At 42.7% G+C, this 72,089-nt stretch overlaps 4 protein-coding genes across 5 annotated transcripts; 2 read left to right on the forward strand and 2 right to left on the reverse strand.

Moving 5' to 3' along the window:
- The first annotated feature begins 770 nt into the window (after nt 1-770).
- On the forward strand, nt 771-10,629 carry SDCBP2 (syndecan binding protein 2). The gene is made up of 9 exons (XM_063459502.1): nt 771-948; nt 2,313-2,374; nt 5,538-5,610; nt 7,568-7,668; nt 7,930-8,091; nt 8,184-8,359; nt 8,818-8,989; nt 9,536-9,627; nt 10,260-10,629. Exons 2-9 carry the CDS (start codon nt 2,324-2,326, stop codon nt 10,312-10,314), a joined length of 882 nt encoding a protein of 293 aa, XP_063315572.1. The 5' UTR covers nt 771-948; nt 2,313-2,323; the 3' UTR covers nt 10,315-10,629.
- A 2,023-nt stretch (nt 10,630-12,652) lies between these two features.
- SNPH (syntaphilin) lies at nt 12,653-22,935 on the reverse strand. Of its 2 annotated transcripts, none has more exons than XM_063459501.1 (5): nt 22,877-22,935; nt 15,429-15,519; nt 15,142-15,246; nt 14,430-14,579; nt 12,653-13,877 (listed from the first exon to the last, which is right to left on the reverse strand). In XM_063459501.1, the coding sequence occupies exons 1-5, from the start codon at nt 22,890-22,892 to the stop codon at nt 12,929-12,931; spliced, it is 1,311 nt and encodes a 436-aa protein (XP_063315571.1). In that variant the 5' UTR covers nt 22,893-22,935; the 3' UTR covers nt 12,653-12,928. The 2 variants fall into 2 exon arrangements, with proteins under 2 accessions (XP_063315571.1, XP_063315570.1); XM_063459500.1 differs by lacking the exon at nt 22,877-22,935 and adding an exon at nt 22,716-22,843.
- Nucleotides 22,936-28,766: 5,831 nt separating this feature from the next.
- RAD21L1 (RAD21 cohesin complex component like 1) lies at nt 28,767-58,500 on the reverse strand. The gene is made up of 14 exons (XM_063425622.1): nt 58,463-58,500; nt 54,074-54,251; nt 53,392-53,521; nt 53,200-53,299; nt 50,826-50,929; nt 49,739-49,906; nt 48,018-48,137; nt 45,234-45,353; nt 42,593-42,822; nt 41,336-41,444; nt 40,830-40,954; nt 29,993-30,061; nt 29,817-29,894; nt 28,767-29,334 (listed from the first exon to the last, which is right to left on the reverse strand). Exons 2-14 carry the CDS (start codon nt 54,215-54,217, stop codon nt 29,146-29,148), a joined length of 1,686 nt encoding a protein of 561 aa, XP_063281692.1. The 5' UTR covers nt 54,218-54,251; nt 58,463-58,500; the 3' UTR covers nt 28,767-29,145.
- An 8,058-nt stretch (nt 58,501-66,558) lies between these two features.
- On the forward strand, nt 66,559-70,571 carry TMEM74B (transmembrane protein 74B). The gene is made up of 2 exons (XM_063425623.1): nt 66,559-66,796; nt 69,805-70,571. Exon 2 carries the CDS (start codon nt 69,853-69,855, stop codon nt 70,525-70,527), a length of 675 nt encoding a protein of 224 aa, XP_063281693.1. The 5' UTR covers nt 66,559-66,796; nt 69,805-69,852; the 3' UTR covers nt 70,528-70,571.
- Nucleotides 70,572-72,089: the final 1,518 nt, after the last annotated feature.

Consider the following 72,089-nt stretch of genomic DNA (forward strand, 5'->3'; position numbering starts at 1 on the left):
ATCTGTGTCTGTGTGAGTGTGTCATTGTTTCTATCTGTGTGTCTGTACATCTGTATGTGTGTCAGTGTTTGTATCTGCATTTATGTCAGTACGTGTATCAGTGTGTCTGTGTTTCTGTGTATCTGTATGTGTGTCACTGTTTGTAACTGTGTCTGTATCTGTATGTGTCAGTATTTGTATCTGTGTGTCTATGTATCAGCATGTGTGTCAGTGTATGTATCTGTGTCTGTGTGAGTGTGTCATTGTTTGTATCTGTGTGTCTGTACATCTGTATGTGTGTCAGTGTTTATATTGGTGTCTTTGTAATTTTGTGTGTCTGTGTCTGTATATCTGTAAGTGTGTCAGTGTGTCTATCTGCACTGTGAGAAGCAGGGGAAGCCTGGGGCTGAGGAGGAGTAGAGAAAAAGAGGGCAAGGGGGGGGAAATAGAAAAATGTATACATTTTGAATAATAACTATATTAATAACAATAATTTTACCTATATGAGGGGTACAATTTATGGAAATGGGCTGCCAAGGGGTACACAAGTGAAGAAAGTTTGGGAACCACTGCTTTACAGTCACAATACTGGCAAAGCATCAGGGGAGAGGTAGTCCACAACATCTGGAGTGCAGAAGGTTTCCTGCCCTGCCCTAGGAAGCTGGAGCTACTAAAGCTAAATACGCAGGACATTTCATGCTGCCACAAGGTGTTTTTAAAGATCTGGATTGGTGACTTTGTCCCCAAAACACAGACAGCGTTTCTGACAGCCAGGAGGGCTGCACAGGTTTCACTTCCTGACTGCGCTGTGATTATCTGATGGGAACCTGCTTATCCAGTTCCTTCCTTGGTGTGACTTCAGTGTCTTGTGACCCAATGAACGTCACTGAGCGCCCCTCCCAGGGAAACTCTATAAAGCCAGCAGCTCTGCTGTGAGGGCAGGTTTACTGAATCCACAGCACTGCACAGGTAAGGCAAATATCTACTTATATGTTATTACCTGTCCGCAGGGGCCACCGCTAGGCATCAGTGGGCATCTTCCCTGCTTGTAACTTATTGTTTGGTGTTGGTATATGAATACTACCACCCCAAATACCAGTCCTGTTACTCTCCTCACACATCCACCACCCCAAATACCAGTCCTGTTACTCTCTCTTCCCCTCCCCCCAATCACACTGATATCACCCCAAACACCTGTAGTAGCCCTCTCATCACATACTTACCATCGTTTGTACTGGTCGTACCCCTCTAATAACACTGACACCTTCCCAAATACCCGTCTTTCCCAATCCAACCCTACTGACATCTCTCAAAATACCTGTACTACTACCTGTGACCTCTTACAGTGACCCCCCAATACCTGTTTTACCCCTGCAAGCACATACTGAGTGTTCAGGAGGAATTAAATCGGTCATAGCAGTTACTGCATTCTTTCATTTAATGAGTTAATTTTACATCATACTCTCACAGCGATCTCATTCTCCCCTATTCACACCTTCCTAACTTCTCAAGTCTGCGCACACCATCCTTATCTAAACCACCACATCCTGCAGACGTGGAGCCCAAAACTAGGGACTGATAGTGAAAACACAGGACTATTGGCCACCATGCTTCTGTCACAGCACTGCCCTGCTTTGTACGGTATTTAATTCTGACTCCACCTGGCCATCCCGCCATCTGCTACTGTACTCACCCACCCCAAATTCATATCATGTTACCCCTCTAGCCAGATCTCCTTTCCTTCATATTGATGTCCCTGCAACCCCAGCCTCCCCGTGTTACTGCGCTTAGAACTGTATTAACCCTTCCTACTCCATCCAATAACCATAACTACATCCCCTTTTCTACCTATGCATCACCCTTTCGCTCCACCATACCCACCTCTCTTTCCCCGCATTAAATTAATGTTTATTTTTCTCTGTTGATTTTTTTGCTACTGATTTTTAAAAAATTATTTTACACTTTTTGTATAAAATGCACATTTTACCCAAATCCGCTGTCTATTATCACTCCTTGATAGACATGGCCCTGTGCTGTGTAGTATGTCTGGCCTACACCTGCCTGTTGTGGCTGCTTGCTGACAATTCGGGGTGTAGGAGAGGCTCATTGTGGGTTATTGGACCGTACTAAGTACAGGGTGATACAGTCACACAATATTGATTTAAAGATTAACCACACGCATGTATTGATCTCATTGACACTGGCTTTCACAATAGACAAACATTGACGACTGACAGTCCGTGTTATCACATGGGTAATGATATATGTGACATGTTTATAGATACAAAGTACCTGTACATAGTTACAGACAGACACCTTTATTTTCCATCCAGGTTGACACAACATGTCTCTCTATCCATCTCTAGAGGATCTGAAAGTGGACAGGGCTATACAGGTGAGAAACCGTCTGTCTGTCTGTCTGTCTGTCTTCCTTTGTGTTATTTGGAAATCCGTCCCTCGTCAAACCAAGTCACGCTGTATTGATGATTCATAGAAAAATATTTATCAACTGTGATGAATCTGACGATTAATAGTGAGCTCTCACGAGAAAATTGATCACTCACCTTACTTTGTAAATCACTTACTCATCTTAAAGGAAAACTGTCACCTCAAAACTATTGTCTAATGTAATAATCCTTTTATCACGTTTTGAGGAAATTGATCAGAGACTTAATGTCTGTTTCCATTCAGTGTCTGACCCACGGTGTGTGTATATGGCTGAAGGATCCTGTCATACAATAAAAGGAGGGAGGAGTTTCTAATTTTTTTTTTAAACATACTTCATTAAAAATATATATTTCCTTTATAAACTTGATGAAAGAATTATTATAGTACATTATTATGCGGTAACAGTTGTCCTTTAACTAGTAAATTCCTCACTTGCATTAACCCTCTCATATAGTCCATCACACTCACCTCAACCTGTAATCTACATCCTCACTCACACTCACCTATTATCCTCACACTCACCTATTATCCTCACACTCACCTATTATACTCACACTCACCTCAACCTGTAATGGGCATCCTCACACTCACCTATTATCCTCACACTCACCTATTATACTCACACTCACCTCAACCTGTAATGGGCATCCTCACACTCACCTATTATCCTCACACTCACCTATTATCCTCACACTCACCTATTATACTCACACTCACCTCAACCTGTAATGGGCATCCTCACACTCACCTATTATCCTCACACTCACCTATTATCCTCACACTCACCTATTATACTCACACTCAACTCAACCTGTAATCTACATCCTCACACTCACCTATTATCCTCACACTCACACTCACCTATTATACTCACACTCACCTCAACCTGTATCCTACATCCTCACACTCACCTGTTATTATACTCACACTCACCTTACAACCTGTTAATGTACTCTCTCACATTCAGCTCACTCCTTGCACTTACACCTCACTGTCATCTGTGCACTCACTTCCTTTTTGTTTTTTAAATATATATTTTTAAATGTTCTCTCTCCTTCCTCATACCTTTACATTCATGACACACTATTTCCACACTCACTCATATCTACTCTCACACCCTCCTCACCTCTCACTTCCTGCTCTAAGTATCTAAACTTTTCTCTGCCTCTCTTTTACTCTTCCCCACTCACTATCTCCCACTCCCCTTCCCCACTCACTATCTATCTCCCATCCCCTTCCCCACTCACTATCTATATCCCATCCCCCTTCCCCACTCACTATCTATCTCCCATCCCCACTCCCCACTCACTATCTATCTCCCATCCCCACTCACTATCTCCCATCCCCTTCCCCACTCACTATCTATATCCCATCCCCCTTCCCCACTCACTATCTATCTCCCATCCCCACTCACTATCTCCCATCCCCCTTCCCCACTCATTCCCCACCTCCTTCCCCACTCACTATCTATCTCCCATCCCCCTTCCCCACTCACTATCTATCTCCCATCCCCCTTCCCCACTCACTATCTCCCACTCCCCTTCCCCACTCACTATCTATCTCCCATCCCCACTCACTATCTCCCATCCCCCTTCCCCACTCACTCCTCACCCCCTTCCCCACTCACTCCTCACCCCCTTCCCCACTCACTCCTCACCCCCTTCCCCACTCTCTCCTCACCCCCTTCCCCACTCTCTATCTATCTCCCATCCCCCTTCCCCACTCACTATCTCCCACTCCCATTCCCCACTCACTATCTATCTCCCATCCCCACTCACTATCTCCCATCCCCCTTCCCCACTCACTCCTCAACCCCTTCTCCACTCACTATCTATCTCCCATCCCCCTTCCCCACTCACTATCTATCTCCCATCCCCCTTCCCCACTCACTATCTATCTCCCATCCCCCTTCCCCACTCACTATCTATCTCCCATCCCCCTTCCCCACTCACTATCTATCTCCCATCCCCCTTCCCCACTCTATCTATCTCCCACCCCCCTTCCAACTCACTATCACCCAGGACAAAACGGATAACTTAGGAAAATTCTCCAGCATGACTATTGTGACCTAAAGTTTCTCCATAGTAAATAAGCCTCTTTTTCAATCCAAACCGATTTTCTCACTACGCTCTCCTAGTTTTTCCTTCCCTCCCAGCTCCTCTCCCTCCATTCTTCCAGTCTCCCAGCTCCTCTCCCTCCCTTCTTCCTGTCTCCCAGCTCCTCTCCCTCCATTATTCCTGTCTCCCAGCTCCTCTCCCTCCATTCTTCCTGTCTCCCAGCTCCTCTCCATCCATTCTTCCTATCTCCCAGCTTCTCTCACTCCATTCTTCCTATCTCCCAGCTCCTCTCCCTCCATTCTTCCTGTCTCCAAGCTCCTCTCCCTCCATTCCTCCTGTCTCCCAGCTCCTCTCCATCCATTCTTCCTGTCTCCCAGCTCCTCTCCCTCCATTATTCCTGTCTCCCAGCTCCTCTCCCTCCATTCTTCCTATCCCCCAGCTTCTCTCCATTCATTCTTCCTATCTCCCAGCTTCTCTCCATTCATTCTTCCTATCTCCCAGCTTCTCTCCATTCATTCTTCCTGTCTCCCAGCTCCTCTCCCTCCATTCTTCCTGTCTCCCAGCTCCTCTCCCTCCATTCTTCCTGTCTCCCAGCTCCTCTCCCTCCATTCTTCCTATCCCCCAGCTTCTCTCCATTCATTCTTCCTATCTCCCAGCTTCTCTCCATTCATTCTTCCTATCTCCCAGCTTCTCTCCATTCATTCTTCCTATCTCCCAGCTTCTCTCCATTCATTCTTCCTATCTCCCAGCTTCTCTCCATTCATTCTTCCTATCTCCCAGCTTCTCTCCATTCATTCTTCCTATCTCCCAGCTTCTCTCCATTCATTCTTCCTATCTCCCAGCTTCTCTCCATTCATTCTTCCTATCTCCCAGCTTCTCTCCATTCATTCTTCCTATCTCCCAGCTTCTCTCCCTCCCCCATCTTTCCACTCTTAGTCCCTTAGTTTGGAGCCAGATTTATTAGTTCTCTTTTAACTACGGTTTGTAATTTAGTGTTTTTGTCTTCCTCCCGCTTACTGGATCTGTTTCTCATTTCTATAAATTTATTTTTAGGCCCAGTCCAGCCAGGTTATCCCCAGACCCGCTCCGGCAGCCATCATGCCAGCAGCACAGCAACTTAATCCAGGTAAGAACAGTATACTGCTGAGCATGGGCCATAACTAAATCAATGGGCCTAGGTCCGTATAGGATCGCCCTCACTATTCACTGAGCCTACAGTGAGCTCACCACCATCTGATGCTTTAGACCTGTCGCTGCTACCAGGAACAATCTGGATCAGCACACAATAAGGGGTGCACTATTTCCACCAATAAATGGAGGCTTCACGTCAACACCAAAAGGCCGTAACAAAGATTTGTCTGACCTCTGATTTGTCAGTGGAAATATTGGCTCATTGATGTCCTCTTCCGTTATTACTGTGGGTCCAGTGGTGCCACCACAGGTTGGCTAGAATATTGTGGGACTTGTCTTTCTATAACAATTCTCCTGCTTTTATTATAATGTGAATGACCAGGAATCTGTCTTGGGAAATGCATTCCAGACAGCTGGACTCCCTAGGTATTATCCACCAGCATTCACTAAATTGTAATGAATTCAAAATTATTTTCAAATTTTAGGACAAAACAGCTATTTTAGTCTAACATTTTAGATTTATTTATTTATTTTTAATCTATTTGGAATTCCCTTAAATTAAGTCTTTAGTAAATAGCCTCTAATTAATTAATCGGTATGATATAGAATAACGACTGGCTCTTAGAGGCCCTACACGTCTTAGTGAATTTAATTTCCTTGGAACATGCCATGTTTGTGACAACCCATGTGATGCTCCGCCAGCCTTCTACGTGTGTAAATATCTGACTGTAAGTCCATGATTGATAACTCATGGGAAATGGTTACCAGAAACCCGTAGTGCTAAGTTTAGCCATTGCTGGAATGTATGTCTTAACTCTCGCTTGAGAAGAGTAGCGCCACCTGCTGGTAACTGGAGGGATTTTGACAGCTCAGTTTGTTGTAGTTTGAGGGTGTCCTTAGTAATCCCCACCGTCTTCTGGCCTTTGTAAATTTTTCTGACGGCTAATTAATCCATTGTAGATGTTTAACAATGAGGGGTTTAATTAGCAACCCAGATAAGCACATCCCGAACCTATTTTTACATTTACACCAGTCTTTACCATTATGGCCCGAGGAAAGTCAGATAGAACGGAAATGTCATCAGACTTTGTAATGACACCGTTTATACCGGCTGCTTATCGTTTCATTTAGAATAACCTTCTTGTTACATAATCTGTTAAGCGCTGTGTGTTTTGTTTTTCTGTTACACCCTTCACCAGTCCAGACCGCCAAACTAACAATATTATTTAATATTACAAGAAAAACGTATTGTGTTTACTGGAAGAAAAAACCCAAACATTTATTATATAAACAGTGACACTTAAAATGTCTGTGTGAGATAGTGGCGTTGTGTGAATTATTTCAATAGATGAAAGTTAATTTTCAATGTCCATTTAATATTAAAATTATAATTATGATGGGTTGTAGAAGCTGGTAGAAACACCAAACACACTTACAAACATTGACAGAGGCTTATTCACTTAATACACGATTATAGGGAATTAACCAAATTAAGGGTAAATTAAGCCCAAATGTAACGTGTGATGGTTAGAAAAATATTTTGTTTATTAATTTTTATTGGAAAACCTGTGTGTGTGTGGGGGGGCGCCTAACCCTAATAGTTTTAGGGTTACAGATTTATATTCCGATCACTATAGCGTTCCTTTAAATATTTCACCCAGCTTCTTATCTAAGATTTATACTACAATACATCAAACATTTCAATGGCCCTTTTTCAAGAGACTGTCACGAGTCATTAAACGTTCGCCTTTCTGTACGGTCAGTATGTTTCAGCAGGTGTTATGTATAAAGATGTGGGTCTTGAGAAGTCCCTATAGAGACCTGAAACATCAAAATATTTAGATTGTACCCATGTCAGCTTGTTTTCAATAAAGCAGTTATACTTGCTCTTCGAAAATCCCACGCGTGACCTCCTTCAGCAACATACGTATAATTAATGTCATATTCCACAGGCCTATACCCCAACCTGGCTGAACTCTCCAACTACATGGGTCTGTCTCTGACCGATGAGGAAATCCAGTTAAACATGTCTCTGATGCCATCTCAGGGTAATGTGAGTATACATTCGGCCATTTATTACTAGTCAAATTCATTCATTTTTTTCACCTGTGAAAACAAATGCAAGCTAACTTTGACTATTGACCTTCTAAAAATCAAGAATGATCCAAGTCTTTATTCTGATACTGTTATATTTTCCAATCGTTGCTGGGTCTCTGCTTTAGGAAGTAGTGACTGCTCAAGTTTTACTGTATCTCTAATCCTACCTCTATTTATCATGGCGATTCTGTTAATTCTTCGAATCCTTACTCAACAGGCAGTGGCAATCCCACAGAGCCAAGCAGGAGTGTTGGTGGCCCCAGTAACTGGAAACGATATCGGGCTCCGGCGTGCAGAGATCAAATTTGGGCTCAGGGAGGTGATTTTATGCAAAGATGAGAATGGAAAGGTGGGACTGAGACTACGCGCTGTGGACAAAGTGAGTACGAACTCGAGAGAGATGGAAAACGTGAGCAGTTTTGGGATATTTGCTAAATACAGATTTTTTATTTTGTTTGTTTGTTTCTGTAGGGAATCTTTGTACAGCTGGTCCAAGTAAATTCTCCAGCGTCCCTGGTTGGCCTCAGGTTCGGGGATCAGATTCTGCAAATTGATGGTGAAAACTGCGCTGGATGGACAAGTGACCGGGCGCACAAAGCTTTAAAAAGAGCTGGCCAGGACCGGATCAGTTTGGTAGTGCGAGACCGGTGAGTCACACACAGCATTCTGAGACAAAAAAAAAAAAAAACACAACAGAGTGACAACCAGGAGCTCCGGTTAGGAGTTTCCATTAGCTGTCCTGAGCAAAGCCCTACGGTAAAGGCCCAGCTCATTGGGAGAGAGCATCAGTTTGGAGGAGAGGGGTGCCAGGGCAAACATGGCACCATAACCACTGGTTATGATGCTTTAAGGGTTTCTTTTAACATTTATTTGCATACCATTTCGCTGGGAAATAATTGAAGCTCAATGCTGCATCATTTTTTTGGTGATTATTTTCAGCCTAATTCTCAATCATGTAGAAGTGTGTTTCTTCAGTCTGTGCCTCGATATAAGCAGGTGTTCCAAACCGGAAATATAGTTCACACGCATCAATAAAATTAGAACATTCAATATAAACTTGTATATTATGCAGTAAATATCACACAACTCATTATTTTATACACAGACCTTACCAGCGTACAGTAACCCTACAGAAAGACAGCCAGGGACACGTGGGATTTATTCAAAAGAAAGGACAGATCACAGCGCTGGTAAAAGATGGATCTGCTGCTAGGAACGGACTTCTAACCAATCACCACCTGTGCGAGATCAACGGGCAAAACGTCATTGGCCTCAAGGTGAGGATACGCTCACAAATCCATTTCTTGTACATGGTTTGTTTAACCCCTTAAGGACACATGACATGTCATGATTCCCTTTTATTCCAGAAGTTTTGTCCTTAAGGGGTTAAACTGGGATTTTCACATCAATACCTGGTTAACACAGACACAGCAATATGTGGTCACTGTCTTTTGAAACGTGTAGTGAATTCCAGCTTCGGCCTGAATTACAATATAAAGGGTTCAGACATCTTCCCGACTATGAGAAATGCGTTTACATTTTGCGAAGACCGTGATAGAGCTTTGGGATTCTTAACTAGGACTGATTTTGTAGTCTGAAACAAATTACTAAAACTCTATATAATCCTCTTTAATGTTGTGGAAGATTTGTAAACGATAATCTGTGATAAAGCATTATATCCCTGGAAGGTCTGATAGAAACGTAAAAGATATCTTTAATTAAAGGAGACGTAAGATTAACGTTTTCCCAGGTCATGTTTACATTAAAAAAAAAAAGGACCAATTCGTATTGCTTGTTAAAATGCTGGTGTTTCCATGTTGCAGGAGCGTCAGATCACTGAAGTCCTGTTAAACTGCGGGCAGACTGTAACTGTGACCGTCGTTCCCAGTCTGATCTACGAACACATCGTTAAAAAGTGAGTATTAATAAACGACAGGGTATTTAAGAAAACAGGAATGGTGGGTGTGTGCTGGAAGAGACGATAAATAGTATAAGTTACAAATGGTGTGGAGGGGTAACCCAGACTGTGATGATAGGAGATGTGAGTTGGAAGGAAAGATGCCAGTATTATAGATAAGTGAAGTTTGTGCTGCTAATTGTGGTGGATTGATATATAAGCTAATGGACATTGCATAATTGGCACTTCTGCTAGTGGTTGATCATAGGTCAGAATATGTAAGTGTTTTGTGCAATAGTTATACTGATGGGGGAAAGGGGAGGGGGTGATGTAAAACATGTAGGTAGAGAGTGAAGCACGTAGACCCATTTTAGTGAAATGAGGGGGCTGGTATTCATTAGGAATATGGTGTATAATGACATCAGTGAGATAATTAAGTAATTTATTAAGCAGTTACACCAGTGGGGAGGAGGTGAGGAGAGGGTAGTGAATAAACAAAGCAAGGAATGTAGAGAAGGGGTGAGCATAAGGTGTGGAGTGGGGGATGTAGTCTAGGACTCAGGGGTGATGGTGTTTGGTTTGTAATGGGTGTACAGTTGGGGACCCCAGTAGGCTTGCAGTTACAAAAGTATCTTGTTTGATTTTTACAGAATGTCCACAGGACTCATAAAGAATTCCATGGACCACTCTATCCCAGAGGTGTGAAGATCCTTCACAATGAGAATCCCTCTCTAATGCAAGTCTGGGATTGGACATTTTGGGGTGCTGGAACAATGCACATTCAGGATATCCCCTCACTTTTTCACTATGCACTTTGTGTTCATCGAGGAACAATATGGAGTCTTTTGAATGTATTCAGGTGGGACCAAGGTGGGTTTTAACCTACAGCAGCCAACCAGTTATTGATCACTACTGGAACTGGATGAAAACTAATTGTATACCCTGCAAGATTTCGGTTTGTGTTTAATATTTCCTTGTACTAGCAAAACAGTCTATTTTCTAATAAAGCTCAAAACATTCCATATTTGGTCATTAAGAGGTGACATGCTGGGGGACTGGAGACAGACAGTTTTCGCATATGGCTTCGGCCAGTTTATTACATTCAGCAGAACAGACATCAGACAATGAGCAGCAACATCAAAAATAGATCTCTCTAGAATTATTAGAAGTTACTGAATTCTAATATCGGATACATTGACGTGTCCGCAAAGCTTCGGCGGCTATCACTTATTCCCAAAAGTGACAGAAAAACGTAAAGTGGCACCGTGCGCTGGGGTCGTACACGTCACAAAACTTACGAGGGAATTAACAAAATCAGAAAAGTGCAAAGAATTAAAGGTCACGTACCAGGCAGGCTAGGGACGCAGGCCCAGCACATTGTGTAACTTATCTAAAGTCTTTTGAAATAAATATAAATACCCCAATATCAACATCCTGCAGCAAAAACAAAAAAACAAGCACTAAACACAGAGCACTGCAAGTGACCAGCACAGACACACACTGCAATCCCAGCAGGAAAGGGGTTAAATTATAAACAGGCTCAGCCAGTCATGGATTACTGGGGTCACGCAGTCAGCTGACGGAACAAGTAACCTCATGCGCCAGAGCAGTGTGCACTGCATAGCAGAGCAGTGTATAACGGTTAGTGTGCCCCACTGCCAGGCCAGCTGACACACAAAGTGTATTCGCGATGAGACCGTGACATGACCCAGCATTCACTCATTGCGCTCAACTCTTCAACATATATATAAAAAAACAAAAAAAACAAGCTCGCCTTGTACGGTATGGGAGTTAATTACACCGTGAAGTATTTACCTCGCCACAAAGTATATTCTAGGAGAAAGATCAGGATACATGGTAACAGAGGGGTAGGTTGGCATCGTACATACCCACTAGAAGGGCACAATATTTGTTTTATATGAAACCCGAGAGTGCAGCAGCCTCGTATATAAGATTGCCGCTTTTTGCGCCTGTGGCCATCATTCACCATTCTAAAAACCGGACTATATAATTATAGATTTTAGGCAAAATAGCTCAATTTGGAAATAAATTCAATTATTTTGATCTAAAATGTACAATTCCTTTGTCACTTTCTGGTTTTAGTGACTAAACTCCATGTTTACATAACACACAGACTAAATAAAGGAGGAATTGTTTACATACATGATCTATGATCCACACACTGAAATCATGTATACGCACGCCACAGTGAGCCAGAAGGAGGGAGCTATGTACACACAGTGGACACACCTTTATAACATTCTACCTGTCATTCCCTTCAACTTCACACTGTCCCTGCTGGCGGTATGTGCAGCTGGGAGGTGAACGGACTCAAAAGTAAAGGCAGGAGTTAATTATTTACATTAGTAACCATGACCATGTTCTACTCCAAATTAAAGCCCCTTATAATACAATGTGGGATACAGATGGACATCTCTAGGTTATGTACACCGCTCTAAGCTCTGTGTCAAAATGAAATTTCATTTAGAACAGGAGTGAGACAACAGGAGCCAGAATAAAGCTCGTCGTAAAGGGATACTAAGAAGGAATTAAAAATGGAGCCTAGAAGCATCAGGAGGGAAAATCGGGAATTAGAGACACAAGAGAGACTAGAACACACATATCCAGTGACAATATGTGGCACGTGTGTCTACAACACACAGTACTGGTCCACATACAACATACATGTGTATATTACATTCTGTGTTTTTACGTTTCTCATGACAAATACGTGTTAACATTGGCAAATACACAGTGTTCGCAAGAGCAGGTGTGATGATAATGCTTCTGTATGTAGAAGACATGCAGTCTCCGTGTGCATTAGCGGAACATGCTTTAGTACTGGCATGTGAAGACACCTAACTTCAAATATCACATATGTACCGACCGTTACACGTGGGCAGATGGGAAACATCCCTTCAACATGCGTGTTGCAGTACGCAGGATGGAGGACATGCTTTGCATGAGCACCAAACAGCACAAGTTCGATCTGTTCCACAGAATATAAAGCTGGTCACGTACAAACAAGCCATACACACAGTAATTAGGTTGGCTTTTTAAACACAAATCCTCCCACAAATTGAGGTTTGTCATGTGACCACAGGTAGCCCCTCCCAATAACAGACTAATACCCAATTTAACCCCAGTGCTGTAACCCCTTCTCTGCCAGGTCTGAGCCGAGTATGATAGAGCTGACCCTGAGTAGACCCTACCCCTTATCACCTCCCATCAAACCAAAACTGTTGCCCGAAGGCCATTTCTGAGCAGCGCAGACCAGGTCAATCACCCACAATATGCAAGTCTGACAGCAAGTGGGGGTTTAGGGCTGATTGTTGGAGGCACTGACTGGCCGGCAGCTGATCTTACGGATGGAGTGTAGAGCGACAGAGCAGCATCCACGCATCAGGGAGCTGATATTGTACACAGGCTGACCCTGGCGCCTCTGAGCACGGCACAGCCAAGCAACAGTGGGTACCACGGGAATCAAGACAGCCAGCAGGTCCACTACAAAGTGCCGGCTCCAGTAACTAAGGGGAGCATCTGGTTCCTCAGCAGCAGACTCCTCTATAGAGTTTCCATCTGTGACTAGTACCACGCAGCTGGTGTCAGCATCCAAGGGTTCTTGCTCTGTAGGGGTCCAAGCAGTCGGGCTACTGGCTGCATGAGACTGAAGAACCTTCTCTATAATTATATCAGATTCTGGGGTCACTAGAGCCTCGTCTGTCTGCACTGCACAGTCACTGACACTGCTGGCTTGCACCCCAGCTTCAACGCACATGGGAGGCTGCTGCTCTTTCAAGCAAATGGGAACCTCGCCAAGACAAAACTCTGTCCCAGAGGACACTGCACTGCTGTCATCAGGAGCTGCGTATCCACTGTCACCCATGTCCTGAGATTGGTGCTCACCTGCAGCAGGCTCACTCAGTTTGGTGTAAGTTGAACTGCGGGTGAGGGAGCGGGCTGGTGAGTCTCCTGCAGATTCTCCACCCTCTGCTCCACGCGGAGCTCCATTCTGTGCCAGCTCCATATTCTGCAGTAACGTCTCCAGCTTTCGGTTCTGTAAAGTGATGTCCGCAAAATATCTCTGGACTCCCAGGTCATTGTCACCCAGACGGCTTCTCACGCTCTCCATGACTTCTCGAAGCTGCTGGATCTCCCGTTGAGCAGCCTTCAACGCTAGCTGTGCCTCCACGCGGTGGCATTCCTCCTCAATCCAATCTTCCTGCATTCGGCTAAGCTGGGACCTCAGTTCATCCACTTCGGAGTCTCTGTACAAGAAAAATAGAAGAAGAGTACTCAATGAAAAAAAAAAAACAGACTCAGAAGATGGTCAACTATGTTGCAGCACCTGTTCATTTGCCAACATCATCGGCCAAGTAATGGCACAGCATCACAGTCTGATCATGGTTTTATATGAAGTTATCCAACATTTTAATTATGACTTTATGTACAATACCATAACAGACTGGATTGACATTATTACACAAGCCTGTTAAAGCCGTCCTGTGTTAAAAACAGTAAGATATCACTAGTAATTCCTACACAATAAATACATAGCTTATTCTAAGATCAGCTGAGCCGCCATATTTATTTTGGGCAGAGAATGGTCAGTAGTTCCATGACACATCATGGCAGAAACCAGATTTACTTTGGTTCCTAGCAATAAAATTATAATTTTTTTTTTATAACTCCCAAAGCAAGGTTCACGGCTCCTTGTACAGGTCATCCCCACTTTAAGAAACATTACACAGAAGATAAACTGCCAGGTGCCACTGTTGCCCCATCCCAAAACCTGTTGGTGTGATTGCAGAACACCTCACCTTTCATGCAGAGCATCTTGCATGTCCTTGAGCCGTGCCCGCAGGTGACGGATGCAGACCTCCTTCTGCTGAAGGGGGGTGAGATATTGTTCCGGGGTTGGAGGTTTGATTCCATGATTCTCGCTGCACAAACTGTACTTAGTGGTCCGTCTGTGGGAAATAACAGCCATTGTGAGTCAAAACTGTGGCATAAGACATCATAGGCATGAAAATAGTATTACACAGAGATTGGACCTGGATGGCCGATATATACCAGATCACATGGAGACAGCCTTGGTTGGCATCAGTGCAATGAAACAATGTGAGTGGGCATAGAATGGGAATCAATATCACATTACCAGGACACGGGGCCCATAGGGGCATGAATTCCACATTACATCGAATTACATGAATGTTGGAACTAAGTGGACACAGACATTGGATAGGAGTTGGAACGGATATCCAATTATATGGATATGGAGTATGATGGACATACACCATCTTTTGGATGTCACAAGTGGTCACATGCAAACAATGTCTATGTGAAGACAGAATGAGGACAGCTCATTCATACTAGATCTGCACAGGGGGGGATCTTATAGGTATAGGAGGATCTTTGGTGGGGAGAATTATAAGTGTCACAATATGAGTGTGATATCAACAAGCTGACGAACGTCTAAACAAATAGATCAGGATGACAGAGTAGAGTACATTGGTATGGGTGTCTGGTTACCGTGCAGATGGGCTGCTGTCACCTCCTTTGCAGGAACCGGAGTTACTGCTGCTGACCGACGACGTCCCATACATTTCCCTCATGGATACTGGTGGAGAGGCACGTCTGTAGAGGGAGGATGGTCAGTCAGAAAATTCTGCCAAATGACCTTAAACAGGCGGAGGAGAGAGCCAAGGCAGGGGGAGAACCGGGAACAGGAGCAAAAGCTGAAGCAGGATAGACGCAAGGCAGGGGACAAGAGAGGAAAGACTGGAGAAGCTGGAGAGAAGTAAGGGAGAAGCGTTCACCTCCGAGAGCCGACTGAGGACCTTCTGCCTCCAGGTACAGACATGGGAGCAGTGCAGCAAGGAGGCACCAGCGGACGGCACAGAGCACCCCCTAAATGCAAAGGGAGAGAGTTTCTGAATAAACAGATAAGTGACATGGTGGCATTTAAGGATCACAGCTGGTGACTGTAAAATGACTTGGCCAAATAATGACCACAGGTTAGCACGTGGTGGATACTCAATACAGTGTAACATACAATGTAGAGAGATGCCGTAGGCACCTAGACCCCTTTATCTCCATTAAATGATCTGGGTGCCAAGTCCCTGTGTTTACTCTGCAGGGTTTAAATGCCTCTAGTGGCTGTCACTGACCGGTGCATCTGCTCAAATAACCAATCAAAACTTGGCTATTTTTATCACACGTTCTCATGTGCACCAGCTTCCCAATGAAGATCTGAGCCATGAAAGCGAGACAGGTAAATTAAACGTATTTTTTCCTTGGGGAAGGGGAAGGTATCAAGATAGGTAACAGGGTATTATAGCAATACAGGTTTGCTTTCTTAATGCTATACGGCTCCTTTAAATACTATTGCCACCCAGGGATCTACAACAAGGTATGGCTTTAATAAATATATATGATCTACAGCAGAGTTACTTTATCATTTCTTTCTACAGCGACCCAGTTTATACATGTCAATATCACAAAATCCCATTCTCCACCTTTTAAGCAATAGTCAAAAGTTATTTTTTTACAAACACCTTCATTAGGCTGGTCCCAGTAACAGAGGGATCCCCACTGATCTACAGAAGGCAGTGTTGCTACAGTAACCAATTTATTGTGAGCCGTTTGGAACCTGATGGATAAGATGTGTCTTCTGACCAGGGGTTAGAACTCACAAGCAGTATCTATGATCCAACACTAGAGGGCGCTGGAGTTGCATCTTGCCATGTTGATCCATTTCCTTATTTGTTTCCAGGGAACGTTAATAACACCAAAAATACAGGTATCCCTGAGAGCATTATGACTAGTATGCTGCAGTGTGTGAATCAAATTCACCGTACAGAGCCATGTTTAATCAGAGCTTACTGGGAGGCAAAGTATCGTGCAACGAGGAGGAACATTCTATTGGTTTAACTTGGCGATTGCTCCACACTTTGCACCAAAGATTGCTCTTTACATTCAGCAAATATTTACTTTTGGATCATTGCTGTATAATTTACATTATTTTTGTCTGACGATCACTTATAGTAATAGGAACGCTACAAGCACCATACCCACTACGAGCACAACGCATCATTTATGGAGCCAGGAGCGCCCTGGTGCCCCCCTTACCCAATGAAAGTGGTCAAAATGTTTACAATCGGTTTGACCTCTTCCCACCTCCCACTAGGAGCACGTGTTAGGTCTCCTTAGCGTGCCAGCTCATTGGCGGGGAAAAATAGCGAATCACTTTTAGCCAATGAGATAAGCCCAGTACTGCAGGACTTAGCTCCAAGCAGTGGAAATTCCAGCAGTCAGACCAGAAGAAGAGACGCAGGAAGTCCTCCACAACCCAACGGTATAAACTGTAAAGTTCTCCGGAAAATGCGGTTTCAATTTCTTCCTGGAGAGCTGTTAGTGTAGATGTTTTTTTGCGATACACAACATCCTTTAGGGTCCCCCCGTAGGTAAAAGTCAAGAGGTGTTAAATCAGGAGAACATGCGGGGAACTCAACTGCTCCCTTTCGTTAAATAATTTATTATTATTTTATTTATTTTTTCAAATGATATTTAGGGTAAGATTTTTTAAGGAATTTTGCTTTGTGTTTAGCTGCTTGGCAATATATTACTAGTATAATAACTTTTTTATGTTTATATTTACTTTTTAAGATTGCGCTCTCCTGTTCATAATAGTTTGCTCCCTTTCGTTGTATTCAAGGTCCTTGCAAACTCTCACGTCTCGGTGCTGCATCTTAATTTTATTTTTTTGTATTCTCTTTGTTGTGCGAGCTATACATCTTGCTTGGATAGCCACAACAGCTAGGACAAGCACATCTGTAACATTTATAACATCAGTATGGCATTTGTAATTACTGCACATTTTTTAAGTGGTGATGGTCAAACATGAATTAAAACATCAGCTTGTAAATTTATGAGGCCTCAACAGATAAGACAAGCGCATCTGTAATATGTATAACGTCAGTATGGCATTTGTAATTACTGCACATTGTTTAATTGATACTAGTCAAACATAAAAGTAAAACATCAGCGTGTAAACTTATGAAAAAGATTTGGTTCCACATGGTCAGTGGTGTTATTGAGAGCAGTGGTACCTCGGTGAATGCTGTAGGTCCATATGAGAGGGCCTAGCATGTCGATAGTACGCTATTAATTACTGCTTTTACAAGGCCTACTCTATTGGGGCAGGGCAGGTGTTTCCCCGTGCTATTGGGGTGCAGGGAAACATCGTTGATTGGTCGTCAGAGGGGCCGGTAGGTAGAGTGTGTGGTAGGGGCTATGACATGGCCTAGACCAGGGATAGGCAACCTTTGGCACTCCAGATGTTGTGGACTACATCCCCCCATAATGCTCCAACAACTATAATGCTGGTAAAGTATCATGGGAGGTGTAGTCCAAAACATCTGGAGTGCCAAAGGTTGCCTATGCCTGGCCTAGACCAACGTAGGCAGTTAAAGAGGGACGTAGTGCCTGTGTGGCGTGTAATGCAACTCCTTGTCGTTAAACTAGAACATGCTGTGAGCAGTTTGGAGTTGGAGGGGTTTGGTTGGTATACTGGAGCCCGGTGTCTATAGTGGAAGCCCGTGGGCCCTCCAAACAAGAACAAAAACTAAATAGATAACAAAGACCTATTAAACTCGTTAAACAGGTTAGACTGGAGGTGGTGGTTCATGATGTTTTCTTCCCCTATGTGCCCCCTGATCCGGGATAAATGGGACAACATTGGCTGGGTCTCAAGCCGTAGTGGCTTGGGGGGTTGCAAGGCCCAGTTTCACCATTACAATGTCCATCTCTGCTATGTCCGTCACTCGGTGTTCAGTGTCCTGGTGCTGTATTATGAGAACGTGCACCAGTCCCCAGCGGTAGGTCACCCCTCTGGCCGCCAGTGACGTTGTCAGTGGATGAAGGGATTTCTGCCATTGCAGGGTAGTGCGAGATAGGTCTGAGTAAAATGTTATGTCCATGCCCTCAAAACTGTAGGGATTTTTTACTTTGATGGCACTCATGAGTGCTGCTTTGTCTTGCCCATTTTGGAGTTTGACCAGGAGGTCACCTGTAGTGGTGCTATAGAGTTGTGGTGGTTTGGGTAGGCGAAACATGCCATCTATCTGTATCCCCTTTGTTGGGCAAGTATCAGGGTTTTAGGGCTTCCGATCGTCGGAGAGCTGCGGGTATGCGACTGATCGTGTTGAGTGCTCGCTCCGCCCCCCCCCCCCCCCACTCCATCTTATTATAAGAAAAAAAAAATCTTTAACAGCTCTTGACTTTTACCTATGGAGTACCCTAAAGGGTGTAATTTATTGCAGAAAACCAGCTACACTGTCAGCATTTCAGGAAGAAATTGAATTGGCACGTGCAGCAATCCCACTGCAATCTGTGATCAACGTTACCCGAAGCATCAGTTCTCCGTACGAATAAGTGCCTGGATGCTAAGGGGAAGCACTTTGAGCACCTCTAGTAATTGTAGGGGTCAAAGGTACCATCCCTCGATGTCTGAATTAATTTAGTATTAAAATGTTTATACAGGTTTTTCTTTCTTTTTCTCTGAACTTTTTAGGCTAAAGCAGGTAAAAAACAAACAAAAACAAAAAGAAAAACCTTGAGTACGACACCTGCTCATACTGCTTTTTTTGTTCAAAATCTCCAATCTCCCAGATAGTTCCCCACAAATCCTTGTTTACAACATGAGCCCAATGGACCGCTTGCCAATGTTTAGTTATAATCTGTAATCACCAGCCCTGACCTTGTACCTGCACACAGCACGTAGCACACATCACCGGAGATCCAGCAAATGGAAAAATTAAAATAGAGTTTATTCCGTAAATGTGGACCGTGCACAACGGACACAGGAATCGGAAGTCTTAGGCCCAAGTAACTGATGTGGGAAGCGATGACTTGGTAAACGTACAGTTCTGCTATTTTCTTGTCAGTTCCCAGAATTCCCAGTCTAGCAATTAGTGAGCCCACTCTCACGGTGTAATTACTGATTCTAATTCTGATCTGTGCCAAGGAGTCAGGGCTGGTATAGTTAGAATACACACAGTTCTATGGAACTCAAGAACTATCTGATAACAAACATCACTCACCGAGACATATACAATCACTCACTTAGGGTAAAATGTGAGACAGGCACACAGAGATGTGCACTCACACTCACTTGAGTCTCAACATGAGCCAGGCGTGCGTACTCACACTCACTAGGGTATAAATAAGAGCCAAATTTCCTTCCACCCCCTTCCCTGGTTAAAACAAGATTCTGACTCGTACATTAGACTCATGGGTTAACTGCGAGCCGTGCTTCTCATCCGTTATACTAACAGAAGGCTAAAACAGTGAAACCCACATGGAGGTGGCGGGGGGGGAGGGCCTGGATCTGCACCACACACGCAAGTCCGGGCATCCTGCCAATCACTCATCTATGTGGTTGTCATGGTAACAACGATGATGCTTAATTAGGATTCCAAGCTGCCAAAGAATCTCACACTCGCCGTCCTCGGCAATCAGGATCAGAACACACGGGAGAGAGGGGCACAGAAACAGCAGCACTGGGGGAGACTGGCACACGAAAAAGCCCCTACCAATTAAAAACACAGGTCCCCCTATACTAGAAGATGAGGACACACTAAGACTGGCACACACTAAATTCTGCCAGCCATGATAGCACTCACTAAACCTCTGCCAGGGGGAATGGGCCGCAACATAGAGAGAGAATAAAGGCATCGTTCCCGCACACCATCACAGAGCTCCAAAGTCCAATCTAACCTTATATTGCAATATTACAGCTCCAGCACACCCTCTATAGTCTAGGAGTCCATATAAAGAACATGCACCGGCCTTGCAAGCAGCCATTTGTCTGATATATTGTTTCATTGCTGTCTGGGTGCTTCCCTTCCCACCATATTCCAGCAGCACCCTGCAAGGCCCCCGACACCCTTCATGTAATCATTCCACCTTGAGAACCAGCTGTTCAGCATCACAAGGAGAGGGGAGGCCCTGTGCAGATACCTACAAAGAGGTCCTTCATGGGCCCCCCATCCTGCTGTCACACAGGGCCCAGCGTGTGAAAGTACACAGTCAGTGACCTTCACAATCACAGCACGTAGCACAGAATCTGCAGACACCCACTGCCAGGATAACCGCACATACACACACAGACACAGGAGAGCACAGTGCAGAGACACACAAATCAATCAGCTTTATCACTCCACTCAAAGGTTATTCCGATATCACAACAGGATTGGTGAAATGCTGCAATGCCGAGCTCTAACACTAACAGAGTCATAAAACATTTGATTGCAAGCTCTGCTACACAAAAAGCAACAGGAGTGTGCAAACTGCAATCACTTTGCACTCTACAATGTATGAATACATAGGCTAATCAGAGCAGCCTCACACATGCTAACCCCTCACGTACACACAGGGGTCAGAGTACAAACAGGCCTGCAATGAGCGCTGTCTAGGAACACACAGGGGTGTACACAGTAATATAACGCCAGGTCTGTACACACCGTAATAGAATAGAACACCAGGTCTGTACACAGCAGAACCCAACTGGTCCACAGATGTTTGTTCAAATGCAAATTGCAAACTGCCTCCCATCACCTGAGTCTGTATGAAACATAGATTCTCCGTAATCTGCTCCAGCGCGCCCACTTAATCTCTTTAGTCTGCACCCCAGTAATCCCACCCCAATCTCCATAATCTGCCCATAGCACAACCTCCTCAATCTACCCGGACTCTCGAACCCCAATCTCTATAATCCCTCTATTATTCCATTATCTGTCCCAGCAAACCCATAATTCCATAATCTGCCCCAGCGCTTCCACCCCAATCTCTGAAATTTGCCCTCAGTGCTCTGTAATCTGCCCCAGCACACTTTCTATCTCCGTAATCTGCCCCAGTGCTCACACCCTCTCCATAATCTGCCCCAGTGCTCACACCCTCTCCATAATCTGCCCCAGTGCTCACACCCTCTCCATAATCTGCCCCAGTGCTCACACCCTCTCCATAATCTGCCCCAGTGCTCACACCCTCTCCATAATCTGCCCCAGTGCTCACACCCTCTCCATAATCTGCCCCAGTGCTCACACCCTCTCCATAATCTGCCCCAGTGCTCACACCCTCTCCATAATCTGCCCCAGTGCTCACACCCTCTCCATAATCTGCCCCAGTGCTCACACCCTCTCCATAATCTGCCCCAGTGCTCACACCCTCTCCATAATCTGCCCCAGTGCTCACACCCTCTCCATAATCTGCCCCAGTGCTCACACCCTCTCCATAATCTGCCCCAGTGCTCACACCCTCTCCATAATCTGCCCCAGTGCTCACACCCCCTCCATAATCTGCGCCAGTGCTCACACCCTCTCCATAATCTGTCCCAGTGCTCACACCCTCTCCATAATCTGTCCCAGTGCTCACACCCTTTATATCTCCATAATCTGCCCCAGTGCTCACACCCTCGCCATAATCTGCCCCAGTGCTCACACCCTCGCCATAATCTGCCCCAGTGCTCACACCCTCGCCATAATCTGCCCCAGTGCTCACACCCTCGCCATAATCTGCCCCAGTGCTCACACCCTCGCCATAATCTGCCCCAGTGCTCACACCCTCGCCATAATCTGCCCCAGTGCTCACACCCTCGCCATAATCTGCCCCAGTGCTCACACCCTCGCCATAATCTGCCCCAGTGCTCACACCCTCGCCATAATCTGCCCCAGTGCTCACACCCTCGCCATAATCTGCCCCAGTGCTCACACCCCCTCCATAATCTGCCCCAGTGCTCACACCCCCTCCATAATCTGCCCCAGTGCTCACACCCCCTCCATAATCTGCCCCAGTGCTCACACCCCCTCCATAATCTGCCCCAGTGCTCACACCCCCTCCATAATCTGCCCCAGTGCTCACACCCTCTCCATAATCTGCCCCAGTGCTCACACCCTCTCCATAATCTGCCCCAGTGCTCACACCCTCTCCATAATCTGCCCCAGTGCTCACACCCTTTCCATAATCTGCCCCAGTGCTCACACCCTTTCTATTTCCATAATCTGCCCCAGTGCTCACAGCATCTCCATAATCCGCCCAGTACTCACACTCCATCTCTCCAGCCCCATCACGGGGGGCGGCTCCCGGTTGGGTACTTATGGTACTAGGTAGGTGTCTATAGCATCCCATATCCCCCAGGAGCACGCTGCACGCCCAATGTTACCCGTACCCCCCCCCACCCCATGCTGCCCCAGCCGGGCGCTGTCACCTGCGGGGCTCTGCATGATGTTGCTGCAGCTCCGGCCGGCGGAGGAGGAGGAATGCTGCCAGCTGGGAGAGGAGGGAGGGGGACACACTGCGTCACAGCCTCTGTCTTAAAGGCCCAGCACCGCCTGAACTGGGAATATACCAATAATAATAATAATAATAATAATAATAATATACACTGCGCATACAGCCTTAACTGGGAATATACCAATAATAATATACACTGAGTATACAGCCTGAACTGGGAATATACCAATCATCATCATCATCATAATAATAATAATAATATTATACACTGAGTATACAGCCTGAACTGGGAATATACCAATAATAATAATAATAATAATAATAATAATAATATGCACTGAGTATACAGCCTAAACGGGGAATATACCAATAATAATAATAATAATAATAATATACACTGAATATACAGCCTAAACGAGGAATATACCAATAATAATAATAATAATAATAATATGCACTGAATATACAGCCTAAACGAGGAATATACCAATAATAATAATAATAATAATAATAATAATATACACTGAGTATACAGCCTGAACTGGGAATATACCAATAATAATAATAATAATAATAATAATATACACTGAGTATACAGCCTAAACGGGGAATATACCAATAATAATAATAATAATATACACTGAGTATACAGCCTGAACTGGGAATATACCAATAATAATATACACTGAATATACAGCCTAAACGAGGAATATACCAATAATAATAATAATAATAATATACACTGAGTATACAGCCTAAACGAGGAATATACCAATAATAATAATAATAATAATAATAATATACACTGAGTATACAGCCTAAACGGGGAATATACCAATAATAATAATAATAATAATAATAATAATAATAATATACATTGAGTATACAGCCTGAACTGGGAATATACCAATAATAATAATAATAATAATAATAATAATAATATACACTGAGTATACAGCCTAAACTGGGAATATACCAATAATAATAATAATAATAATAATAATAATAATAATAAACACTGAATATACAGCCTAAACGGGGAATATACCAATAATAATAATAATAATAATAATAATAATAATAATAATAATATACATTGAATATACAGCCTAAACGGGGAATATACCAATAATAATAATATACACTGAGTATACAGCCTTAACTGGGAATATACCAATAATAATAATAATAATAATATGTAATAATAATAATAATATACACTGAGACTATACCAATAATAATAATATACACTGAGTATACAGCCTGATCTGGGAATATACCAAATGGGAAATAATATCCATCTGTATTCCAAATTGTAGTTTATTAAAATCCAGATTGCAAAATTGAAGCTAAAATAGCCACGGTGTGACAGTAGCATCGTTGGTGACTTTTTCCACAACTATTTTGGCCTACATTTTACTATTTACATTTCAATTTGCTAGAGTTTGGAGTATAGTGAATAACCACAATTGAAATCAGGTTAAACTCCCAACAATTCACACTCAATAACAGTGTAAAGGGTTGTTGGTTCATGTTGCGCTCTTCTCTGGCACAAAATAGCAAAGTAAAATATTTCTATAAATTAAGCTACCGTTCCATTTATTCCCCTGTATATAGGGTATTACTTACCATTTCTGGCTCTGACTGCACTTCCTATTTATATACCGTAGTTCTCAGTAGTCTGAATTCAGACCAGATTTGCAAAATTCGATGAAAGGAACAGTCAAAGAACCATTACCACTACAGGCTTCTGTAGTGGTTATTGTGCCAGGAGTTCCCTGGCTGGCACCCTCCCAGTGTAAGTAGTCAAACTCTTCGAGAATGGCACCCTCGGCACCTCCTGCTGTGGAGCTTCTAATAGATTTCTTGAGATAAGGCTGTTAATGCACCCCAAATGCAACTTTTTGACTTACCTGTAGTGGTGTGCTTGCACCAGGCCTCGGACATCTCAAGTGTAGAAGCATGTAAATTGTTAATTACTCTGCAGATTGTGCACCTATGATTTTTGTAGATGATGACCTGATATTTATGTTGCCAGACAATTATTTTAGCTCCATACATTGGCTTTACACTGGTTCCATGAAAACCAATCAAAAAAGTAATTATTAAAATAGGTGTTGTACTCAGCAGAAATAAACCATTAAAACATTTACTGGGGTTACACACACACACTCCAGACTTTCTTGGCTGAAGATGCTTGCTCTAAGTATTCCCACTTGGGACAACAATGATTTGTGGTGTGTGAACCACCAATCATCACAAGTCCTTGTATTCATTTATTAATGGGAGATTTTAGTTGATCCTTTGTTTTAATGAAATGTCAATGGTTGAAAAAGCCACATGTAAATATTAGGCCTGTCTACTTTTCATAAAACAACCATAAAGACTTTGGATATTAAACCAGTAGTGAGGAACGCCATGCCAATGATTGCAGGTCTGCGATCAGGAGCGAGCTTCTTGTTAAAGTGGAACATTGGAGATCATTTATAGGTTAAAAACATAGAGTCTTGCAAAGGTGAGCAGCCACAGTAAGAATGGAAGTGGGGGGACATTGCAAGGCACCGCTGGAAGAGAGTTCTGCCCCATCCTTTAGTGACAAGACCCTCTGTAACATGTATCAGAGCTAGGTCAGGGGGTGATCTATTCCAGGGCATTGGTGGTATTAAGAGTGCTTCCTCGGGTTGGCCTGAGCTGTACCGGCTTGCTGTGATTGGTACATGGGGAAGACCTGCACAGGATGCCAGGTACATTTTCTTTTTTTGTCAATCTTATTTTTATTAAAGGCCTATAGTATGGGATACAAAAGAGAAATCGGAGGAAACGTTTAAGCGATTTACAATATAGGGTTGGTACAACAATACGCTAAGTTAGAGTACATTTCCAGATTTTCAGTGCCTCATTTTTTTATATATATTGTAGTTAAACTCCAGTTTGAAAATACAAGCTAAGGATCAAAAGATCCGGATTGGTAACTCGCTAAGTCATGTTAGTCAGGCGTCTGGTGACACATGGGTGAGAAAAACATTGGTTTCACAATAGACGTTAACACAACAGTACATCACCCAAGAATGTTAATTTTTACGTTAAACATAAGCTAAGCCATTGCTTATAAGTATCCCATATGCTGTATTATGCTTTTCTAGGCTTTAATCGTGTGCGTCAGGGTTGGCTACAAGTGTGGATAGCAGTGATTAACAGGAAACAAGCATGGCCTAGTGATGGGGTTCATACATCAGAAATACAGTGTAGTACATGCTTAAATTGTTAACACCTTAGGTGATTGAAGGGTAGGAGACCATAGGTAGTGTGTAGAAACAAGAAAAAAAAATATATATCATGGTGTGCATCATTATTTATCGGCATATGTAGCTTAATTTGTGGTGTCTAGAGTGAGACAGTCCTCTCGGCCTGTCAGGCCACTGTGGAAAGTCCAGGATTAACCAATGCCCTGGGCTGGTGGAGCGTAGAAGTTGGCATGAAGTGCAGCTATCCAACCTATGCCCAGTGCAGGAGTGTGCCTCTTGCTGTTGGTGTTGGCCTCAGGGAAAACGCTGGTACACGCTGGTGGGCTGTGTAGGGCCTCTGCTGTGCAGGTGCGGGAAGAGGCGATCCTCCAGCCCCAGGCTGGTGAGCAGGCCTGCATCACTGAGCCACAAACCCGGTGACTTCCAGAGTCCGAGTTTCCTCCTCTTGTGGGAGTGCTGGGGGGTCTGGTGGTATGCTGCCGTTTACGGCGCTGGGACCTCTGCTGCTGTGGAAGATGCTTACGGGCTTTAGCCCTGGTGGCCTTCAGCCCAGGTGGGCTACGTGGAGTAGGGGTGTTTGGCTGTGAAATCGCTGTGCCCGAGGACACCCTCCTTGCTCCCCGCTGCTTGTGCCCCACCTCACCGGCGCGTCTTGGTTTGTAAATCAATCTGGGCTGCCTGTATGCGCTGGTCCAGTTTCTCCCAGAACCGGAGGAAGATTTCCTCGAGGCGTTGCAGGGTGTCTGTGGCATTACTGTGACTGGGCATGTAGCTTAGAGGCAGGCTTCTAGTATGCGGTGAGTGTGCAGCCGCCATCTTGGATGTGCCACGAGGCAGGCGTTTGTAGTGCCGTGCTGGATGCTGATGCAAGTGGTTCTCTACCGCGGTTCTGTATGGTCCAGGATAACCCCCACTGGACCGAGGGGGGGGGGGGGGGGAGGTGTGTGTGCGAGGCTGCAGTCACTGTACCTGTGCCCGGAAAGCGGCCGTCTCTCCGTGGCTCAGTTCGCGTTAGGCCGCAAGCCTCGGCGTGTCAGTTTGGCTGTGCAGGAGTTCGGGGGAAGCACCCGTCGATGCAGCAGCCTCTCCTGGTTTCAGTCGTCGTGGGTTGCAGTTTGTCAGACACGAGTTGTGGGTAGAAGTCCCCGTTTTTTGTCCCCAGACGCGGGAGCTCTCGCTGGACACGTCTGGGCTGCTTGGCTCCGCCCCCCCGCCAGGTACATTTTCATCAGGTGTCTCTCCGTCCCGTGACAATACCTTCTGTTTTAAGCTCTGTAAAATGATTAGTCCTTCTCGGCACTTGAAGAGTGTGACCCTTTATCACTGGTTGTCCCTTCCTGTCATGTCATCACTTATACTTTATAAATATTCTCTGTGCTGCTCAGTAAATACACATTCATTCCACCTGCATTAAGCCTTGTCAGGGAAATCTATAGTGATCACTCTGCCAAGCAGCTGGCCGATCGTTGTGAGAATTTCAAAGAGTTTATACATTGTGGCTGAAAACTATTACAGATTTTGCCTCTTAGCAAAAATAAACCAGGGTGTATATTAGCATAGTGCTCAGTTTGCCCTGACATTGGCATAGCCATGAAGTAAAAGCCTCTGTTATTTAAGTGAACAGTTAGGTTTGGAATTTTGCCCAGGTATCATCGGTCCATCAATAAGATGGCAAAATATCCACAACCAGAATCTGAAGCATATAGTTCCATGAAAGACCTACCCATCCGTCGTCAATGCTGTACCACCATTAACTGTATCCAGATATACTTAGTCTGCTCACTGTAGAGGTGCATTCTGGTTTTAGAATAATGGAATACAAGAGCAATCAGGATTTTAAACTCACAAATACCTTCCATGTATGTGAGTGAATTACTTTTCCTTTATAAGTGGCTGTGTACATCCTCATAGTAAAACGTGGATAGCACACCGTTCTGTGCTGGGATTGTGGGTGCTTACAGATGGTAAACACCATAGTGATGCAAGCTAAGTTCTTCACCTGCAAAGAATTTCTAAATTATGCACATTCGAGAAATTTGGTTAAGCCCTAGAACACATAGCATCTTAGTTCTTTCAGAGAGCCACTATATTATATGTGCTGGAGAGGTACAGTTCAAGGCTCTAACTCTGTTATAAGATGTAATTGTTCACACCCATTATAATATCCTGGATCAGCAGGTAAACATGATCTCACATCCTTTCTCAGCAAGATTAGAGTGTTCTGCAAATCAAGAATGTACCCCATCCTTTCAATTATACTGCACATAAGAAAATAGGACAATCCAAGTTTTTGCTAGTGTTTAAAGATGCTGCCACAACTCAGTGGGTTTATTTATAAAGACCAAATGTAAAAGTGGAACAGTCACCATGGCAAGCAGTAAAGTGTTACTACTGATTGCTCCACTTTTAGAACTTTGACCTAGAATTTCTCATTACACAGCAGAACCCGCAGTGTCTCCGAGCTACTGCAAGTGTACATGGTAACATTTCTAAGTGTTCCACAGAGTGAACATTGAGGTATGTTAAGTGTAAGTAAATTTTTTAATGTGAAAATAAATAAATAAATATATATATATATCAACAAGATAAATATAGAAGCTAACTATACTATCCCCAAAGGGGGATCTATAACAGACACGTTTCTAGAATTCTCATCTACACCATAGTCTGAATAATCCACCATCTTTCCTCATACTGACTTGCTTTGACGTATAATGTGACCCTGCAGAGGGAGGGAGGTAATATGCAATCACTTTTTCTCACACAGACTGAGGCACAATAGGTTAAATATGCACCTAGTAGCAGTATCTGCTAATCAGAAAGTCTTTGGTTTGTGACACAGTAGAAATGTTATGTAAAAATTAAAAAACATGGATTTCATAAAAAGAAGTTTATAATACAGACAGGCTGATGTTAGGAGTGCGAGGGATGAATATGTACAGTCTGCAACTATGCCAATGTATTGTATCTCTAACACAAAGCTGCACAGGGCAAAGGTTCACAAACTATAGAAGCTAGAGCCAGGGGTGGCGATGATGTCACTGTATGGCCCACTTTGTCTCAGCTCGAGCGCTGACTGTTTTTTTAGCACCAGGAAGCTGTAGAACTTCGTAGAAGCTTCTTTACGGTAATTGTTCTTACAGAGTTTCAGCAGACTAAAGGAGGTCAGTCCTGTTTGATTCAGATTCTATAATAAAAGCAGAGTACAGAGTGAGTGTTAAAATGATACAGTAAGTCCTTGGGCAGGAAATGGATTTTGAAAGGATAAATATAGCCCTGGTCCACAAGATCAACTAACAGAGGAAGCATTTTAATACAGACTATGAATCCACACATTCTAAAGCGTGCTTTAGTTAAGGAGAAAGAAATGCGGTGATTGGGTGAAAGGTCTGTTTTGGGCAGAAGATGGAAAGGCTGTCAGTATCAGCACATAGTTTGTGGAGTTGTGAAAAGTCAAGGCTGTGGGGGGCAGTGTAGGGTTTCTGGAAAGCAGGAGAAGGGAAGGCTGTGAGTGGCAGTGAAGGATTTCTGGAAGGCAGGAGAAGGGAAGGCTGTGAGCTCTGCTTCTACTGAGCACAAGGATGAAAAGTTGGCTGTAATGGAGTGTGGCTCGTAGTGGTAAGAGAGGACCCAAAAAGCTTGAGGGAGAGAACATAGAATACATCTTACTCTAAGTCTTGTGAGCATCTCCTGTGTCCTTTTGTTCCATCTTCGTTCTTCATTGTCCTGAGCTTTATCTACATCCTCCTGGAAATGAGGGAAAAAAAAAACCCCACACAACACATGACTAGCAGAAATGTGGACACAAATACAGTAACATTTTCAGCACAACACACAGTACTTACAAGGTGCTCTTCGGTCGGACATTGTGGTATATGACCCTGAGAGACATTCCACGGTGCAACAAAGGATTCCTAAAAACAACACATAATGAATCACATCAAATCATCCTCAGATTAGATTTTTTAATATTCAAAATTGTGCCTAAATTCATTTACAAGGATACATCTAGGCCACACCTGATTGGCTAGAAACAGTGATACAGAAATCAAGGGTGATAGAATCTAAAACGGATACGTTTATGTGGATGTAGAGAGGGTTTCCTACATAGTGCTTTGTACCATGCACACGTTCTATGCCACAAGGTAAACATTCTATTAGCCGAACTGGGTTTAACGCTTTCTTCTTCCCTTTATGTGACATCACCAGGCAGTCATGTATGTACAAAATTTAAAACAGAGAAAGGACACAAATGGCGCTAAATTAATAAGATCCGGTGCAGCAAAAACCACCGAAGTGTAATGTCACCACTTACACTAAAATGTGATAAATTCTAGAAAATAGAGTGATTTGCGCACACAGAAAAGACAAGTGTGAGTTTTACCTCTTACACAGGGTATTCTTGTGTGTTCACACTACATACAGTATGCATCACCTATATACAGGTAAATAAAATACACATAGTGTAAACTGTAAAAAACAAATAATGTTTTAAAAATGATGTATATCATCAAACTCACACTTTTCAGAGCCCATTTAAAGTTGGCTCTAGACTTATAACGCTTTTCATCTCACTCTTGAGATATCCAGTATTGGAAAGGTGTATATATCCACAGGAACTTGGAACTGGTGGCTTGCAGTGATGCTCCAAAAAGTCCAAGGCAGGTGTGTAGTTAAAAGTGTTTTATTCCAAAAGTTATTTTAAAATACAAAATAAGTATATATACACAGTAAAATATATATATATTAGCAGCACAACGCGTTTCAACCTTTCAATAGGTCTTTCTCAAGTGCATCTGGTTTTACAATGGGCTCTAAAGCCCTAATATATGCCAAACAATCAATTAATTAACTTAATGATATTACACATCTGTGGGTATATTCCCACCCATGTCCAAACATGGTCACAGCCGGAAGTGTTATGCCACACTCAATATGGCTACATTTCCGTCTGTGTACTACTGTCCCCAGCCCCCCCCAACATGTCCGATATTACATTTATCTTTATCAGTCCGTATTCCTCCAGTTCGCTGTTTATTCTTTCGGTCTCCATTTCGCCGCGTCATTTCCGTTGGTGACGTCGTGATGCAGTCCGATACGTCACTTCCGGTTGTAGTTTTTCCGGTCTATCATGATCTTCCAGACGGTTTTGGCGCGCAAATGTCCATCATTGAGAAGGGCAAAAATGCCAATAGTTCATATTGCACATAGATGGGAGGACAAACGTTTAAAAGGAAGGGAAAAAGACATATTAATGTTGGGAAAAGGGGAAGGTATTCATGTCTGGACATTAGTGGAGCATTTTGAAAAATATAAATAATACATAATAGGATGAGAAAACATATCCCAAAATAATTCTTAATGTTAGGAAATGCCACCATTACATGGACATTACCCCCTCCATCCAAAAGTGCCATTTTGAAGACAAAAGATATATAGGAAATGTATATAAAATATATGTGTACATATATTCCCTATTATAAAATACTATTAATCTCAAAATCGATGTTGAGACCCAAGGGAGATAAGGTGCGTATTTCAAAGATCCACTTTACTTCTTGGGTGCTTAGTTTTTTAGGGAGATCCCCTCCTCTCCAGTGGGAATTAATTTTGTCTATAGCAAAAAAGGTTAAAAAACTAGGGTCTGGGGGGCGGAGCCAGCGCCTGAGCGAGAGAGTTGCAGCTTCCAACAGCTCTGACACCGGGACCTGATAAAACTGGTGTTTTAGCTTTTAAAGCGAATTCCGGGACCAGCTATTCGGACCCCCGGACCCCTTAAGCCATGGGGAAAAAGACGAAAAAAAGCCGGGCTGATCCTACCTCCGGATCACAAGATATTGGCAATTTTCTACGCCCGACCCAACGAAAAGAGCCCGCCAAGATGGCGCCGACTGAGGCCTACACCACGCAATCCTCGGATGAGGAGAGTCTGTCCGACTCTGCTTGCGTTCCCGGCAGGACACTACACAAAGCCCCACAGTCACACGAGCTCGGAGACGCAGCTCCGGCCACAAAAGCAGATATAAAGACCCTGATGCTCAATATTAAGGCAATGTTTGATGCCGACATGGCGCACGTCCACAGTGAGATCTCCGCGTTATCTGGCCGCGTGACAACGGCTGAGGAGTCCCTCAAGAGTACCAGAGTGGCACAATCGGCCACGGATGCATCGCTGGGGTCCCTCCAAAAGCAATGTGCGACGCTGACGGCCCAGATGGCCGGCATGGAAGACAAGGCGAAGGCCAGAAACCTGAGAATCAGAGGGGTGCCCGAATCGGTCACTAGCATGGAACTGCCGCACTACTGCAGGAGGCTTGTAGCAACGCTGCTGATCCCAAAGCAGGCCAAGCAAGTGGGACTGGACTCTTGCTTCCGATTGCCTAAAGCGGCTAAAGCGCCGGTGGAAGCACCCAGGGACGTGCTAGTCAAATTTAACCGAGACTCAGACCGAGGGACCCTGATGGGCGCCGCTAAAGGCTCCCCGACGGTGACCTTTGAGGGGGATACCCTGACGTTCTATAGGGATCTCTCCAGGCAGACCCTCACGTGGCGCAGATCCCTCCGACAGGTTACTACACTGCTACGGGAGAACTCCATTACGTATAAATGGGGACTTCAACGCCTCATCATAGAGCAGGCCGGCAAGACTTCTTACCTCTCCCATATCTCCGAGGCATCCAGCTTCCTCAGACCACTAGGACTTACACTCCCTACAGCATCTGCGTGTACCCGGCCGCTGTGGAATGTAGAGGACATAACCCCGTTTGCACCCAGAGAATTGATACCGAAGGCGGCAGGCCGTTTGACCTGAGCTCACGGCCCAGCGGACTTGTTACCCACTTTGACCCACACGGGTCGCTAATACAGGACGGTGACCCGGACTCTCTGTAAAAGCCTAAGTACCTGTGATACAACAGCGGTTTCGTTTGACTTTATTTTACTTACTTTCCGTTTACTTTTCAAGCGCATGTTTAGCTGTAGTTAATACCATACCCTCAAATGTTGCACTAACGTTCTAGCATTATTCGTCAGTGTTAGTTGCTAATACATGCTCACTGGCTCCGTAAGCAGACAGTGTGAGATGACGTTTAAGCCGTTTCCCCCCCCCCCACCTCTACTTGGTTGTTAAGGCGGCCTAAGGCCACATACTCACGAGTCTTAACTCTAAATCTGAGAGCCCATGCGAATAATCAGCCCCGACATCCTTGAGCAGGGCCCACCCAGCCGGTTCCACGCACCCTCATACCAAACGGCATTCTGGCTAATAACTAGGCAAGAGGTGTACTCACTTAGATTATATAAACAAAAAAGGGTAGCTTAGCAATTGTGTAATAGTTACCATAGGATTTTCTAAATCTCATATGTGTTGTACAATGTGAAAATGTATTGCACTTGATGTTAAGCCATTTTATATTCTGCATACCCACAAAAATAAAGAATTAAAAAAAAACAAAAAAAAAAAAAACTAGGGTCTGAGCTGTGTTTTTCTAAAAAGTGCTTAGATACACTGTGGTTTATAAAACCTTTTTTGATATTCCTAACATGTTCACTTATCCGTACTTTTAGTGGCCTCGATGTTTTACCCACATATTGAAGGCCACATGTGCAGTTTAGTAGGTATATCACATTTTTTGAGTGACATGTGATCATAGGTTTAATTTTAAATTCTTTTTTAGTGTTAAAGGATTTAAAAGCTATTACGTGCTTTTCTTTTTTATCTGTGCTCTTACACGCATTGCACATCCCACAGTGATAGAAACCTTGTTGTGCTTTTGACCAATTATTTAAAAAATTATCATTTTGAGGTGTAGGTTCTAAAAAGCTTCTGGTTAAAATTTGCTTAAAATTCCTCCCTCCTCTAAAAATAAATCTTGGTTTTGGACCTAAAAACTCATGTATCTCCTCATCCTGGCATAGGATGTTCCAATTTTTGTTAATAATCTTTTTGATCATCCCAACATTGCTGGAGTAGTCAAAAATAAAAGGGATCTGTTCTTTCCTGTCAGTTGGCACATCACATTTTCTCTTATACTTCAGAAGGGGGGACCTATTTAGTGCGGATATTTCCTGGATCTGAGTGTCAAGGGCAGTCTTGTCATATCCTTTTTGTATAAACTGTTTCTTTAACAGGCAGGCCTGGTTTACAAAATCCTGTTGCTTTGTGCAATTTCTGCGTAGCCTGAGGAATTGTCCCCTGGGGATATTTGACAGCCAGGGCTTGTGGTGGCAGCTGTCAACCTCAATATAACTGTTAATATCGACTTGTTTAAAAAAAGTGCGAGTGGCTAAAACACCGTCACAAACATAAATATTGAGATCTAAAAAGTCAATGCTTGTGTCACTCACACTTTTCGTTAAACGAATCCCCCAATCATTTTGATTGAGAGAATTAAAAAACGTGCTAAAAAGGTCACCAGACCCCTTCCAAATAATAAAAATATCGTCAATATATCTTTTATATAGGACCAGGTTCGCACCAAAGCCATGCTCTTGGTAAATAAAAGTGCGTTCCCAAAAAGCCATAAAAAGGTTGGCATAGCTCGGTGCGAACCTGGTCCCCATGGCTGTGCCTCTAATTTGTAAAAAGAAATCATCTTTAAACCAAAAAAAGTTGTTGTTTAAAATCATCCGTATGCCATCTAAAATCAAATTACGTTGGGTGATATTGTATTTGTTACACTCCTGTAGGTAGAAATCAGTAGCCTCACACCCCTTCTCATGTTCAATAATGGTGTAGAGACTTGTTACGTCACATGTGATGAGGAGATAATCATGATTACAGGAGTGTAACAAATACAATATCACCCAACGTAATTTGATTTTAGATGGCATACGGATGATTTTAAACAACAACTTTTTTTGGTTTAAAGATGATTTCTTTTTACAAATTAGAGGCACAGCCATAGGGACCAGGTTCGCACCGAGCTATGCCAACCTTTTTATGGCTTTTTGGGAACGCACTTTTATTTACCAAGAGCATGGCTTTGGTGCGAACCTGGTCCTATATAAAAGATATATTGACGATATTTTTATTATTTGGAAGGGGTCTGGTGACCTTTTTAGCACGTTTTTTAATTCTCTCAATCAAAATGATTGGGGGATTCGTTTAACGAAAAGTGTGAGTGACACAAGCATTGACTTTTTAGATCTCAATATTTATGTTTGTGACGGTGTTTTAGCCACTCGCACTTTTTTTAAACAAGTCGATATTAACAGTTATATTGAGGTTGACAGCTGCCACCACAAGCCCTGTGTGGCGGTACCAGCCTTGCCACTGGGCATTGGAGAAGACTGATTGCCAGCCTCCTGCCATGTGACTATGGCCCCTGAGATGTATTGCCTGCTCTCCTGTACTGCTGAGGATTGCTACCCCTTAGGTGAATTTGGCTATGGAGCTTGTGTAGTGCCCTCTGTTGGTAGCAACAGTAATATGCACTACCTGAATAGCAAGACTGGTAATTTGCATATTCGGGTAGATTTGCATATCGCTAATTCTGCATGCAGGAGAGACATTTGTGTTAATTATGGTCTTCCCCACCTATTTATAAATATGTAATTATTTTATAATAAGTCACTGAATGTTGCCTGCTATGATTTGACTGTTTGTAATTTTATTGAGTTTTCACAGCAATGTTAATGTAATGACCAAATGGGCTAGTCCCAAGTAAAATAAAGATTTTGTCAGTTCTACTTCACCCTCAATTTGGAGTCCTGTCTCTTATTGGGGGGAATCTGCTACAAGGGATTGCTATGCTCTGCATATTCCCTTGCTATAATCACTCCTAAGCTCTTTTAAGAGCTCGTTCCTGCTTCGCTCTGGAAGGAAGAGAGGTTCGTCCTGCGGTGGTTGTGTTGTCGGCTAGAGTGCTTGGAATCCTCAAGAAGCGCTAGGAGCATCCATCAACGGAGGTACCCAGTCGGGGTGCCAGGTGATCCGTTACATTGGTGGCAGCGGTGGGATGGCTTCCTAGCCTTGGGAAAACCAGCACTACTTCAGAGATGGAAGGCCGTGCAGTATCTCCCTTTGATGCCAGGCTCCAGCAGCGACTACAGGATGTGATGCGCAGTATGGAGTATCCTATCCCAGAGGAAAAAGAGACAGAGTGGAGGGTGGCGCTTCGTACCGATCTCTGGAAGGAGGACATCGACGAAATTCGACCCTTCCGGTTCGAGGAAATCCTGACCACTAACCAGCGCCAAGCAGAACAACTAGAGCTGCGGATGCCATTATTGGGAAACCAGCCCTCAGAGGAATGGGTAAGCGAACTGGAGACGTTAGTTGAGACTGAGGTGTGGCTGGATGATTCCTATCGGGCCCTGCGGTGGCATGCTTACCACCTCTACCCATGGCTGATCGAGTACAAGTGTATTGAGGGGGAAGACTACGATGGCCCTGGTTTGTTGTGGGATACTATTGAAACTAGTCTCTGGTTCGGAGACACCGACATTGCTCGCTTCTGGTCCATCCGAGCTGAGCGGGCAGACAACTGGGACCTTACGGAGATCGATGCCATTCAGCCAGATCTATCTTTTCTTGCCAACCGGGAGTGGGAACTAGAACAGGATTATGTTTGCCTATTCCAATGTATAACGCCACCTGTCTCTGACATGATGGGGCTTATTGACTGTATGCCACTGGAAGCATTGAGTTTAGTTCTTCCTCCCCAGCAACCAAGCCTGTTATCAGGGGACCTTGGTACTGTACCACATATGTCCCAACCAGCACCAGAGATGGAAGATCTTATTGACTTGTCCTGGGAAGACACCCAGCTGGCAGGTGGAGATGGGACCGAGGTCTCTCTACCGGCCCTACAGGGATGCTGGGCAGTCGGCCCAGATCCCCAGCGGCAGTATGTATCCCAGGGAGCTGAAGGTGCCGTCCTTCCTCCCCAGCGGCAGTGTGTGTCCTTAGGAGAGGAGACAGTTGGTCCCTCTTCCCAGCAGTCCAGTGAGTCTCAGGGAGCCGAAGGTGCAGTCCTTCCTCCCAAGCGGCAGTGTGTGTCCTTAGGAGAGGAGACAGTTGGTCCCTCTCCCCAGCAGTCCAGTGAGTCTCAGGGAGCCGAAGGTGCAGTCCTTCCTCCCCAGCGGCAGTGTGTGTTACAGGGAGCTGAAGGTGTCGTCCTTCCTCCCCAGCAGCAGTGTGTGTCATTAGGAGAGGAGACAGTTAGTCTCTCTCCCCAGCGGCTGAAAGTATGTATGGGAGAGGAGCTTGTTACCCCCTCTCCCCAGCAGCTGAAAGTGTGTATGGGAGAGGAGCTTGTTACCCCCTCTCCCCAGCAGCAGCTTAACCCACCAAGGGGAGACAGTAAGCTCCACAACAGTGCAGATGGGACCGTGGTCTCTGCACATGCACCACTAGGGGTAGGGACAGTCGGTCCTGTCCACCAGCAGCAGGGCTGTTTAGCCAAAGGGGAGACAGTCGGTCTCCCCCTCCAGCAGCAGGACTATGTAACCAAAGGGGAGACAGTCGGTCTCCCCCTCCAGCAGCAGCCCCAGATCCCGAGAGAGGAGCCTACCAACTCTTCTTTTCAGCATGGCTCCAACCAGGCTACTCCCGTGGTAGCGCTGGCACTCAGCAACCCACCAAGGCAGCCTATCAGTACTCCACACAGCCTTGTTGAGGCACCTGGACATGGACGAGCTAATCTTTTACCCAGGTGTAGTAACCATGTATTGTGGGTAGGCTGTATTACTGTTTGTGCTTCGTGGGTGGGTTGCTGGACTAACCAGGGCACTGACCGGCAGGAGGTCAGATACCCTGTTAGTCTGTTTGGAAAAGGGGAGAAATGTGGCGGTACCAGCCTTGCCACTGGGCATTGGAGAAGACTGATTGCCAGCCTCCTGCCATGTGACTATGGCCCCTGAGATGTATTGCCTGCTCTCCTGTACTGCTGAGGATTGCTACCCCTTAGGTGAATTTGGCTATGGAGCTTGTGTAGTGCCCTCTGTTGGTAGCAACAGTAATATGCACTACCTGAATAGCAAGACTGGTAATTTGCATATTCGGGTAGATTTGCATATCGCTAATTCTGCATGCAGGAGAGACATTTGTGTTAATTATGGTCTTCCCCACCTATTTATAAATATGTAATTATTTTATAATAAGTCACTGAATGTTGCCTGCTATGATTTGACTGTTTGTAATTTTATTGAGTTTTCACAGCAATGTTAATGTAATGACCAAATGGGCTAGTCCCAAGTAAAATAAAGATTTTGTCAGTTCTACTTCACCCTCAATTTGGAGTCCTGTCTCTTATTGGGGGGAATCTGCTACAAGGGATTGCTATGCTCTGCATATTCCCTTGCTATAATCACTCCTAAGCTCTTTTAAGAGCTCGTTCCTGCTTCGCTCTGGAAGGAAGAGAGGTTCGTCCTGCGGTGGTTGTGTTGTCGGCTAGAGTGCTTGGAATCCTCAAGAAGCGCTAGGAGCATCCATCAACGGAGGTACCCAGTCGGGGTGCCAGGTGATCCGTTACACCCTGGCTGTCAAATATCCCCAGGGGACAATTCCTCAGGCTACGCAGAAATTGCACAAAGCAACAGGATTTTGTAAACCAGGCCTGCCTGTTAAAGAAACAGTTTATACAAAAAGGATATGACAAGACTGCCCTTGACACTCAGATCCAGGAAATATCCGCACTAAATAGGTCCCCCCTTCTGAAGTATAAGAGAAAATGTGATGTGCCAACTGACAGGAAAGAACAGATCCCTTTTATTTTTGACTACTCCAGCAATGTTGGGATGATCAAAAAGATTATTAACAAAAATTGGAACATCCTATGCCAGGATGAGGAGATACATGAGTTTTTAGGTCCAAAACCAAGATTTATTTTTAGAGGAGCGAGGAATTTTAAGCAAATTTTAACCAGAAGCTTTTTAGAACCTACACCTCAAAATGATAATTTTTTAAATAATTGGTCAAAAGCACAACAAGGTTTCTATCACTGTGGGATGTGCAATGCGTGTAAGAGCACAGATAAAAAAGAAAAGCACGTAATAGCTTTTAAATCCTTTAACACTAAAAAAGAATTTAAAATTAAACCTATGATCACATGTCACTCAAAAAATGTGATATACCTACTAAACTGCACATGTGGCCTTCAATATGTGGGTAAAACATCGAGGCCACTAAAAGTACGGATAAGTGAACATGTTAGGAATATCAAAAAAGGTTTTATAAACCACAGTGTATCTAAGCACTTTTTAGAAAAACACAGCTCAGACCCTAGTTTTTTAACCTTTTTTGCTATAGACAAAATTAATTCCCACTGGAGAGGAGGGGATCTCCCTAAAAAACTAAGCACCCAAGAAGTAAAGTGGATCTTTGAAATACGCACCTTATCTCCCTTGGGTCTCAACATCGATTTTGAGATTAATAGTATTTTATAATAGGGAATATATGTACACATATATTTTATATACATTTCCTATATATCTTTTGTCTTCAAAATGGCACTTTTGGATGGAGGGGGTAATGTCCATGTAATGGTGGCATTTCCTAACATTAAGAATTATTTTGGGATATGTTTTCTCATCCTATTATGTATTATTTATATTTTTCAAAATGCTCCACTAATGTCCAGACATGAATACCTTCCCTTTTTCCCAACATTAATATGTCTTTTTCCCTTCCTTTTAAACGTTTGTCCTCCCATCTATGTGCAATATGAACTATTGGCATTTTTGCCCTTCTCAATGATGGACATTTGCGCGCCAAAACCGTCTGGAAGATCATGATAGACCGGAAAAACTACAACCGGAAGTGACGTATCGGACTGCATCACGACGTCACCAACGGAAATGACGCGGCGAAATGGAGACCGAAAGAATAAACAGCGAACTGGAGGAATACGGACTGATAAAGATAAATGTAATATCGGACATGTTGGGGGGGGGCTGGGGACAGTAGTACACAGACGGAAATGTAGCCATATTGAGTGTGGCATAACACTTCCGGCTGTGACCATGTTTGGACATGGGTGGGAATATACCCACAGATGTGTAATATCATTAAGTTAATTAATTGATTGATTGGCATATATTAGGGCTTTAGAGCCCATTGTAAAACCAGATGCACTTGAGAAAGACCTATTGAAAGGTTGAAACGCGTTGTGCTGCTAATATATATATATTTTACTGTGTATATATACTTATTTTGTATTTTAAAATAACTTTTGGAATAAAACACTTTTAACTACACACCTGCCTTGGACTTTTTGGAGCATCACTGCAAGCCACCAGTTCCAAGTTCCTGTGGATATATACACCTTTCCAATACTGGATATCTCAAGAGTGAGATGAAAAGCGTTATAAGTCTAGAGCCAACTTTAAATGGGCTCTGAAAAGTGTGAGTTTGATGATATACATCATTTTTAAAACATTATTTGTTTTTTACAGTTTACACTATGTGTATTTTATTTACCTGTATATAGGTGATGCATACTGTATGTAGTGTGAACACACAAGAATACCCTGTGTAAGAGGTAAAACTCACACTTGTCTTTTCTGTGTGCGCAAATCACTCTATTTTCCAGAAGTCATGTATGTAGCTCACACTCTCAGTTAAATATGCATGCAAGGCTGCATGTCATTGTCACAAAGTGAAGGAGACTAACGAACAGTCCCAATGATATGGACTAAGAAATTAAATCTTATATAAACCAGTACAGTACTGGAGCTTACATTGTCCATTTCAGGATTAAGCTCAGTCTCCCTGATTATCTGCAAGACCTCGTCTGTAGCAGAAGAGCTGATGTCTGTTAATCTGGACTCTTGCAGGTGACTCGGTTCCTCTAATTGTGGTAAATCTGAATTAATAAGGAAAGAGCCCTCTTACAAAATACTGGAGGCAAGTGTTACATAATCCATACACACGGTCTGTCTTTTTTTAAAAAAAGAAACCACAAAATTTAAGCCAAAATATCTGTATTTAAAACATGCTCTATGGTTCCTGAAATTTGCATTTTATTTGTAAATCTTACGCAATTCTTGTTTTAGTCAAAAGAACAGCCATGTATCAAATATATCATGTAATACACACTGCTGCTTGACAGGAAATCTGTACCCAGCTTGTGTCAGACTGCACACCCATAGCCTGAAGAATCTCAGCCCAATCTCTCGGCTCATACAATCTGACGTGTAGTGTTTTTCCTGTGGGGATTAGTCTATGTTCTGCACTGTGTTCATACCTATCACATCTTGTTCAGGTCTCATTGTCTCCGTCTCTGACTCTGCGCGTTCCTCCTGGATTATTTTGCTGTGTTTTTTTTCTATTTTTTTATCAAAATGTGTAAAAATCTGAAATGAGTAAAATAAACAAAATTAGTGTACAATCCAGATAGCTTTTATTTTAAATGTATTTTGCTAAAGAGAATTAGAAATCTAACGGACAATCCTGTCCTTCTCTCTGTATTGTGCAAATTATTTTTGCACTTACTGTACCTTCTTTTTACAATAAAATATTTTATATTATTTGAACACTCCAGGTCTATTAAGTTAACAGAAAACTTGAGGAGTTCTGTGTGTAAAACATCATCACAGCCATGTATTTTCTTTATTGAAGGAGAGAAGTTTAAACAGATAAAAATTACTACTTATTAGTGAAGCAGGGAAAAATAAAAGACATTACTGAGTGAGCGAGCCTCTATCAAAATACGGTACCTCCCAAGACACAAACAAGCATATGGGAATTAGAATGCAAGGCTACGTAGGATTGTCCCTATGTACACATATTGGCCAATACATGAGAAAATAATTGTATTCTAATGTGAACATATACACAAACATGTGATATAAATCTCATTTAAAACACCAATAATCAAATGTTTTTAATTCTGATGGTTTACTTAGTAATAGTACAATTTAGAATCACCCATATTATGGGCATTATGCCAAGAGGCCTGCATGTACAATTAAAGAGTTTCTGTTTCTGCTGAGATATAATCTTTTTGAAAAGCACTTTTGAGAACTGAAATTCTAATATAAATCGAAAAGATAGGGATTACTTTCTCTCATGTAATTGCCAGTCTTTGGCAAAAGGTAGAGATTATGCCTTCTCGAGTTTTTGGTTGTGATGGCTGATGGGAACAAGCATCAACTTGTGCAATGTGCAAGAGATGCCTACGGCTCATTGTTGCATCTATGGAAGATCCTGTCTCACACAATCCTCCATAGACCACATTATGCAGTTTTGCGCATGTAAAAAAGAGGAATGTTGTGATGACAGTTTCTGGCAGATGAAGTCACCAGGAGCTAAGGAAGTATGGCAGTAAGAAAATGGTGGTGTAGGTTTATGGAAGAATATCTCCCCAACTCTGCTATTAGCAACAAACCGACATATCTTCTTGTGTGGTCTTTGCAAATAATTTACATCCTTATGTATAAATGACAACAAGTAAAAACCAGGCAAGCTTATACCACCCGTGTGAGAAAATCAGGATGCTCACCATCTGAAGATTGCTGCTTATTATAGGCTGGCAAGGGTGGGAGAGCAGCCAGTCCACTCCCCCATTCACCTTCCAGTCCATTAGTTTTCGGGTTGGAGGAGCAATATCCACAGTAGTCAAAGTGTCAGAAAAATCCAGAAGCTGCTGTCGCATGGCGTTGCTTGCTAGCTCCTTCAGCTGATCCACGATCAGAATGCGCTTTCTCTTACTTTTCTTTCTTTCCAAGACTGCTAAAAAAAGTTATTAATCTTGAAGTACACTCCTCATACAAACCCAAAATATTACTATATGCCATTGTCTCTGTGTCGTGTCTGCTTTGGGTATCTAATTGCCTGGACTGTCACCATTGCAAACCGCAAGCTCTCAAATAAATTAAACAGATTCATAGCGTTCTCTGAAAAGCATGTTACTGTGCGTTTTACTTCATATTTTATTAGTTCAACCCCTTTACCAAGACAGGGAGTTTTAGTTATTTTACCCAAGGAATTCTTCCAAATTAGATGATGTCATAAAATAGGGCGTAAAAGGTTAAAAAAGTACCCTTATCCATATGGAAAAAACTAAAAACATACGGAGGAATAGCTTCCAAAGGTTCCAGGAAAAGCAATTTAGTCCAGACCTCAGAGCTCCAGTCAGGTAAGTGAATGTGATGTGGTGATACTGCAGGTTAAAGTTACACAGGGAAAAAAATAAAAAATTACAGGGGGAAAAGTTTAGGAAAAAAATACTCGTAGCTCTTATATTTACAAGGAATTGTGGGCACACTTAAAACATCCATTTCTTAATAGTGATCAAGAATAGGACTACCGATGATGTAGCAGTTGACGATCCACCAGAACCTGCAGGGTTGTAGGGAACCAGCCATAGATGAGATATATATAAAACTCCAAAACTCTAAACTGCAAATCAAGAACACAGTTAATTTGTAGACAAGGACTAAGTATGCCAATAAAAAGATGCATATTAAGGGGATATCCAGGATATATGAGGAATGGTCGCTGCTCTTTGAATTGGAAATGGGGTCTGTACTATTTATATGTGAAATATGGGCTATTGCAGGTGGATGTGCACACTGTTGGGGAATATGAGGCCTTCTTATGATTCAGTGTTGTAGTGAAGGTGAATGCTTAGCGTGCATGAATCACAATGTTTATATTGCACCAAAATAATTCATTGCTTACATTGCAGTGGCGCCCCACCACCAAATCCTTGCACCGGCCTTAGTTCTACAGCGGATAGTGTTGCTTCAAATTTATATAAAACAAACATTACAGAGCACAAACATAATATTTATAATTTAACTCTTACAAGACTACTTAAACATCACACAATATGGCCTCTGCATCATTCCAATATTGGTGGATCCTACTCTAATCCTAACATAGGAAAAAACATGCACAGTCCAAAACTTACTGCTTAAACACCTTCAAGAGGCCAGCTTGGTATTTCATTGAAGTTATCCAAGGTAAATCCCCATTATTTTATATATAGACATTACACTCTGCAGCTCCGCACCACCTCTGAGAGATTATCATGAATGATGAAATTCCAGCCAATCGGATACTTCCCATAGAAAAGCATGGAAGGAGCATGTATGGCAATCCTACAGAGAAGACAAGTTAGGAGGCGCACCCTCCTGGCTGTTTGATTGACAGCTGGGATGGTGCATCCTGGGAGTTTTAAAAATAAGATCAGATTTCTCTTGAAATCAGCACTTTTAAAAAGCAATAAAGAGGGGGACAGTCTGTTAACCCCTAAAACATTTAGCAAGTTGAAGTGCTCCATAAAATTTAGTCATCACCAATCAGAAAAATATTCTATATGTTATTACTAACTGGTACTGCCATTTTTCTTTATTTAAAAAATATTTATTTATATAAAGAGACCAATGGCAAGCACATCATTCAAAATACAAATCACTCAACCAGTGAGGTATGACAAAGACCAGTAAGCATCAAACTTGCACAAGGTCTTGATCAGAGCAGAGTTACCACTTAAACTCTAAATTTTTTATAATTAAGGGAGAAAAATAAAGAATGAAAGATAAGAGGAGAGATGAAGGGGGAATGATATATCCAAACCTACACCACATCCTTATAACCTATTAGACATACAGTCTTCCCGCAGTTCCCAAACCTTGGAAAAAGAAGATGATGTACGTCTTATTTTCGATGTTAGCTCATCCATAATGCAGTTTTCCTCCATTTTAACCAACCGGTCGTCAAAACCATTCTAGTTGCTAAAGAAATCAGGTTCAATGCCTATTTGCTTTTATACACAATTTGCTCAGCTGTCTTTAATAAAAAGTTGTAAAGACTGTTCCAAGAGGATACGGAGTACTATGATGCTGAGATGGGCTTGACATGAATGAGTGTGATAAAATTCACTAATTTTAGCTTGAGATAAGCGATTGTTGGTGCTCTCTTCCCTTACTGTGCATTTTATATTAATACATTTTGTTTTTAAACATTAATGGTCAACACCAGCGTTCACCTAAAAAGCACAGATCTTAGCACTGAAGTCTGATAATTTTCTTCAGGTTCAGTCAGCTTTACAACTGCTGTTTCAAGAGTAATAACATATTATAAAACATATGGCAAAGACACTGAAGCTGTTTTTACCTTCTATACATCATATATACCTGTAATATCCACTGGCTCCAGGATAAACCCGTCCTGCTCATTAACCAGAGTTGTGTGGTTGACAGCAGGCTGGTTTTCTTTAGGTTCAGCTGGAAGAGAGATCTCTAAAGCCATCTCAGCTATAATAATAATAATAAAAACACAATTAAGCATTATAATTAGCTGGAAACAGTGCATAAGTAGTAAGATCAACATCATGACACTTAGGGTTTGTTTTCCATGATTCTTGGTAACGTTTAGTCATCAATTGCTAACGTTGGTTACTAGTGGCAGTTATCATGCGAAAATAATTAACGTTTATCAACTGGTAAATAGGGGGCTGTCTAAAGTTCATATGTCTCCTTGGGAGAGTAACAGAATCTCTTGTTTCAAACATCAACAAAGGTGTTAACCTATATATGAACTGTTATATACCTAAATATTGTTTTCCATTACAGAATATTTTGGCTACATTTTACCAAACTCCATGGAAACAAATCCTTTATTCATAGGGCTAGACCCCACTGAAATGAAAACACAGTGGTAGATTTAAAAAATAAATACAAATTAACAGACAGAAAATTAAAGGGACACTATAGTCATCAGAACAACTACAGCTTAATGAATTTGTTCTGGTTAGTAGAATCATTATCTTCAGGCTTTTTGCTGTAAACACTGTCTTTTCAGAGAAAATGCAGTGTTTACACTACAGCCTTGTGATAACTTTACTGCCCACTCCTCAGATGGCTGTTAGAGATCCTTCCTGGGTCATGGCTGCCGAAAATGCATCCAAACATTCAGTGTCTCCTCCCTCTGCATGCAGACACTGAACTTTCCTCATAGAGATTCATTGATTCAATTCATCTCTATGAGGAGATGCAGATTGGCCCGGGCTGTGTTTGAATCATGCTGGCTCTGTCCCTGATCTGCCTCTTTGTCAGTCTCAGCCAATCCTATGGGGAAGCATTGTGATTGGATCAGGCTACAACTTCTGATGATGCCAGCAGACAGCTTGTTTTTCTGAGGCAAACAGCAAGTAGATCTACAGCTTCAGGCTTGAATACAGTAAGATTTTGCTATATTTATGGAGGCTAAATGGTGATTTTAACACTATAGGGTCAGGAATACATGTGTGTGACCCTATAGTGATCCCTTAGAGTAATTGTGTTCTAAATGGAACCAGTAGACTGCATCTACTGATTGCTCCGCAATTACTTTCTGTATGTACTTCTCATTCGCTTACATTGTATTTTCATTTAAGGCCTGTGTGGCCTGTGTGGAATTGACAGTTTTGGAGGACACAGAGAAGATGTTAAAAATGGATAGAAATAGCTGGACTGTTTAAAATGTTACCAGTCCCAGCTACAAAGAGCATTCAAAGTGACAGCAACACAGCCCCAGGCACACACACAGCTCAATAATCCTAACAGACACATGGGCAATGCTGTGAACAAAACAATCAAATCCACTGCTTCCCCGCATTTGGATGCTACAACAAAAGGTTTTCCATAAAGGAGTTTCAAAAAGGTGTCTATACCCTCAATCAATGCAAACTAGAACAATATAACCAGATGTTGCACTTCAACATGAGTAAAAAAAAAAAGGGGAAAATGGGAGTAAAATTAAAGCAATTCCATGATATATCAGCAAAAAAAGCATACAAAAATATTTGGCAAATCAACAGTGAAACAGTAAACTGTGCATAAACAAGGGAGGAACGAGAAAGGCACGCCACACGCCTGAAACTGAGTGCATTTCACATCAACAACGGACATTTTGTCAACAGTAATGTTAATGCTGACAGAGCGTCCTGTATGGAAGTGAAATGCATTCAGCAATTAAACACAATACAGGAGTTAGATTCGGCTCATATTAATTTCTCCTGTACGTTTTAAAGAACGACATAGGGTTCAGTCACAATGCATTTCCACTTTTGTAAAAATGCATAAATTATGCAAAGAACATTGATTTACGTATATATAATTTTTTGGGAGTGCAAAGCCAATCTACTAATGTTTACCTGTTTGTACAATGAACAAAAACAACAACTCTAAGAAATATTAATAAAATAAAAATATTCGTGCAGTTGAAAATGATTATTTTTGTCAGTGCCCTTTACTCAAGTATTGGATTATCAAATCCATGGTATAATTTCCTACACTATCCAGATTCCCTCTTGACAGATAAACAAGCTTGAGATCATAGCATTGCAGTTCCAAAAGAGTCCAAGAGTTTTTGGTGACAACCCCTATGTGACAGTTTAAAAATGGTAAAAAAAAACCATGGGGGGGGGGGGGGGGGGGGGGGTGAAAGTCAGAAATTACCTTACTGTCCCCAAAACCTGAATTGACCTTAGAAGAACCCTTGTCCCTAAATTGTATTATTATGTACTGAGCAGCAAAGAGTAACAATTAGGATCTACATACCAGATTTGGAATGATCCATTAACGCAGATTAAATAATAGTGGAGTGGAATAATATTGTGTGAGGACGAACAGCTAAATGTACTCTTCAATATGAATCTTCCGTCACTTAGCACACTCGGTGCTGCAAACACGTTATCCTTTACAATGACATTGACAGGGCCATAAAGGTTTATATATATTTTATAGAAGTAGCTAGGCAGGAAATGAGAGGAACCAGAAAGAGATATATCAATATAATATAGTACAAAAAGTTAAGTGGCCAGCATTAATTTTTTTAGAAGCCATAGCTTGTGAGATCTGTTCATCCAAAGTAGTGGGGTAAAAAGGAGGTAGGATAATTTGTTTATGTACATAAGGGAGACTCAAACATCAGCTCACCGGATTCTGGCTTCTCCTCTGTTGACGGCAGAGGTAGCTCAGGTTGAAAAAGAACATCTGAGTTCATCTCTTGAATATTCTCATTCAAGTCACCGGCTTCAGCAGTCATTGGTTTGTCATCTTAGTAAAACAGATCATATATTTCAGATTGCCCAGAACAACCATTTACAGCTTTGCAAACTCAAATTGTGCACCTTAAGAGAAACCTTTAGTATTGCTTCTTAATCCTTCCTAAGCTAAAACAAGCTATTTTAAAGAATTAAACAGCCATTAAACAGCCATTAAAAAAATTAAAGCAATGTATTCTGTCTATTTTATATCACAATGTATTCTGTCTATTTTATATCAAGTTTTATATCCCTTTTCTTTGAAAAGTTGAGTACATTTTTTCATAGCAGGCATACTGCCAGAATTAACTTGTCCCTGTACAAATTCCATCCAGCATATATTTTTACATGTCTTTTTCTTATTTTGTGTTAAAGGGACACTATAGTCACCTGAACAACTTTAGCTTAATAAAGCAGTTTTGGTGTACAGAACATGCCCCTGCAGCCTCACTGCTCAATCCTCTGCCATTTAGGAGTTAAATCCCTTTGTTTATGAACCCTAGTCACACCTCCCTGCATGTGACTTGCACAGACTTCCATAAACACTTCCTGTAAAGAGAGCCCTATTTAGGCTCTTTATTGCAAGTTCTGTTTAATTAGGATTTTCTTATCCCCTGCTATGTTAATAGCTTGCTAGAACCTGCAAGAGCCTCCTGTATGTGATTAAAGTTCAATTTAGAGATTGAGATACAATTATTTAAGGTAAATTACATACTTTGTTTCCCAAAAGTAATTTTTCTGCGTTCTGTAGATAAATCTACCGAATACCAACCACCCCTGGCTCATTAAGTTCAGTGCTCTCCCTTCTTGTCGCAAAAAAAAGGAGGCAGCGGGACTTGGTCGTCGAGTGTCTGGAACTCCAACCCCGCGAACACTGGTCAACTTCACGAACACCTGCTTCTTTTCACAGACAAGCCAGGCGAGCGCTGTTCGGTAGGTTTGTTCACACGAACAAGGTGAACAAACGCAACCTATGATCCAGGGGAACGTTGTTTTGTTCGGTTTGGAACTCCCGAAATTGACCGACCGCTACCACTGAAACTATGGAACTGTTGGGCAGGAGCCTCATGAGCAGTCGGTCAAAACTTTACCCTGGTGGCGATTCGGCTGTGTTCGTGGGACCTGAGCGCTATTTGGACAACTTGGGCGCTCAGATCCAAGCTATCCGGGGATATACTATTTATGGGGGTTACTATATGTTTTATGTAATTGTGATATTTTGTGTTTTATGCAGAGTCATTGTGACTCAGAAATTCATGGGCGTGTATACTGTATGCCTGAATTGCATAAAAGCCGTCCATCTGGCCTGAATAAAATTATTCCTGTTGTTCCCTTCATCTAGTCTCAACTGATGTTTCGGTATGTGACTGACAAACCGCTGGAATTACTTTCATGCTTCACTGTGATTTTCAGGAACGTATGAATCAGCGCTCTGGGCCGCTGGCTATAATCACTAAGTCCCTAGCAGTTCGGGAGCATACGAACGAACGGGTAGACGAAAAACCAGCGTTCGTTACATACATACTTTAGGACACGTTGCTTCAAAATAAAATTGCAAGGCAGTAAACAAGACCTAAAACTTGGAAAATTAAGTGTATGGTTTTGTGTCCGTACCAAAGAAACCAGCCATAAGTCCTTCATCTCCAAAGCAGTCCTGGGTATATGGGTTTCTGTCTTCCCTGTGCAAGCTCATTGAACTGCTCTCTGGCTGAAAACTGTTTGTACTCACTTCAAAACTGCCTTCGAAAAGACGGTCATGTCTTAATTCTTCCACCTCTTCACCTATAGATAAATGATAGTTATTCTGAAGTATTTTACACGGTACACACAGCTGCATCAGGGAGAAATTAACTTATTCACAAGCTTAAAAGCTAAAAGGCAGATAAATAAAATTCAGCAGCTGCCTTACAATCTCTAAGACAAGGCATTGCCACTGAAGGCCAGGGAGGAGAAGGCCATCTACAAAGATTTTTTTAACAACCCTCAGCTGTCTGAAAAAGGAAGCAGGTTCTACAGCATTATATAATTAATGTGATAGTGTCTGGCCTGTCACATTATGTCCTGTGTGCATTCTATCGAGCCTACCATGAAAAAATATTGGACATAATTGAAATGTACACATACCTGAGCCACATTAAAAAGAAAGAAAGAAACATTAAAAAAAACCCAGGCCAGGCTGGATTCCCCATTGACAACGCAAACAATTTAAGGTAACAAGCAGGGAAGGCTAAAAAACTGAAATTAATGCATGTAGATTTTTTTGCCTAAACCCAAAGAGCTTTCAGCCTATGTTCCCATTACAATAAATGACTACTCCACACACATAAAGCTCTTCATCTTGCTGAAGTCTGGAGTCTGTTATATTTGTTAAAGTTTTTAAAGTACCGGCAATAAAAAAGCCGGATTACAATTGGGGGCAGAAATACCTCTCTGGATGTCTAAGCTTTGTGAAGCTAGTGTTAGCCTGCCTTCACCCCTTCTCAATGAGCTCCAGGACAGGACCCCTTCTCACTTGTGGCTCCAGGACAGAGGCTTCTCAGTGAGAAGCCTCTGATTGGAGTATTCCCCAGCACAGACTTTAGTCTGTGCCTGTGAAATAAGGAAGGTCTTGCAAAGGCTGCAGGGGAGCAGAGTGAAATATACTGTGTGTAACAGTGAAAGAACATGTGCTATGTCCACATGCACTCTATGAAATCCTCACCAAAAGTGTCATGTAACATAATCTCTCTGCCATAATCCTCTCGGAGTGTGATGTCCTCAGCTCTGCTCTGGTTCCGTGTAAAGTGATCAACCACATTAATAACACTATATCCAGGGATGAAACAACACATGCATCACTGTGCTGAACATCAAGACATGCAGCAAACCATCAAAACATAAAAACCTCTTCACTTAAAGGTATATGATGGGCATTATAACAGCTTTTATGATGGGCATTATAACAACATACTCGTTTTCCTGGCACTATAGTGCCCTGAGGGTGCCCCCACCCTCAGGGTCCCACTCCCGTGGCGCTGAAGGGGGAGGAAGGGGTTAATCCCTTACCTTTCTCCTGCGCCGGGCTCCCTCGGCGCTGGGACTCTCCTCCCTCTTCTTCCGTCATCGGCTGAATGCGCAAGCGCGGCAAGAGCCGCGCGCGCATTCAGCCAGTCCATAGGAAAGCATTTCTCAATGCTTTCCTATGGACGCTGGCGTCTTCTCACTGTGAAAATCACAGTGAGAAGCGCGGAAGCGCCTCTAGCGGCTGTCAATGAGACAGCCACTAGAGGCTGGATTAACCCATAGGTAAACATATCAGTTTCTCTGAAACTGCTATGTTTACAGCAAAAAGGGTTAAACCTAGCTGGACCAGGCACCCAGACCACTTCATTAAGCTGAAGTGGTCTGGGTGCCTATAGTGGTCCTTTAATAAAGCAGTTTTGGTGTATAGATCATGCCTCTGAAGACACACTGCTCAATTCTCTTCCCTTTAGGAACTAAATCACTTTTGTTTCTGTCCATGCAACTCTAGTCACATAGCCTGCATAAAAAAAAATCTTTTTCAACAAGATGTAACTTACTTTAGAAATTTGTATCTTCTGCTCTGTACATTGAACTTTAAAGGATCACTATATAGTGTCAGGAAAACAAAGCGGTTTTCCAGACACTATAGTGCCCGCACCCTCATGGCCCCCCTCCCGTGGCGCTGAAGGGGTTAAAACCCCCTTCAGCCACTTACCTTAATCCAGCGCTGGGCTCCCTCGGCGCTGGTGACCTCTCCTCCCCGTCCGACGTCAATGGAGCCGAAGTGTCCTTCTTAATGCTTTCCTATGGACGCTCTGCGCAATGGATGCGAAATTCGCATCCAGCGTCGCAGATGCGCCTCTAGTGGCTGTCCGGAAGACAGCCACTAGAGGCTGGATTAACCCCAAATGTAAACATAGCAGTTTCTTTGAAGTTTAAACATTAGATCTCTCTTTACAGGAAGTATTTAGGAAGGCTGTGTGAGTCACATGCAGAAAAGAGTGACTTAACTCATACATTGGAGAGAAATGAGCAGTAAGACTGCATGGGCATGATCTGTACAACAAAACTGCTTAATTAGGCTAAAGTTGTTTTGGTGCTTATAAATGTCCCTTTAACCCCTTAAGGACCAAACTTCTGGAATAAAAGGGAATCATGACATGTCACACACGTCATGTGTCCTTAAGGGGTTAAAGGAACACTATAGGGTCAGGAACACAAACATGTATTCCTGACCCTATAGTGATAAAAACACTATCTAGCCCCCAATGGCCCCCCTTGCCCCCTAAATACAGTAAACACATTTATTCCAGTCTGCTGGTGCTGGCTCTGCCAGTGATCTGCCTCCTTGGCTGGCATTATCAGAAGTGATGATCTCAGCCAATCACAATGCTTACCCATAGGAAAGCATTTAATTGGCTTAGATTGTCAATTCTAAAGAGCTCAGCCAAGAAGGTGGGCTGTGTTTGTAGCCAAACGCTGCGCTGGCCAATCAGCATCTCCTTATAGAGATGCATTGAATAAATGCATCTCTATGAGGAAAGTTCAGTGACTCCATGCAGAGGGTGGAGACACTGAATGTCAGTCACACTGTGCGGCACTGCCCCAGGAGGCAGCTCTAGCAACCATCTGAGGAGAGGCCACTGGAGTTGTCCCTAGGCTGTAATGTAAACACTGCCTTTTTACTGGAAAGACAGTGTTTACTGCAAAAAGCCTTCAGAGACGGACTATATTTACCATTTAACAAATATATTAAGCTGTTGTTCTGGTGACTATAGTGACCCTTTAAGTGTATTTCTAAAATTCATAGTACATAAGGCTAACAGTGGCTTCCCAGATGAGCATTATGGGAAATGTAGTTAAGAAAAACCTGAAGTTCCAAATTTACCAATTTCTGGGGTAAATGTAGAATGTCAGAGCATTTAGTAATAAAGTCAATAATTTAGATTGAGAATATGAAAAAACGCATAAACTTAATATCCCAGCCACATTACTTTTATAATGTAAGTATTGAATAATTCAAATATGACAAGTTAACAGAGGTTACTTGGGGACCAAAAAAAAAAATGTACTTTATATCTGGCAGTTGTAAGTCAAACTCGTGAAATTCTTCTGGCAGAGTGATTGAATTATAAGTCGCCTCCTGATTGTCTTCTGCGAGGTCCACAGCTCCTAGAGAGATGCAGTTGTGAGAAATAAGATAAGATCCAAGGACAGCAAATTGTTATTATAGTACCATATGACATATTCTGACACTGAGTCACCTGGACGGAAAGCCATTTTCATTTTGACAAATGCTTCACTACAATCAGAAAGAAGATATTTTGCTTTTCTGTGGTAAATTCGTACAACTCCCAATAGCAAATGGCCCGATGTTCTCAGGGCAATAGTAATCTGTAAGTTCAAAGACAAGAAGACTAAAAAAAAAATAGCTGAAATAACTTAACATCCACAAAAATCAGTTTCAGCTAAGTTTTATTATGGAATTCAAAGAATGTAATGTCACAATGCTTGAAGTGCTCTGTATAAAATAAAAAACAAACAATCACACAACACCTAAAAATCCAGCTTCAATGCCCTCCTAGAAAATGTGTAATAACGCTAAAACCTCTCGCAAACCTATTCCTCACATGAGAATCAATACAATAACAGTGTGGGGGGGCTACGCTTAAAAGGTCTAAGCTTAGTAATAACATCTGGTTAAGCAGATGCAGAGATACCACAAAAACAAATACATGCACCAAGCAATTAAAAGGTATTGTTTCCCCAAAACCCCCAAATAACCAAGACCTGTGACACTATGTGCAGGAGGTGAAGTGTTAATAATTTTGTGTGATTCCCAATACAATGCATAACCATTAACCCATCCACAGATTTCTCATCAGCACAAGTGATCTCCATTCACCACACAGCAACCCTATGGGATCTTGGATCCACATCCGGTACCTTTGGTGATATGATGTTCTCAATTGCAGACTCCAGGTTGCATTCAAATATGTGAGCTTTGGTTAGTTTCTTGTCCCAGTGGGCAGCAATCCAGATTTTTGAAAGGGGGCCACGTTTGTTCAGGAGTAGTTGAGTATAAAACATCTTGCTTGGAACCAAGGCACTGATTCACAAAATTCTGCAGCGACCAAGAGTTATTGGCATTAATGCACAGACATTTATAAATTTACCAAAAAATGTAAGTCAGTAAAAATGTTCCACTATTCAAGCATGTGCTGCCTATTCTTTTATCATTTAGATCAGAAAGAGACCCTTTACAAAAACTAAAATAACAGTATACAACATTGTAAAAGGTTTGGAAATAACTCCATCTTTTGTTTTTACCAAGGTTTTCAAATAATAATAATAATAATAATAATAAATAAATAAATAAAAAACTAACAAAGAAAAAGATACTATCTTCCTTTGCCATGTCCAACAACTGCCCAATCCAGGTAGAGGGATGCATTGTGTTATACAGAGAGGTAGTCAGTATACGTAGAGATACAGTCAGTATATGTAGAGGGATCCAGTGTGTTATACGGAGAGATACAGTCAGTATATGAAGAGGGATGCCGTGTGTTATACAGAGAGGTAGTCAGTATACGTAGAGAGATACAGTCAGTATATGTAGAGGGATCCAGTGTGTTATACGGAGAGATACAGTCAGTATATGAAGAGGGATGCCGAGTGTTATACAGAGAGGTAGTCAGTATACGTAGAGAGATACAGTCAGTATATGTAGAGGGATCCAGTGTGTTATACGGAGAGATACAGTCAGTATATGAAGAGGGATGCCGAGTGTTATACAGAGAGGTAGTCAGTATACGTAGAGAGATACAGTCAGTATATGTAGAGGGATCCAGTGTGTTATACGGAGAGATACAGTCAGTATATGAAGAGGGATGCCGAGTGTTATACAGAGAGGTAGTCAGTATACGTAGAGAGATACAGTCAGTATATGTAGAGGGATCCAGTGTGTTATACGGAGAGATACAGTCAGTATATGAAGAGGGATGCCGAGTGTTATACAGAGAGGTAGTCAGTATACGTAGAGAGATACAGTCAGTATATGTAGAGGGATCCAGTGTGTTATACGGAGAGATACAGTCAGTATATGCAGAGGGATGCCGTGTGTTATACAGAGAGGTAGTCAGTATACGTAGAGATACAGTCAGTATATGAAGAGGGATCAAGTGTGTTATACAGAGAGAGATACAGTCAGTATATGCAGAGGGATGCAGTGTGTTATACAGAGAGGTAGTCAGTATATGCAGAGAGATAGTATATGCAGAGGGATGCAGTGTTATACAGAGAGCTAGTCAGTATATGCAGAGAGATAGTATATGCAGAGGGATGCAGTGTGTTATACAGAGAGCTAGTCAGTATATGCAGAGAGATGCAGTGTGTTATACAGAGAGGTAGTCCGTATATGCAGAGGGATGCAGTGTGTTATACAGAGAGGTAGTCCGTATATGCAGAGGGATGCAGTGTGTTATACAGAGAGGTAGTCCGTATATGCAGAGGGATGCAGTGTGCTATACAGAGAGATACAGTCAGTATATGCAGAGGGATGCAGTGTGTTATACAGAGAGGTAGTCAGTATATGCAGAGAGATAGTATATGCAGAGGGATGCAGTGTTATACAGAGAGCTAGTCAGTATATGCAGAGAGATAGTATATGCAGAGGGATGCAGTGTGTTATACAGAGAGGTAGTCCGTATATGCAGAGGGATGCAGTGTTATACAGAGAGGTAGTCCGTATATGCAGAGGGATGCAGTGTGTTATACAGAGAGGTACAGTCAATACATAGATGCCAGGAGCGCATGCCAGCACTGTACTCTCGCAGGAGCCTCCACAGATATTGCCTCGTGATGAGGTGACAAGACGTGAGAGAGGTAGCTCCACCTTTTGTTAAGCTGGGGAAAAATACATATGAAAAAGTAGTCTTAATTTTGCCTATATAAAGGTACAGTCGGTATATAGAGGGATGCATCGTGTTCTATAAAGGTAGAGTCGGTATATAGAGGGAGGCAGTGTGTTCTATAAAGGTACAGTCGGTATATAGAGGGAGGCAGTGTGTTCTATAAAGGTACAGTCGGTATATAGAGGGAGGCAGTGTGTTCTATAAAGGTACAGTCGGTATATAGAGGGATACAGTGTGTTATATATAAGGTACAGTATGTATATAGAGGGAGGCAGTGTGTTATATAAAGGTACAGTCGGTATATAGAGGGATGCAGTGTGTTATATAAAGGTACAGTCGGTTTATAGAGGGAGGCAATGTGTTCTATAAAGGTACAGTCGGTATATAGAGGGAGGCAGTGTGTTCTATAAAGGTACAGTCGGTATATAGAGGGATGCAATGTGTTCTATAAAGGTACAGTCGGTATATAGAGGGAGGCAGTGTGTTCTATAAAGGTATAGTCGGTATATAGAGGGGTGCAGTGTTTTCTATAAAGGTACAGTCGGTATATAGAGGGATGCAGTGTGTTATATAAAGGTACAGTCGGTATATAGAGGGAGGCAATGTGTTCTATAAAGGTACAGTCGGTATATAGAGGGAGGCAGTGTGTTCTATAAAGGTACAGTCGGTATATAGAGGGATGCAATGTGTTCTATAAAGGTACAGTCGGTATATAGAGGGAGGCAGTGTGTTCTATAAAGGTACAGTCGGTATATAGAGGGATGCAATGTGTTCTATAAAGGTACAGTCGGTATATAGAGGGAGGCAGTGTGTTCTATAAAGGTACAGTCGGTATATAGAGGGATGCAATGTGTTCTATAAAGGTACAGTCGGTATATAGAGGGGTGCAGTGTTTTCTATAAAGGTACAATCGGTATATAGAGGGATGCAGTGTGTTAAATAAAGGTACAGTCGGTATATAGAGGGATGCAGTGTGTTATATAAAGGTACAGTCGGTATATAGAGGGATGCAGTTTGTTATATAAAAGGTACAGTCGGGGTTGTTATACCCGGGGTATGAGGGGGGGTTGTTATACCCGGGGTATGAGGGGGGGTTGTTATACCCGGGGTATGAGGAGGGTGTGGTTATACCCGGGGTATGAGGAGGGTGTGGTTATACCCGGGGTATGAGGGGGGGTTGATATACACAGGGTATGAGGGGGGGGGTTGTTATACCAGGGGTATGAGGGGGGGTTGTTGTTATACCAGGGGTATGAGGGGGGGTTGTTGTTATACCAGGGGTATGAGGGGGGGGTTGTTGTTATACCAGGGGTATGAGGGGGGGTTGTTGTTATACCAGGGGTATATGGGGGGGGGGTTGTTATACCCGGGGTATGAGGGGGGGGGGCTGTTATACCAGGGGTATGAGGGGGGGGGTTGTTATACCAGGGGTGTGAGGGGGGGTTGTTGTTATACCAGGGGTATGAGGGGGTGTTGTTATACCCGGGGTATGAGGGGGGATGTGTTGTTATACCCGGGGTATGAGGGGGGGGGGTTGTTATACCCGGGGTATGAGGAGGGGGTTGTTATACCCGGGGTATGAGGAGGGGTTGTTATACCCAGGATATGGGGGGGGGGTTGTTCTACCCGGGGTATGAGGGGGGGTTGATATATCCGGGGTATGAGGGGGGGTTGTTATACCCGGGGTATGAGGGGGGGTTGTTATACCGGGGTATGAGGAGGGGGTTGTTATACCCGGGGTATGAGGGGGGGGGGGGGTGTTGTTATACCCGGGGTATGAGGGGGGGTTGTTATACCCGGGGTATGAGGAGGGGGTTGTTATACCCGGGGTATGAGGAGGGGGTTGTTATACCCGGGGTATGAGGAGGGGGTTGTTATACCCAGGGTATGGGGGGGGGGTTGTTATACCCGGGGTATGAGGGGGGGGGTTGTTATACCCGGGGTATGAGGGGGGGGTTGTTATACCCGGGGTATGAGGGGGGGGTTGTTATACCCGGGGTATGAGGGGGGGTTGTTATACCGGGGTATGAGGAGGGGGTTGTTATACCCGGGGTATGGTGGGGTGTTGTTATACCTGGGGTATGAGGGGGGGGGGGTTGTTATACCCGGGGTATGGGGGGGGGGTTGTTATACCGGGGGTATGAGGGGGGGGGGTTGTTATACCCGGGGTATGAAGGGGGGGGGGTTATACCCGGGGTATGAGGGGGGGGTGTGTTATACCCGGGGTATGAGGGGGGGGTTGTTATACCCGGGGTATGAGGGGGGGTGTGTTATACCCGGGGTATGAGGGGGGGGGGGTGTTATACCCGGGGTATGAGGGGGGGGGGTTGTTATACCCGGGGTATGAGGGGGGGGGGTGTTATACCCGGGGTATGAGGGGGGGGGGGTTGTTATACCCGGGGTATGAGGGGGGTTGTTATACCCGAATGTAAGATGGCGACTCCTCCCTCTTTCAGTCAGTTGGTATCGCGGAGCTCACGCTGAGTCACCTGGAGGAGGAAATGGCGGGAAAATTCAACTGCGCGCGGGCCCTCTATATATAATATCACAGAGACCCCAGCACCCCCTAATAAAATATTACAGAGACCCCCAGCACCCATTAATATATCACAGAGACCCCCCCCCTGCACCCCCTAATATCACAGAGACCCCCAGCACCCATTAATATAATATCACAGAGACCCCCTGCACCCATTAATATAATATCACAGAGACCCCCTGCACCCATTAATATAATATCACAGAGACCCCCAGCACCCATTAATATATCACAGAGACCCCCCGCACCTCCTATTATAATATTACAGAGACCCCCACCACCCATTAATATAATATCACAGAGACCCCCTGCACCCATTAATATAATATCACAGAGACCCTCTAATATAATATCACAGAGACCCCCAGCACCCATTAATATATCACAGAGACCTCCCCGCACCCCCTATTATAATATTACAGAGACCCCCACCACCCATTAATATAATATCACAGAGACCCCCTGCACCCATTAATATAATATCACAGAGACCCCCAGCACCCATTAATATATCACAGAGACCCCCGCACCCCCTATTATAATATTACAGAGACCCCCACCACCCATTAATATAATATCACAGAGACCCCCTGCACCCATTAATATAATATCACAGAGACCCTCTAATATAATATCACAGAGACCCCCAGCACCCAATAATATATCACAGAGACCTCCCCGCACCCCCTATTATAATATTACAGAGACCCCCCCGCACCCCCTATTATAATATTACAGAGACCCCCACCACCCATTAATATAATATCACAGAGACCCCAGCACCCATTAATATAATATCACAGAGACCCTCTAATATAATATTACAGAGACCCCAGCACCCATTAATATATCACAGAGACCTCCTGCACCCCGTAATATAATATTACAGAGACCCCCAGCACCCATTAATATATCACAGAGACCCCCCCGCACCCCCTATTATAATATTACAGAGACCCCCCGCACCCCCTATTATAATATTACAGAGACCCCCAGCACCCATTAATATAATATCACAGAGACCCCGGCATCCATTAATATAATATCACAGAGACCCCAGCACCCATTAATATAATATCACAGAGACCCCCTGCACCCATTAATATAATATCACAGAGACCCCCTGCATCCATTAATATAATATCACAGAGACCCCCTGCATCCATTAATATAATATCACAGAGACCCCAGCACCCATTAATATAATATCACAGAGACCCCAGCACCCATTAATATAATATCACAGAGACCCCCCAGCACCCATTAATATAATATCACAGAGACCCCCTGCATCCATTAATATAATATCACAGAGACCCCAGCACCCATTAATATAATATCACAGAGACCCCCAGCACCCATTAATATAATATCACAGAGTACCCCAGCACCCATTAATATAATATCACAGAGACCCCAGCACCCATTAATATAATATCATAGAGACCCCCCAGCACCCATTAATATAATATCACAGAGACCCCAGCACCCATTAATATAATATCACAGAGACCCCCAGCACCCATTAATATAATATCACAGAGACCCCCAGCACCCATTAATATAATATCACAGAGTCCCCCAGCACCCATTAATATAATATCACAGAGACCCCCTGCATCCATTAATATAATATCACAGAGACCCCCAGCACCCATTAATATAATATCACAGAGACCCCCAGCACCCATTAATATAATATCACAGAGACCCCCTGCATCCATTAATATAATATCACAGAGACCCCCAGCACCCATTAATATAATATCACAGAGACCCCCAGCACCCATTAATATAATATCACAGAGACCTCCTGCATCCATTAATATAATATCACAGAGACCCCCCAGCACCCATTAATATATCAGAGAGACCCCCAGCACCCATTAATATAATATCACAGAGACCTCCCCGCACCCCCTATTATAATATTACAGAGACCCCCCCGCACCCCCTATTATAATATTACAGAGACCCCCACCACCCATTAATATAATATCACAGAGACCCCAGCACCCATTAATATAATATCACAGAGACCCTCTAATATAATATTACAGAGACCCCAGCACCCATTAATATATCACAGAGACCTCCTGCACCCCGTAATATAATATTACAGAGACCCCCAGCACCCATTAATATATCACAGAGACCCCCCCGCACCCCCTATTATAATATTACAGAGACCCCCCCGCACCCCCTATTATAATATTACAGAAACCCCCAGCACCCATTAATATAATATCACAGAGACCCCGGCATCCATTAATATAATATCACAGAGACCCCAGCACCCATTAATATAATATCACAGAGACCCCCCAGCACCCATTAATATAATATCACAGAGACCCCAGCACCCATTAATATAATATCACAGAGACCCCCAGCACCCATTAATATAATATCACAGAGACCCCCAGCACCCATTAATATAATATCACAGAGTCCCCCAGCACCCATTAATATAATATCACAGAGACCCCCTGCATCCATTAATATAATATCACAGAGACCCCCAGCACCCATTAATATAATATCACAGAGACCCCCAGCACCCATTAATATAATATCACAGAGACCCCCTGCATCCATTAATATAATATCACAGAGACCCCCAGCACCCATTAATATAATATCACAGAGACCCCCAGCACCCATTAATATAATATCACAGAGACCCCCAGCACCCATTAATATAATATCACAGAGACCTCCTGCATCCATTAATATAATATCACAGAGACCCCCCAGCACCCATTAATATATCACAGAGACCCCCAGCACCCATTAATATAATATCACAGAGACCCCCAGCACCCATTAATATAATATCATAGAGACCTCCTGTACCCTCTAATATAATATCACAGAGACCCCCAGCACCCATGAATATAATATCACAGAGACCCCAGCACCCATTAATATATCACAGAGACCCCCTGCATCCATTAATATAATATCACAGAGACCCCCAGCACCCATTAATATAATATCACAGAGACCCCCAGCACCCATTAATATAATATCACAGGGACCCCCAGCACCCATTAATATAATATCACAGAGACCCCAGCACCCATTAATATAATATCACAGAGACCCCCCAGCACCCATTAATATAATATCACAGAGACCCCCCAGCACCCATTAATATAATATCACAGAGACCCCAGCACCCATTAATATAATATCACAGAGACCCCCCAGCACCCATTAATATAATATCACAGAGACCCCCTGCATCCATTAATATAATATCACAGAGACCCCCAGCACCCATTAATATAATATCACAGAGACCCCCCAGCACCCATTAATATAATATCAAAGAGACCTCCTGCACCCCCAATATAATAATACAGAGACCCCCTGCACCCATTAATATAATATCACAGAGACCTCCTGCACCCCCCAATATAATAATACAGAGACCACCAGCACCCCCTAATATTAACACCACAATAGGACAATGACCAAATGTACCTATTAACATAAATACCACATGCACCCCCCACCCCCGCCAACTCCAGTATACTAAAATGCCCACTCACCCTCAAAATATAAATAAAAACTCAAGCCTTCATCTGTTCCAATACTGTACAAAAATTACCTGCACTACTCACTAAATTACCCACCTGTATCTATAAACTACATGATACAAGATCTGCATCCTTTAACAGCCCAGTCCAATATAGTGGATCCGCCAAACCAGTTTGGCACTAAAACCACCTGCATTAGCACATATAAACCCCACATACACCCCCTGTTTCAATATACTACAAAATATAAATGGAAAATAATATATATTATATACATAATTCCCCTGTTTTTTTTTTTAATTTTATTTATTTATTTTTGAAAATTATTTTATTTCAACAGATAATGAACATATGACAAGCAGAAGTCACCATGTTCAGAGAAGTAATATTTATAAAATGGTCATGAGTCCTAGGCATGGGTAGAGAAGGATGAAACATGTAGACTATTCATACCTATATTAGCTCATCTCAACCTTTCAACCACCATTCTAATTTTTATAATTAGAATGCACACATTAAAAAGTGAGACGTGGTCATGGAGATGACCTCATGACGCCAGTGATGATATTATAGGGGAGCATGTCTGACCAACATAAGAGTCTTTAGAAATTCTGCATTCACCGGAACCCCTACCCCTCATACTAAATTGTTACGTATGGTATTGCTGCTCCTCATCCGACACCTGGGAATTGTTGTTGTGGGTGCTGGGCATGAGCTTTTAAAAAAAAAAAAAAAAAAAATAGCCCTGCTGCGGGTAAAGCCACTGGGATTCCCAGCATGCACTCTGACTCGCTAAGTTCCGAACTGCGACGTAGTGATTTGTGAAGTGTGCACCCACCGGAGGCCGACATTTCACCCAACCAACATAGTACCCACACACTTATTACACCTAGCCACCACACACACACTATGGGGGAGGACAAATGGCTAGACACTAAACTAAATGCTTTTGCAATTTAAATCCGAATGGCGAATATAGTCTATAGTCTAGTCGAATTGGTGAATCTTCCAAAACCGCTACTTTTGCTTCAGTTTTTTCATTTGAATTTAATTTGGGGAAATTCAGACTTTAGTGAGTAACTCAAGTCGAAGTAGGTCCCGAAAGTTTCTAATTTGAAATGATTTAGTTTTTTTTTTTTTTTAAGGGCGAGTAGATTAAATGTTTGAGAAGATAAATCTCGACAGGAAGGAAACTATAAATCTGCCGTGGCTTTTAACCCCAGCTTTCATTCAGAGTACCACTGAAACCAGGGCTCACAATGTAATGTCCTTTATGTACCGACTCAAAGCTTTTTTTAGAGATATTTGTTGTTATTTTTTTATGCACTTGCCTAGGGCACTGTGACTCCCTACTTTTACTGGGCTGTGGTCCAACAACCTTAGCATCTCTTTGTCAGACAAGGAATGGGAAACTGGGGTAAGATGTTTACTGTCATGTATTCTTCTTCTTCAATAGTTTACCCTAATTAGTCAATTTTAAGCTTTAATCTGAGTATATGGAACCTACCCCACCCCTAAATTTTGCACCACATTTCTTTTTCTGTACTCGGGATGTGCTGGAGGTTGAAAACGTCCCATCTAATTGATCGTATCATTGGTACAGCGGTTCCTCACACCCTGGATTCTTTTCTATTTCATTGTACCATAATTCCCCTGAAATGTTATAGACGCTCACTAGTTCCTCAATTACTCAATGCAGTGAATGCTTCCCTTACAGAGTGAATTGATAAAGTTGAGGCAATTGTGATGGAGTGATGGAGAAAAGCCTAAATTGAGCTACCGCGTCTCCACCATTTGCACGCACCTACACCCTTGATTCCATTATCTTTCAATATTTGCATATTTGAACCCTGGGATATTCTATTAATCTGGTGTGGTACTTCCAGATACCTTTGGAGTAAACCCCTTACCCCCTTACCTAAGATGATAGCTTGGGCTACTATACTGTGATATAATATGGTTTGCTTTGCTTTGAATCACCTAGTTCTTTTAATATCTAGATCAGGGTTAAGGAACCTACGGAACGTGTGCCATGCACGGCACTCGAGGCTCTGGCCTATCCGGAGTCCCAGGTAAACTTCAGATATCTGCTAATTCAAAAAGGTGGTGAAGGGAAATCCTCAATTTATACATTGCAGCACATAGAGGAAGTGATCTCAGATCACTTCATTCCAGCACTTTTGAATGGAAATCCACACTAGAGTTGAGCAGCCCGCAACTGCTGTTGCAGCTTCTGTCCTTGACATGTACCTGGCCAGCCTGGTCCCCACTGGAACCCACCCACAGTGCTAGATCTACACAGAGATGCAGAATAACCCTCAACTCATACAAATAATACGAACAGCCCACAAACAAACAACACACAATCCCCACAAAAATAACACCACTGACAATCCACATACATGTGTCCTCTCCACATGCAGCCTCTCACATGCAATACCCCCAAACAGCCCCACAATACCACAAATTACTCATGAACATATACAAAATAATAGGTCATATACGCACAAATACAATGATACAAAGCAACTACAGTATAAGTAACACAAGTAGAATACGGCAACATACACACCTCAATAAAAAAAAAAAAAAAAAAGGACATCACAATCCTATTTCGGCACAATGCTGCTAAAAGGTTGCCTACCCCTGATGTAGATGCTGGCCTAGTCTGTCTTATTCCCATGGCCTAACCAAACAGGATTCTAGTGTTCTCCTAAAGTACTTACAAATTGACTAAAAATGTATAAAAAACAAACAAACTGATTACGTCCTGCATTGACTAGAAAGGTGTAAAAGGTACTTCCCACCGCAAGCTTGGTGGATCTATGGCACACCAGTGTTGAATTTCTGCTCACCAATGACTAGTGGGCAAGTGAAAATGTTGAGCCCTGATGAAAACAAAATAAGAAAAAACATAGATGAACTCCATCTTACAAATTCAATTCTGATTTCAATTGAACTTTGTATTCTAGGTGTTTGTTAGGCTATCTTTTTCACAAATTACTGTCTAGCAGGAAATTATAAGTAAAAAGGCGTTAAATTAGGGGGCCCAAAAGGTTGATCCCCAGACGTTGAAGAACAACTCCCATGATGCTTTGCATGCATTTAGAATGTCAAAGCATCACGGGAGTTGTAGTTTTAAAATATCTAAGGATCTATCTTCTGGGCACCCCTGCATTATATCAAGGGTCGAGGGACACTTACTAAAGTGTGTATTGTCTAGAATTCAAAGTGAATTTCAGATTATGTGTTACTATAACTGAACCAAAAACATTTTGTCCAATTCAGCTACTTTGCCTTAAAATTAGAAATTCACTTTGATGTAATTTTGAATTCCGGGCAATTCCCAGTTTACTGAATAGAAAATAAAATGCCACTGCTTTATTCATTTTTTATTTTCAACACAGTAAAGAAGTTTAAGCATGTATGGGATAGGCATAAGGCTATCCTAACTATAAGATAAGGCCAGGGACTAATGAAAGTATTTAGAAAATTGGGCAGACTAGATGGGCCGAATGGTTCTTAGCTGCCGCCACATTCTATGTTTCTATGTTTAAAATGCAGACCATGGCATGTTTTCATGGTAAAGAATATCTCTGCTTCACAACTCTCGTTGTTGTTTGTGGCCGTGTTGCATAGTTTGTCTAAGGCGGAGTGTCCAATGACTCCATGGGCATCCTGTCTGGGCCACAGGGATTCACAATGTGTAGGCTCCAGACTGAAATCCTGGATCTTGGCTTGTAGCTATTGCAACAGGGCTAGCAATCTTTGGTCCTGAAGCCACATCTCGGAATAAGAGTATAAAAGGTACGGTCAGTGTCTGCCCCTCTAGATTACATAAGACCATGCAAACAGAATGATAGTTCTTATAAAACATATAGAGACCTGGATAAGGAATCTCTCTCAGACAGCGTATAAATAAACTGAACTTATCTCAAAAAGAGATGCAGAAAAAAAATATCAGTCATGGCCGGTCAGTTCTGATAATGATATTGAGCAAATGAGAGTTCTTCATAATTATGTTTCCTGTCACTATTTAAATGGTGTATTGCCTTGCCTGTTTATTATTTAAGAGCCGGGGAGGTGGGTATCTGCATTTCATAGTAAATAAAAAATATCCACAATCACCTAGTAACAGAAAAAATCAATAGTTTGCTTGCTTTGTGCTTTAACCTCTCACTGCCTGCATGCTCCCCAGGGCAGCCACATGTTGGTAGTGGGGATTCACCTATGACCTGCATGTGCTATTAATACACAAATCAATGCTATTACCAGCTCCTTCCTTGCCAAGGACAAGGCTGGGGCAAGTTTTTTGAGACTGTCCCTGGAGTGGGGCAACCTGTGCTTGGCTTCAGGGAAGCAGTACCCAGTGTGGGACGCAAGAGGGCGCTGCAGACCCAGTCTCCTCCTCCATGGTCCACGATGGAGCCGGAATCCTGTCTCCTGGGTCATCCTGTAGCTTGCAGCAGCTGTCTCTTTGTGTGATACACACAGGGCAGTCTCATTCTGTGCTGCTACGGCTGTCACACACTGCACAGGTTTCCTTCTTGTCCTGGCTGTCACGTTGCACACACATTGCTGTCTCTTTGCACAAACAGAGCTGTCTCTTGTTGTCCCAGGTGCTGTCTGTCTGCTGCTGTCAGGATGCAGGAGGGGTCCAAGGCCCTGGCAGGTTAGTGTCACACCCAGTGTCTATTAACTCTGTCTAATATGGGGTGAACTAGGACAGGACACTCTAAAATGGGGTGGTCTAGGACAGGACACTCTAATATGGGGTGATCTAGGACAGGGCAGTCTAATATGTGGTGATCTAGGACAGGATACTCTAATATGGGGTGATCTAGGACAGGGCAGTCTATTATGGTTTCTTATAGGACAAGGCAGTCTAATATGGGGTGGTCTCAGACAGGGCAGTCTAATATTGGTGTCTACTGGGGGTCTGTGTATATGAAGGGGGATGCTCTGTGTGTGAGCTGTGCACTGATTGTGTTGTGTACTCTGTGTATTGTGTTGTGTTGTGTTGTGTAGTATAACACAGGTTAGTGAAGGCTGCAGAGCAGTTTAACACATTTGGTGTTTTGTGTAGGGACATTGTGCAGGTTGGATTGTAAGTGCTAGTGTGTGTGCAGCAGAGGTGATCACTGAACATTGTGTGTACCCTGTACATTGTGTTGTCATTGTTGTGTGCAGTATGACCCAGGTTACTGAAGGCTGCAGAGCAGTTTCACACAGGTGGTGTTTTGTGTAGGGACATTGTGCAGGTTGGATTGTAAGTGCTATTGTGTGTGCAGCAGAGCTGATCATTGTACATTGTGTGTTCCCTGTACATTGTGTTGTCATTGTTGTGTGTAGTATGACACAGGCTGGTGAAGGCTGCAGAGCAGTTTAACACATGTTCTGTTTTGTGTAGGGACATTGTGCAGGTTGGATTGTAAGTGCTAGTGTGTGTGCAGCAGAGGTGATCACTGTACATTGTGTTGTCATTGTTGTGTGCAGTATGACACAGGTTACTGAAGGCTGCAGAGCAGTTTAACACAGGTGGTGTTTTGTGTAGGGACATTGTGCAGGTTGGATTGTAAGTGCTATTGTGTGTGCAGCAGATCTGATCATTGTACATTGTGTGTACCCTGTACATTGTGTTGTCATTGTTGTGTATAGTATGACACAGGCTGGTGAAGGCTGCAGAGCAGTTTAACACATGTTCTGTTTTGTGTAGGGACATTGTGCAGGTGGGATTGTAAGTGCTATTGTGTGTGCAGCAGAGCTGATCACTGTACATTGTGTTTACCCTGTACATTGTGTCAGTGCAGTATAACACAGGTCAGTAAAGGCTACAGAGCAGTTTATTGCTAGGGACAATAGCTGGATTACATGTGCTATTGTTTATATAGCAGAGCTGAGATGTGCATTGTGGGGGTTTGGGATGCATTTTGTACTGTGTGCATGCTTATTGTGTGTTGTTATGGTTCTATTATTGTGCATTAGAGATCATAAAGAAAAACCCTCGATCAGCTGGGGGTCTGTCTCCATATGGTGCTGAATGGACAGCTCCCCAGTGTTAGTGAATGGGGGCAGAGTGTTGTGTACAGTGTGTGTTACCATAAACAGATAAATACACAACTATAAACCTACACATCTGTAATCACACACACAGGGCTCAAGAACAAATAAAAAATAAAGTCAATGGGGGTATATTTCAACCTCATTTAAAGTGCTCCGTTAGGAGATGGTGTACTTTTGAAGAATGTTTACAGGAAAGATAACACAGGATATCCAAAGGGAAAATGTATACAGTAAATAAAGGGCCGGGATATAGCTTATTACATAGAAACAAGCATAGGCCACAATCATAGCTAGATTTACAGGGATGGGTCATAGAATACACTGATGATTTCTGTGAAGCTAAAACTCCCCAAAGAACCTCCTTCTACCACTGCCATTACATTACACAGAGGGCCTACTGCTCCCATGTGTACGGCAGATTTATATGATCATATTACTTTTAGGGCCCAAGAGCTCAAACTGCTACTGTATTAACACGTTAGAGCAACAATATGTGATGAATTGAAACATTCTCAAATTCAGCTATTTTACCAAATTATGAATGGTATTCATGAAACAATGAATTGTAGTGAATCGAGAACCAAATTGTAAAATGTAGATTAAAACAGCCGAGCTGAGAGTACAGGTCGGACCAGTTCCACTCATCCTAAATGATAAAATTCAGGATTCTTTTAAATTGCAAAATTTAGCCCAAAACACCTGAGTTGCGAAAATTTTCTAGCTCAGATATTGTCACACTTGGCTATTTTTTGCCTACATTTTACACTTCAATTTTCAGTCCATCACAAGGTATCAGTTTTTGGGAATATAACATTTTGGACAGTATAGTTGAACAGAATACAGTTGACTTGGAGAATTTGTCTAATTCGCCTTTTTTGATCTACAAACAATTCTCACTTTTGTGAATAACTAAAATGTGTCATTTTGTACTCACGTCTTAAGTATTTGGAAAACGTTAATTGAGGTGTCAGTCGGTTATAGTTGTTTATACAAAATATCCGTGCTTTATAAAGCAGAAAATACTGTTTCTGAATATATTATTTACTGTATCACTTATATAGTGCGTTAAAACACATTTTAAATAAAATATAGTATATAAAGATAAAGAACGACCAACTTGGAGGTCCACACATTCTGAGATCCTTATTGGTCATCTTTATATTATCAACGTACTGGATCCTATTCCCAGTTTGTGAGTTAAATGGGTCCCTTATTGTAGTATCTTGCATTGTTGTCCAGGCTTAGAGAGTTTTAGGTTTCTTTAGAAATATTCAGAAGGTAGGTGGCCTTAATTTAGCACAACTGTTTATGAAATGTGTAAAAGACTTGGGGACTGAAATACTGAAAAAAAAAAAGCCCACAGGAAGTGGTCAGATAATTTTCTAACTCAGAATAGTATTTGTATACCAAGGCAGTGCTCCGGTTACTATGATGGTGGGAATTAGTCATATATATATATATATATATATATATATATGTAATACAAAGGGTATCTTATTTACACTTGAGAATTGTACACATCTGATCCTCCCAATCAATGGGTAACTTGCACTGTTTCTCTGTCTCAGTCAATACCACTTACTCTTGTTTTTCTCTCCCACGTCCTTTGTGTTGCAGTCTAATGCCCTCTACTGAGCCCAGAATGAACAGCAAGGCACTTCCTCAATGGCTTCTTCACACCCCTTGGAACTGAGGGATCTCAGGAGAGGGTGTGATGAACAAAGGCAAGCTGGGTTCTCAAGCACCATACGAGGATTCGAAAACCCTTCCTATGAAGAGATTGAGGAGACCCTTTTTGGACAGGACTCAGAGGACATACAGGAGTCCGGCCCAGGGCCCCAGTTGAGAGGGCAGGCAGTAAAAGATGACGAATCTCCACGTTCTCAGGACAGTCGAGAACCTGAGGCAGCAACGCATTCTGTGGATTATGGTTTTATCTGCTCCCTTATTCTTTTGGTCAGTGGGATAGTGCTTGTGGCAGTGGCTTACACAGTCCCCAGAGAGGTGAGAGTGAGCCCGGACTCTGTGAGTGCACGAGAAATGGAAAGGTTGGAGCTGTACTACGCACGTCTTGGGTCACACCTAGACAAGTGTATTATTGCTGGGTTGGGACTGCTAACACTTGGTGGTACACTCCTTTCCATGCTACTCATGGTTTCAATATGTAACGGGGAGCTATACCGCAGAAGGAAATTCACCTCAGCCAGAGGACCTAGGACAAAATATGGCTCTCTCAACCTGCGAATGAGACAATTGACTACAGACGGGGGTCAGGTTCTGGTGGAATCAGAGATCCTGGAGATGACAGTGGATGTCACTCAAAATCAACTTGAGCCTTAAAATACAATGTGCAAAGTAGATGGTGGGAACCGCACTTAATCCTAACGGCCAAGGTTGCTCCGGATCAGGACCAGCAATCCCAAAATTAAACACGAAAGAAGAAAGGAACACAGGCACTCCAAATTGAAACCGTATGCGGATTTATTAGGAAAAAATGCAACGCCAAGCAACGTTTCGACCAACAAAGGTCTTGAAAAAGACCTTTGTTGGTCGAAACGTTGCTTGGCGTTGCATTTTTTCCTAATAAATCTGCATACGGTTTCAATTTGGAGTGCCTGTGGTCCTTTCTTCTTTCGTTAAAATACAATGTGAACATTTCTCAAACGCTAGGAACACAGCGGGTTCTTACTTCTGATCAGTATAATATGATCTAACCACACGGACGATCAATGAAGACTGTTTATTCTGGCCATGACAGCTGGTTCAGATTCAGGCTAAGTAATACCCAGCAGTTAGGATCAAATATACATTGAAAGATAATGATATACAGTAATGAAATACCACTGTCAAATGTCGTAACTTCACGTCTATAAATAGGAAAAGTCATCTTAGAATTATTCCACAAATATATTTAGAGACAGGGATTTTATAAACCTACCAATCGAAAGGTTCCCTATGTATACACAGAATGGTAGCCACGAGTTCTCTTAAAAAGCACAAATAGGCTATAATAAACATGAAACGAATGTGCACTAGTAGAGGGAGGATATCATGGCCATTTCATTACTATGTGAAAGGACAGTGTGACAATGTGTCTAGTCCTTGTGTTGTCTTATGGAGCTGGCTCTGCAACTTGGCTCATTACTTATACGGTAACTTCCCAGACATTGTATCAATAGCATTAGGATTACAATTCAATTTTCTCATTGGATTTAGCAGAGGACGAACGGGCTCTTTGTGGCCACAAAGAGTTAACCAAAACTGCAAACCAGCTTTAACAGCTACTGCCATTACCAGCTTCATTTATTTCACTGAGGGTCCACTAGTCCCAGGATACAAGCAATAAACACTAGGCTATACTGTGAATTACATCAGACTGACTGCAATGTCAACCTGATCCACTTGGAGTCTGGTGAATAAACAGCAAGTTATGAGTTAACAAATCATATAATGAGTTAACAAATCATATTGCTGGTGGGGGGGGGGGGGGAGATGATTGTTTTTGTACGCAACCTGAGTTGTCAGACACAGTCAGTTCTTTAATAAAAATAAATAAAATACAACTACTGTAGACAGACGTGGAATGACCTCAAGAGGGTGTTATTTGATACTACAACTGCAGTAAATTGAAAACAGAATTGCGTGAATTAGAAGAGAAATAGCCAATTTCTCCAGCTTAGCTATAGCCACAACTTTTTTTTCCCCTTCAAATCACTGCAATTTAGTTTGTCGTGACTTAACTCCTGCGTTGAGCCGTTATAAATAGGCGACTGAAAAAGTAGGCACCAAAATAAGCACAACAAAAATGTAATAAAAATCTACGAGTAATAAAACAGAGCCTAATTATTAGCTTATCTGTACATTGGGTATAAATGTGGCTATTTCCACCACTGGTAGGATGT

Source organism: Pelobates fuscus, chromosome 6 (genome assembly GCF_036172605.1).
Source record: "Pelobates fuscus isolate aPelFus1 chromosome 6, aPelFus1.pri, whole genome shotgun sequence".
Taxonomy (NCBI): domain Eukaryota; kingdom Metazoa; phylum Chordata; class Amphibia; order Anura; family Pelobatidae; genus Pelobates; species Pelobates fuscus.

Excerpts from the sequence above, each read along its gene's own strand:
- RAD21L1 (XM_063425622.1), bottom strand. The coding sequence starts at position 54,217 with ATGTTTTATACTCAACTACTCCTGAACAAACGTGGCCCCCTTTCAAAA. Across the intron at positions 48,138-49,738 it reads ACTTATGGCTGGTTTCTTTG|ATGACAAACCAATGACTGCT; the intron begins GTACGGACACAA and ends TGTTTTACTAAG. Across the intron at positions 29,335-29,816 it reads AGATGCTCACAAGACTTAGA|AATCTGAATCAAACAGGACT; the intron begins GTAAGATGTATT and ends CTTTTATTATAG.
- SNPH (XM_063459500.1), bottom strand. The coding sequence starts at position 22,797 with ATGGGATGCTATAGACACCTACCTAGTACCATAAGTACCCAACCGGGA. Across the intron at positions 15,520-22,715 it reads TGGGGCTGGAGAGATGGAGT|GGGGTGCTCTGTGCCGTCCG; the intron begins GTGAGTACTGGG and ends CTTTGCATTTAG. Across the intron at positions 15,247-15,428 it reads TCCTCAGTCGGCTCTCGGAG|ACGTGCCTCTCCACCAGTAT; the intron begins GTGAACGCTTCT and ends CTCCCTCTACAG.
- TMEM74B (XM_063425623.1), top strand. The coding sequence starts at position 69,853 with ATGGCTTCTTCACACCCCTTGGAACTGAGGGATCTCAGGAGAGGGTGT.
- SDCBP2 (XM_063459502.1), top strand. The coding sequence starts at position 2,324 with ATGTCTCTCTATCCATCTCTAGAGGATCTGAAAGTGGACAGGGCTATA. Across the intron at positions 2,375-5,537 it reads AAGTGGACAGGGCTATACAG|GCCCAGTCCAGCCAGGTTAT; the intron begins GTGAGAAACCGT and ends ATTTATTTTTAG. Across the intron at positions 8,092-8,183 it reads GACTACGCGCTGTGGACAAA|GGAATCTTTGTACAGCTGGT; the intron begins GTGAGTACGAAC and ends TTGTTTCTGTAG.